General features: G+C 47.7%; 1 protein-coding gene and 1 long non-coding RNA gene across 18 annotated transcripts; one reads left to right on the forward strand and one right to left on the reverse strand.

Annotated features, from left to right (window-relative positions):
- Positions 1-5,149: 5,149 nt before the first annotated feature.
- On the reverse strand, positions 5,150-45,820 carry PIGG (phosphatidylinositol glycan anchor biosynthesis class G). Of its 15 annotated transcripts, none has more exons than XR_003795556.1 (15): positions 45,550-45,820; positions 44,439-44,644; positions 36,864-37,073; positions 35,353-35,541; positions 34,295-34,436; positions 27,631-27,843; positions 23,614-23,831; positions 23,173-23,454; positions 21,539-21,996; positions 19,037-19,228; positions 13,752-14,061; positions 10,000-10,163; positions 8,817-8,895; positions 6,947-7,754; positions 6,206-6,795 (listed from the first exon to the last, which is right to left on the reverse strand). XR_003795556.1 is itself a non-coding variant. In XM_029234991.1 (15 exons), exons 1-15 carry the CDS (start codon positions 45,701-45,703, stop codon positions 6,790-6,792), a joined length of 2,934 nt encoding a protein of 977 aa, XP_029090824.1. In that variant the 5' UTR covers positions 45,704-45,820; the 3' UTR covers positions 6,206-6,789. The 15 variants fall into 15 exon arrangements, 7 of the variants coding, with proteins under 7 accessions (XP_029090823.1, XP_029090824.1, XP_029090821.1 ...); XM_029234991.1 differs by having other exon boundaries at positions 7,644-7,754; XR_003795555.1 differs by having other exon boundaries at positions 6,229-6,426; positions 6,515-7,754.
- Positions 45,821-48,199: 2,379 nt separating this feature from the next.
- LOC114902905 lies at positions 48,200-51,845 on the forward strand. Of its 3 annotated transcripts, none has more exons than XR_003795622.1 (3): positions 48,200-48,266; positions 50,479-50,625; positions 51,423-51,845. It is a non-coding gene; the product is annotated as an uncharacterized LOC114902905 (long non-coding RNA). The 3 variants fall into 3 exon arrangements; XR_003795621.1 differs by lacking the exon at positions 48,200-48,266 and adding an exon at positions 48,487-49,374; XR_003795620.1 differs by lacking the exon at positions 48,200-48,266 and having other exon boundaries at positions 50,218-50,625.
- The last annotated feature ends 14,991 nt before the right edge of the window (positions 51,846-66,836 follow it).

Here is a 66,836-nt window from a genome sequence, read left to right on the forward strand (position 1 = left end):
GGGATCGAACCCGGGCCCCCTGCATTGGGAGCACGGAGTCTTAACCACTGTGCCACCAGGGAAGTCCCATAAATTCCTTCCTAGTCAAGCACCCAAACCTAAATTTCTTTGTCCTGTCACTTACTCTCAAATTTATTGCTTCTTTGTCTAAAAAGTCTAAAAGCTGCCTGCTTTGGCCACTTCTTAAGTCCTTTCTAAGAGACTCATGAATTAAGTTTCTGTCTTTGTCTCCTGTTAATCTGCCCTGTGTCAATGTTATTAGTCCAGCCACAAGAACTCAAGGTGGGTACAAGGGGAAAGTTTTCCCTCCCAGACATCTCCAACACAAAGTTGAGTAGAGGTGGAATGACAGGCCTCCTCTTCTTTTCTCTGAGCTAAGTCATTAAATATGAGGTTTGCCTGGAATTTTGGTAGATAACTTTTTTAACATTAAGGAAGTTTCTTCTCTTTTTAGTTTGCTAAGAGTTTTTTGGGGGGGATGGATTTGTTTTTTTGTGTGTGTGGTTTTTTTTCCCAATATAAATAAGCATTGAGTTCTATCTATGTATTTTTCCATCGATTATCATGATCATTTGTTTTGTCAACCAAAGAGGAAAAAAAGCCACAGAAGCTTGCAATTAAGAAAAGAGTTTATCTGGGGTCTTAAGAATTATAATTCAGGAGGCACAGATTCAGGTAAAACCAAAAGCATGTTCCAGGGAACAGAAAGAGGCAGAAGCTTATAAAGCAAAAGCCATGAGGCTGTGCTCTGACACAAGAAAGAAGATATTTGCCCTTAAGTGACGGCTGTCATTAGGGTGAGGGTCAGATTAGCATCTGGAGTTTCCAGCAGATGCCTTCATTGGGACCTTAACTGGTCAAAAGGTCAGATTCCATTCAGGTTGGGCCCATATAAGCTCCCGCAGTGGCCCCCAGCTCCATTTCAGAACTCTCTTAGCAATACTGACTCCATTTTGATTTTCCTTCCACAGTTTTTTCCCGGATTAATCTGTTACTGTGGTAAATTATACTAATCCAGTGTTCAATTTTAAGTCAAGCTAATCCTACGTCTAATTTCAAAGTCAATTGTACTATTGTTTTATCTGTCTATTCATATTTCCACCCCTGTAAGCAACCATTTTCTTTGATAATATGCCTCCATATGTATGGAAAAAATGATTACTGTGCTGGTTATTTCCATTTTAGACGATTACTGATTTCTTTTTTAAAAAATTTTTATTGGAGTATAGTTGATTTACAATGTTGTGTTAGTTTCAGGTGTACGACAAAGTGAATCAGTTATACATATAAATATATTCACTCTTTTTTTTAAGATTCTTTCCCATATAGGTCATTGCAGAGTATTGAGTAGAATTCCCTGTGCTGTACAGTAGGTTCTTATTAGTTATCTAGTTTATACATGGTAGTGTGTATATGTCAATCCCAATCTCCCAATTTATCCCTTCCCCCGCTGATTTCTTACTATTGAACATTGGGACTAGCTTTTTATACCCCCCACCTGACACACAACCTTCTCTCTCCAGTAGAGTTTTGGGATTTTTAGGGGTCAAATCAGTATTCTCCTTTATTAAGATCATAAACATTGTCCATAGGTGAGGTAAATGGGGTTCTGCGACTACATTCTCTTTCTTGTTTTTGTTGAAATTAACAGCTGACTGATGTTTTCCATGAACCTGTGGCCATGTCATCCCCAACTTTTAATTTTTTTCTTTTTAATAAATGTATTTAATTAATTTATTTTTATTTTTGGCTGCGTTGGGTCTTTGTTGCTGTGCGTGGGCTTTCTCTGGTTGCGGCAAATGGGGGTTACTCTTCGTTGTGGTATGCGGGCTTCTCATTGCAGTGGCTTCTCTTGTTGCGGAGCACAGGCTCTAGGCGCCCGGGCTTCAGTAGTTGTGGCACGCGGGCTCAGTAGTTGTGGCTTGCAGGCTCTAGAGCGCAGTCTAAGTAGTTGCGGCGCACGGGCTTAGTTGCTCCGTGGCATGTGGGATCTTCCCAAACCAGGGCTCGAACCTGTGTCCCCTGCATTGGCAGGTGGATTCTTAACCACTGTGCCACCAGGGAAGCCCCACCCCCAACTTTTGACAGAAGTGAAAACATTCTCTCCTTGTGTTCAAATGTTCCAAGTAATCCAGGATTTCTTTTCATACAGACCTCCTTCTTGAGCTCTCATCCCTCCTGACATGGGCTCTGTGGGGGTCTCTGCACAGTTAATATCCAGGGACCTCGCTCTGCTCTGCTCAGGTCCCTGCATGCAGCTCTACACTGTGTCCCAAGATCTTGGTGTGTGGCAAGTGGGGCTGAAATCCCACTGAGCACACTAGCCAGTCACAGATGTTTATAGCAACTTTATTCATAGTTGTCAAAACTTGGAAGAACCCAAGAAGTCCTTCAGTAGGTGAATGGATAAACTGTGATCCATCCAAACAGTGGAATATTATTCAGCACTAAAAGGAAATGAGCTATCAAGCCACAAAGAGACATGGAGGAAACTTAAATGCATGTGACTGAGTGAAAAAGGCCAACCTGGGAAAGTTACAGACTGTATGATTCCAGCCATGGAGACAATAAAAAGAGCAGGGTCTCCAGGGAGGGTGTGGAGCACGAGGGATTCTTAGCGCAGTGAAATTATTTTATATGATGATATACCAGTAGATATATGTCATTATACATTTCTCAGAACCAGTAGATATATAAGACAAAGAGTGAACACTAATGCCAACTATGGACTTTAGCTAATAATAATGTATCAATATTGGCTCATCAATTGTAACAAGTGTACCACACTAACGCACAATGTTAATAATAGAGCAAACTGTGTGTGTGTGCAGAGAGGAGACTGTAACATGAGAACTCTCTGTACTTTCCACTGAATTTTTCCATACAACAAAAACTATTCTAAAAGATAGTCTGTTAATTTAATATAAAGACAATGGTGAAGATAAAATGGAACACTAAAAAGTATTAAATTAACCCAAAGAAAAAAAAAAAAAAAATTAACCCAAAGAAGACAAGAAAGGAGACACAGAAGAATGACAACAATGACCAAAAATGAAACAAAGAGAAAAATAGCAGCTCTAAATCCAATTGTATCAATAATTACATTAAATGTAAATGGACAAAATATTTCAATTACAAGGCAGAGATTGTCAGACTGGATAAAGAATCAGGATGCAAATTTTGAGCTTACAAGAGCCACTTTAAACAGAGTCACAGTAGGCTGAAATTAAAAGGATGGAAAAAGATATATGCAAACAGTAATCATAAGAAAGTTGGAGTGGCAGTATTAATATCAGACAAAATAGAATTTAAGACAAGGAGTATTACTGGAGATAAATAGGGATATTTCATGATGATACAAAGTAGATATATAAGGAAAATATAACAGTGTATATGTGTCTAATAACACTTTTAAAATATATAAAGAAAATCTAACAGATCTAAGAAACACATAAATCCACAATCATAGGTGTGTTTTTCTTCATTGTTTGAAGTATTTACAATTAAAAAATGACAAAAAATACTACTTTTCCTTAAAAAGGTGGGGTGGGGCAGGCCCTAGGAAGGTAAAGGAGGAGGGGGAAGAGGGCAGCAAAAAGAGAAATAAGAAGGTTCAAGGTCAAGAAAACAGTGCAGGAAATCACAGCTCCATAAACCGTACCACACACGACTGGGCACTGCCTTGCGTGAAGAAGGAGCTGGTGCAGGCTGCAGCATCTGCTGAGGTGAGGGCAGGGTGGCACAGGCCAGCACCAGGAGCTTGGGTTTTGTTCTAAATGAATAAGATGAGCCCTAGAAGGGTTTTGACCAGGGCACTGTTGCCTGATTTTTACTTTCAAAGATGACCGTGGCCTGCTCTATTCAGAACCCAGGCGAGAGACGCCTGTGACTGAGGCCAGGTGACGGGGTGCATTGATGGGTGGCATATGCCACTGAGGGGGGTGTGATGGGCACCTGGGGTGGGGGAGTGCTGCCATTTCCGACACAGGGCCAGGAGGCGAGGTCTGGAGCCTTCTCCTCTCACACCAGGTCGGGGGTGACCCTGAGCGTTCTCACACACTGCCTGCATCCCCAGGTTGCTCCTCCTCCGCATTCCCGCTGTGTGGCTGCTCTGCCCTCCGCTGGCCACTAAGTCCAGAGGGCCACTGACCCTGGACCAGCTCTCTTGCACTTAACTCTTCATCCCACGTCCTTCACCACAGCAGAGCCTCATAGTGTCTGCTCAGACTGTCCACACATTCACTAGCTTTGTGGCCCCAAACAGAATTTTCGGCCTCTACACCTGTTTTTCATCTGTGGTTAGTTCTGGTAATAATAGTCCAGGATGGTGGGAAGGCCACAGGCAAAGGGCCTTGCAGACAGGGCATTGCCTGCTTTCCTCAGCGGCTCCCCCTGGGGCACGTGCCCCTCTAGTACTCTGGTCAGTCCCCCTTTGTCCTGGCTTTGTGGCACTCTTGCAGCAGCAGCTGGCCAGCCCGCTCCATTCCCTCCCTGTTTGCACATCTCCCTCAGCTCCTTCCTGCCGCGGGGCTGTGCTGACCTAGGTGTAGCTCGTCCTCGCTTTGTTCAGGGCTCTGCTCAAAGTTGCTTCTTCAGAATAGCTGATTGTGAACACCCTCTCTAAAAACAGCATTTTGGCCACTCTTTACACACTTCCCCTCTTTATTATTTTCTTCACAGCAGGGAACAATGGATCTGAGTTTTATCTGCCTTCTTCCATTAGAATGTCAGCTCCATGAGGGCAGGGTTCTGCCTGTTTTGTTCACTAAGGTTCCCCAGAGCCCAGGATGTGCTGGCACCCAGGAAGCAAATACTTGTTCAGGGGCTGAAATCAGGCTCTAATTCCTAGTACCTCAGCAAGAACGATCAGAGGTTCATTCTTTCGAATAAACTCTACAGGCTGCCTGTGATGGGCACCAAGCACATTAAGAGCAACAGTGGGTCAAACTGCTATGCCCGTGGTCACGGTGCACCTCACCGCCGTAGCTCAGCACAGGGGCACCAGGTCCCTTAGGACATGCTGGCAGAAGCGGACCGATCCCTCACGGAAAAGATCCATTCAGGGAGCAAGACAGATCAATGGATTTTAATGAAGCAGAGCATGAAAGTTCAATGATATGGCTTCAGATTCCACAATGCAACTGATCTGTTCTTTTTTAAAATAACTTTTATTTTGAAAAGTTTAAATCTCACAAGTTATAAAAATATTACTGAGAGTCCCACGTACAATTCACCCAGCTTTCCCCAACAACAGTACCTAACATGGCCACAGTCCTTGTCAAACCTGGCAGCGGACATGGGTGCCAGTCTGTTCACTCAGGTGAGACCTGAGTAGGTCTTCACCTGTTTTACACACGCTCATTTCTTCTTTCTCCAACTAATCTTTAAGAAACTATCACAGGTCCAATTTTATTGCAGTATCAAGAAAGAACATCCATGATGATCAGAAAAGGGTATTAAAGTGCTCTTCCCTTTTCCAATGACATATCTGTGCGACTGCTCCAACCACACACACACACACACCACAACAGACAGATGCAGAATCCAACCACCTTCAATTAAGTCAGACATTAGATTCACAAAAATGTAAAGCAATGCCACTCTCCTCGCTCAATATTTTTGTTTTGGAAAAAATATTTTTCTTTAAAATGTTGTATTAACACACAATGGGTTTATAACCTTATTTTCAAATGAATACATATTTTTGAATGCCTTAGTTTTAATTTTAAATGCCATAAATGCTGACAGACGTAGCCCACATAAACCCAAGCAGCTGGGGACACCGGTAGTTCCTGAGCTCTGCGAGGGGACCCCGGCAGCAGATGAGCCCCGTCCCACAGAGCCCCCAGGCCCTCCGAGGCTCCCGTGCACAGTGACAAACCTGGAAACTTTTTATTCTTCAGTTTAAACAGATATATTTGGGTAACTTATCCAGAGGAAATTAAAAGTTCAGGAGTTTCTGGAGTGATTGTCAACAGGGGAATACAATTCGTATCCAAACTAAGTATTTCAAAATGACCTTTTAAAACCACTTACTATTTAACCTAAATTCAAGTACAGTAGTCAAAGAAATGGAAACTGTTACCAACCTTATAGAATTCACACCTTGTTTTTTTAAGAATGATCTTGCATTTAAACAGATTTCTTTCATTATGCAAATCCATGAAGTAAACAGTAAAGTTTAAAAAATATATTCTCTCTAATAACTTAGTCTAAGACTTTGTGTTGGTTTGGTCCATGGCTGTGAAGAATACACAGACAGCAGCTGTGATGAGTAGATGCATTCCCTCATAGAGAAGTTTTGGAGAAAACACACTCCATATAAATAAATGATAACGCAGGGATGTCACAAAAATGATATATGCAGAAACTGGAACAGAACAAATCAGTGCGTAGCAGAAGCAAGCATGACTCAGCGCCGAACCGCTGTTAATAAAAAGTGAAACATGCGTTAGTACACGCCACTTCTGGATCATGTGAGGCATGAACACACACACATAATCGATATTTGTACTTTGACTACAGTAATTCCTGTTCCTGGGACTTAGTCTGGTGGGCACTGTGGTGCTCGAGGAGAGGACAGCTGCAGACGGGCACCTCCAGTCACTTAGGGCCACCACAATCTGCAAAATAGTTTTGAAAAATGCACCCCCAAATTCTACAGTTATTTATTTTAAAATTATACACGTTATAACATATAAACAATGAAAAGAAAATCACGCAAGGATGAGATACGCGTGGTGTCCAGGGGGGTGGCTGGTCTGTCTGGTCTGGTCTGGGGACGTTGGCTCACTCCTGAAATAAGAACAGTCCCCCTCAAGGCACATGCATGCACTGTCTTTGTTTCCAAGCCATCCCCACACATTACATAAACCTAGCCTGTTCTTCAAGGCACCTTCTGGGGCCTGTGACCATTTCGGGATGACAAATTCCACCACCCAGGCACCTTTCACTCCTCGTCAACCCACAGATCCTCGGGGGCCAGGCTTTCCAGATTCCGGTCCTGGTGCCTCTCCTCACACCCCGCACGGAGTCTCCAGGTGGCCTGTCCGCGGTCATCCGCGACATGCATCGCTGCTGCTAACCCCTCCTGGCGCAGGGGCTCCGCCACGCATGCAGGTGTCCTTGCCTGGCCCTAACTGGCTCCCCACTGGGGCTTCAGTGCCCGTCCTTCCTGCTGGGCTCTCCAGCTGCCCGTCACCCTCAGTAGGCAGCGCGCTCTGCTTCCTTCTCCTTGATGCATCACGCAGCCTCGACTCCCACCTGCAGGTCCTCTTCTGGGATGCCGTCCTGACCCCTCACAGCAGCGCTGTGACTGGCTCATTTCGCCGCTGCCCCACCAGACCACGCGCTCCTGGAGTGACTCCTCACGCCCACGCCTTGGGTCCCACTTGGGATCCAGTCCATCCCGCAGGGGATCCCTGGAGAGCTGGGCCCCGAAGCATCGCCTCCTCCCTCCCCAGGGCCTTTCCCCCAACACCCAGCAAAGGGCACCCTAGGGAAAGGCCTAGTGGATGACGGGCCTCAGCGCGGGCTCTGCTGCCCCCTCCTGGGGCATCAGGGCGTCTGTGCTCAGCTGGGAGCCTGCTGACCCCACTCCCCTCTCGACCAGACACTGAGGGAGGGAAGCTCAGGACACTCACTTCCTTGTGTTTCGATTTCACACACTCGGAAGACACTGACTGGGGTCCCTTCCAGAGCGACAGCCAGTGGGGTGACAGTTCCCGTAACCTCAACAAATGACAATTTGCGACCTAGGGGATGAACGAAGGACCTGCAGCTTGGACCGCTCGGCTGTCCCCGCTGCCGAGCTCCAGACCGGAGGCCAGCTCCCAAAGCAGAGGGGCACGGGCCATCCAGTGCCCAAATTTTAAGCCATTAGAAATATGTTTTCTTTTTCTACCACTTTAATCTGGTTATAGTTTTCTTATTTTACTAGAAAAAGTAGAAACAATGAGTGAAACTTGAGTGAAAATGAAGAAAAGCCTTTTCTAAAATAAAGGAGAAACATTCCTTAATTAGGGGAACATCATACAGCACTCTCCAACTGATTAAAACGCTTCAACTCACTTTAGAAAATGCTTTCATCTGCCCTTTTTTCTCCCCAGTACAAGTGCAATAGATGAGAAGTGCCAGGAAAATCAAGTTGTGAATTTAGCACCAGGAAGCTGCTCTTCACAGAAGCCCAGGCTCTCACCGTCTGGCCCTCAGCCGCCTGGGTCCCCCTGCCCAGCAGACCTGGGGTCTGCAGACGCGGTACACGCAGAGAGCCGTGCTCCAGGGCAGGCAGCCCTCTGGGGCAGCGGTGAGCGCACCTCACCGGCTCACGGCCCCTTGGTCCCCGACATGCAAAGACACCTGTCGGTCAGTTTGGGCCTCTCGACCCCACCAAACCCACCCCCTGGGGCATCTAGGAATCCGCTAATGAAAGAACCCCCAGCTCGGCGGCGATCCTGCGCTGGCGTGGGCTCACGTCCAGCACGAAAGCCTGGAAGGGCGTCCTGGGCCCCCCCACAGCGACCCCACATCCGTCCGCTCCCGCCAGAGGCGCTCGGCTCACGGGAGACCAGATAGGCAGCGGCTGGTCAGAGGGGAGTCTGCCCACAGACACCCCAGAGGCCACACGCAGGCACTCCTCTCGTCCTCAGGAAGCCTGTGGCTGGGGAAAGAGAGCCTCTCGCTGGGGAAGCCAAGGCTCAGCCATGGCACTTTGGAGAGCAGGTGGAGCCCACCGGGAGCCGCGGCCTCAGAGCAGAAGCCCACCCTCCTCAGGGGGAGCTGTCCCTTGTTTTCTTGCTCCAAAATCTGACGCTCACCTTCGCCCCGTCCACCGATGTGGACGTGAGCTTGGTGCAGAGGCAGAGGGTCCCGGAGGCCTGTGTCTCAGGAGCTGGTCTGGGGGTGACACGTGGGACTGAGAAGAACCCATGAAGGGGGCTGAGGAAGCGGGGGCGGGTTCAGTGTGGGGTCAGACATCACCACGGTGAGGCCTGTGCTGTTAACTCGGGCGGGGAGGTGCGGGCCCCGAGGGGGGCGGGGGCAGAAAGCTCACCCTCCCCTCAGCTGCAAAGTGTCCTCCTGGGGCCTCCCTGACCCGCTTGACCCCCCGGGGTGCGGAGGGGAGCGTGTTACGAGTTCAGAGGCACTAAGGGAGCCTCATACCCCACGGCACCTCACATGGGCCTACAACCCATGGCGGCAACACCATCGCCCGTTTTACAGACCGGGGAGCCAGGGCCCGTGTGGGAAGCGCAGAATCAGGCATCCACACACCACCTGGGCTGCATTCTGCCAGGTGGGCCCGGGCACCGAGGTCACTGTGTGGGTAGAAGCTGGAGGCCCCTTCCTCACGAAGCCCCCTTTCTGAGGGGAGCGGGTATAAACAAGGAAGGAAGCACTGCATGCGAGGGGCGGGGAATGCTGTGGAGTAAACAGGCAGGGGAGGGGTGGACGGATGGACGTGCTGGGCAGGACAGAGCAGTGGGCTGCCCCGTCAGTCTGCTGGGAAAGGAGCCTTTGGGGCTGGTGACCATTGGACTCCGTGGGGGCAGGACAGGGCAACATGGAGTCGCACCCCCATGGCCAGCCCCTCAGGACTGTCCAGGCTCCTGTCTCCCTCCAGCAGGGATCCTGGAAGTTAGAAGCAGCATCTCCTGTTCTCTTGTTCCAAAGGGAACACCCCCTCCCCACTGCCATCCCCCCTGCCATCCCCCCCGCCATCCCCCCTGCCCCATGCTCCAACCAGGTCACCGGCAAGCAGAGAAAATGAAAAGAGACCTTCCTTCTTGTCCCTCTGGAGACACACCTTGGTATGAGCTGGAAAAAGCCAGCAGGGGTGTCTGAGCCGCCCCAACACAGGCCAGCCCTGCCACGCACTGTGGACTGTTCAAGGTCAAGGAAACGGATGAAAATCGAGACCTTTAAGCCCTTGGGGTTCAGGCACCCTGTCTCTGCAACACGAGTTAATGTGCCATCAGATTAAAGACGAAGGAGCCTCACCTGCTGGCTTCTGAGGTCAGGAAGTTTACCAGGTGGCTGGCCCACAGCACAGGCCCCGTGTATGTCGCAAACGTCGTCAGGAGCATGGCTGGGATCTCCACATAGGCGTCCAGGCCCACGAAGCCTGCTGAGATGTCCACGGTGGCGATGCTGTTGGAGTTTCCCTGGACACGGGGAGAAACAGGCTGAGCCGGCTGGTCTCATACCATGGCCACTAGCAACTGTGAGAGCCGGTCACGGTGACCTGGACACACAGGCGCCCCAGCTGCCCGTTCACTCCTGGTTCCGGGGCTGACCCTAGATGCTGTCCCTCCACCTGCCCGCCTCACGCCCAGGCAGGAGGAGCAAGTGGAATGTCTTTTACCTTCGAGAGACTACACAAATGTAAGTCTGATGATGAACTATGGAAAATTCCAAACTTCCCCAGATCTATGTACTTCAGACAGACACACCGACCTCCCTCCTCAGGGACCCAGTCTGAGGGCTGCACGTGGCACAGGGGAGCTGAGGGCGGTGTTGCCACGCGGCTCGCTCGAGGGTGGACGCCGCTGTTAGGTAGCAGAGGGAGGGCGGGCTGGCTGCCTGGCGTACGGCTCAGGTGTCAGATGCAAGATCTGGGCCAGTAACAGGACAGCTCGCCCCACGCAGGGAGGGTGGGGTTTTGAATCCCAGGGAAGGGTCTCACGAGGTTCAGTCCCTCTCCATTCTCAGTCTTTGTTGACGCTGGGGGCCTTTCCTGAGACACTCATGATGTTTGCGGGTCTGACGGCACAAATGTCTGTCCCAGCCCAGCAAAGGCCCCTCCCGGGAGCTCCTGACCCGATGGCCTGGGACACAAGTCCGGCTGGGTGAAGCCCACCGCCTTCTCCCTCAGCCGTGTGGCACTCCAGGCAGTCACTGGGTTGTGGTGTAGACCCCAAACATCTCAGAGCCGTGCTCTTCCCTCGACAATAACCTCCTTCGTGCAGCTTCCCCCCTGACCCCCTGCTCTGCCCACGTCCGCCTGGGCTTTCCCCCAACTGCACGACTCCCTCCCTGGAGAAGGAGGAGACCCTAGAGCTGCTGAGAGGAGCAGGGGAGGGAGAACAAGAGTCCCAAACGCCACGCTGAGGGGAGGTGGGCCGAAGATGGAAAAGCGGGTCCCACACCAGGCAGGTCGCTGGAGGTCCCGCTGAAGCCGATTCAGCCGTCAGAGAGGGTCGACCTAAGGCGCGGCCTGCATGCTCTGGGGCTTTCCTTGCGTTAACTCACTAGATCCTCAACAGTCCTGACACCGTGCAGGTGGGGAACCGAGGCAGGGAGAGACCCAGGGGCCCGCGGAGAGCTGTGGATGCCAGCTGGGCACCATGCTCCTGACCCCATACCACGAGGAGCTGGTGAGCTGAAGGCCGGAAGAAGGAGCGGAGAGCCTGTGATTCTCCTGCCAGGAAACCCGACAGTGAGAAAAGGGAGACGCCCGAGGGAAGGGCTGTGGGAGGGGAGATGAGGACGGCCCCAGGGGCGCTCTGCTCCCAAGGCCGCACAACTGCTGCTCGTCTGACCTGCTGTGGGGCCCGCCGTGCAAGGGCCGACCTGCGCTGGTCTGCTCCTGAGGGCCTCTAGCACGTTTGATGGCGCCACCGCAGGGACGCCCGGGGCCGTTGGACTCGTGCACTCTGGCTGCCCACGGGCAGCGCCTGAGATGTGCCAGCATCACACGCCGTCACGGAAGCTTCGTGCTCACCCCCGAGGGACGAGGCCACATGCCCCCCAGAGGAGCACACCGAATGTCAGAGTCTGCCTCCCTGCTCGGGAGTCACCTGTGGTCAGTCTTCCTGACACTGAGGCCTCAGCGCTGAGCCAGGCTGCCTGAGCAGTAGCCGCCTTCTCCGTCTGGGTTCAGAGGGAGACTGTGGGCACCTGCCTGATCAGGCCAGCAGGGTCTGCTGTGCCCCCAGGATGCACCTGCAGCTTGCAGACTGTGTGGGCGCTGCTGGGAGGTCTCCCACGCAGAGCTGTGGGGCTGTGCGCCCCCAGGCAGGGGTGTCCTGCGTTCTTCAGACAGGCCCACGGTTCAGCTGGGCCCTGGGGAGCCTGGAGAGCCTGGAGAAGGCAGAGGGACGAGGCGATCTTCCAATGTGACAGCGTTCCCATTCCCCACCAAGCCACTTGTGCTCAGAGACAGAGTGACCATCATTAACTGACCTCCAGACAAGAGGCAACCCCCAGGAACAGGCCTGCAAGTGACGTCCAGATGAAGAGAGGAAACAGTCTGACATGGGCCATCTGGACATTTCTTGAAATGTGCAGTGAAACCTACAGTCCTTCCGAGGCTACACATGAGCTACGCCAACCGGCCGGCAGGACAGCTCTGACGCAGGTGCGCCCGGAAGAGGCACTCGGCCGCTCTCCTCCCTCCTCCCTTGGGGCCCACGTTCACGCTGGTCCCTTCGCTGTCTTCCCACTCCCGGCTGGTACTCTGCAATTCTAGAAATGCAAGCTCTGCATTTCCCCACATCCATGACGCCTGTGACCTTCTGAGAGGTACGAACAGCTGTGTCCTCGGTGGTAAAACAGCATGAGGCACACACAAGGAACAGAATCCATGGTCCGGTGCTCGGCTGTCAGAGACGGCGCCTTCCCGCGACGGGCGGCTCAGGCGCCAGGGACGTGTGGGCCACGCCCTGGGTCCGCAAGGACCCCAGCTGTGGCGTCGCTGCGAGGTCCTGGTGACAACGGTAGGCACTGAAAGTGGGGGTCCTTGGGGCGAGGCTACAGCTGGAGTGAAAGGGAGATGGAAGCAAAGTGGGGCTGGAGGATTGGGGAGGCACAGACAGGGGGAGGGTCAGGTCACATCCCTCCAGGACTTACAGATTTCTAGTACTTTACCCCTGCCCACTTCTGGGCTTCAGGAAACAAAAGGAAAAGCCATGCAACTGCAGTGAGGCTGGAAGCAGCCGGAAAACAGGAGACGAGGAAGAGGCCCCAGGCCAAGCTGCCGGGACACAGGGCACCAGGCAAGCTCCAGGGTCTGGACAGAGGAGGGAGGAAATGCAGATCCTCACTGTACACACGGGAAAACACACTCAGACGTTCAGTTGCTTTGCAAAGTTCCTTGGCCGGACAGCGCGGAGCGAGATGGGGACTCCGGCGACTGCGCTCCACCCTCAGGGGTGATGCGTGCGGTACAGGTCGAGGGCGGGGCCCCCTGACCCAGGGCAGCGATGCGGGAAGGCTGGGGTGGAACTCGGTCCCTCCAAGGCCGGGAGCTGGATGCTCTGTTCACCTGTCCAGGTACTTCCCAAGTACACAGCTGCACACTGAGGTCTACCCCGGGGGCGGCTGGACTTGCCTTTACGGGCCCTTCAACACAGGAGAGAAGACGTGACAACCACGGGGCGCAAGAGATTAATAACCAAGTGGGGAGCCCCAGAAATGCCCAGTGCTGACAGCCAGGGGAGCAGGTGAGAGCAGTCATCATCCACATCTGATAAAGCCACGGGAACATGATGCGCTGCCCTGACCGCCCGCTGAAAGCAGATCCAGCGCAGCCACTATACACCGCCACCGAGGATGTCCGTCTTAAATAACTAAATGTACTTTATGCTATGCGTGCAATTTAAGCATGACTCACCACGCCGTACTGACAGCTCTTTCACTAAACATACAGTATAACTTCCTAGCTTATGGTAAAATTTTCTCAAAGAAAAACTAAAAGATAAACAACATAAAAAGTTAATAGTCTTCTACCCACGATAATGATGAAAACCTACCTGAAAATAGAAGAACGCTTGACCGAACCAGTAATGCATCACGGTGACCTCAGCTGCGTTGTGCCTCAGGGGCCGCCAGACGAACTGAGTCATGATGGTCTGGATGACGAGGCTCAGGGCTAAGACGGGAAGATTGTGAGGTCTGAGGAGCAGCGCCGCCAGCAGAACTAACCCGCTGTATATTTCCCAGAGGCCCACGGTCTTGACTGTGAAGTCATCAGCAGTGATCTGAGATTTAAGCAAGCCTTTGGTGCCCGTGAACAGAATGCCAAGGACAAAGACATAAACAAAACGAGCTTCGGTGATGCCCCTAAAGAAAGCAAAACAAGTCAGATTCATTAGCACCAGCTAGAAAAATTCAAACACACGTTTTCCCATGAAAACCACGTGTCTACTGAGCTGACAGTAGAAGCTTCAGGACCCACCCGCCGGGGGAGCTCTGTGGAAGTGAGGGCGTCTGCCCCTGCACATCAGCCTCCCAGGACGCCCCGCCCAGAGGCCGGCAGGCCTGTCCGCTCTGTGCTCACTTCTCTGATGGAGCCGGCTTACAGGAAAACTTGCTCCTGTGGCCCAAGGATCACCTAGGTGTAGGACCAGAGCCATTACTTGTAGCCAAAAGAACTGTCCACCTACTTTGCATAGTTAGTTTGAAAAACCACTGCAGTAGGATAAGGTCCAGCTCTGTCAGGAAATTCCGTAAGTTCATAAATGCTAAGACACAACCGAGCATGTTCACAACCAAGCAGATTTAAGTACGTGCTTGCATGTGTGTACAGACACACACACACAGTGGTGCGGTCCGGACTGCGGGTCTGGAGGAAGGTGGCGCCAGGTTAGTCTGGGCACTGCCACAGACGAGCTCTGCTGTTGGGGCAAGTTAATTACAACTTCTGATGCTCAGCTTCTTATTCATAAAATGAAGAGAAATGGTACCTACACCTCACAAGGCTGTCCTGACAATTAAACAAGAGAACGCACGTAAAGCGTTTGGCACACAGTAAATGTTAACTACTACTGTGGATTAAGTATTTTAGCACAGTCATCACCTGTAAAGGATACAGTTTATGGCACTATATATTCCTAAAACATATTTTAGATCAATTTCATAAATCAAACATTTTATATAGTACTAGAAAAGCTGATTATTTAAAGTGACGCTAAGTAAATAAAATTTTAAATGAAATGTTCACCTTAAGAATGTATCCGGGGACATCCTTGGTGGTGCAGTGGTTAAGAATCCACTTGCTAATGCAGGGGACACGGGTTCAAGCAAGCCCTGGTCCGGGAAGATCCCACATGCAGCAGAGTCACTAAGCCCGTGCGCCGCAACTACTGAGCCTGTGCTCTAGAGACCGTGAGCCACAACTACTTAAGTCCGCGTGCCTAGAGCCCGTGCTCCACAACAAGAGAAGCCACTTCAATGAGAAGCCCGCGCACCGCAACAAAGAGTGGCCCCTGCTCGCCTCAACTAGAGAAAGCTGCACACAGCAATGAAGACCCAATGCAGCCAAAATTAAATAAATTTTAAAAAAAAGAATGTATCTGTGTTGAAAACTGAATTTTCCTATATCAGATTTTCTTAGGAAAAGGTTTATACATTTTTAAAAAATAAACCTATTTATCTTATTTATTATTTATTTTTGGCTGCGTTGGGTCTTCGTCGCTGCATGCGGGGCTTCCTCTAGTCACAGTGATTGGGGGCTACTCTTCGTTGCCGTGCATGGGCTTCTCACTGCGGTGGCTTCTCTTGTTGCGGAGCACGGGCTCTAGGCGTGCGGGCTTCAGTAGTTGTGGCACGTGGGCTCAGTAGTTGTGGCTCGCGGGCTCTAGAGCACAGGCTCAGTAGTTGTGGCGCACGGGCTCAATTGCTCGGTGGCATGTGGGATCTTCCCGGACTGGGGATCAAACCTGTGTCCCCTGCACTGGCAGGTGGATTCTCAACCACTGCACCACCGGGGAAGCCCAGTTTCTGCGTTTTTAAAAAATGCTTTTTTTTTTTTTTTTAGGATGATCAGTTTAATTTAAAGAGTGGAGCACTATCTACTGGCAACACGGAGACACCAGAGGCTGATATGAGGCCCGCCATGGGGATCACCCTGGTGGAGGAGCTGGGGTCAGATGCAACCACAGCCAAGGTGTGTGCTAAGCTGAGTGCTGATGACGGACCCACAGGGTCAAAGAGGGGGAAATGAGCAAAGGTCCAAGTAATCAGAGAAGTTTCAAAGAAGAAAGGGGCTGGGTTCTGTATCAAGGAGGACTGACTGTGAACAGGAGGGAGAGCGCCACCGGATGCCTTTAATGGATCCACCTCCTGCCCTAACCAGTCAGCTGTACCTGCACATCCAGAACCACTGAAAATTGGCTTTCTGCTCCAGCCAGGTCTGGGCTTCAGAGTGGAGAAGAAAGTCAAGAGTTAAATGTAGAGGATTCTAGAATACTGATGGACAGCAGCACCTGCGGGGATTAAAAGGAGAGAAGCAGCTTTCAGGCAGACCTAGAATTAGGGCAGCTTTAGAATTGGGGCAGATCTAGAACCAAGAGGGGTCTAGAATCAGGACAGATCGGGGTGGAGAATGGAAGCATTCTACGGGACGGATGTGAACCAAGCAGTGCAGGTTAATGAAAGGGTGCACTGGCCTATATTTTGGGCACCAACAAGGTACATGCTGTTCTATCCATGAAAGGTAAGGAAGTCATCGAAGTCTTGAAGTGAGTGATGCTGAAATCAGGTGTATCTGAGAGGAAAGAGGAATTTATTCATGTGTTGCACTTTGAGATTTAAACAAACACCCCTGGATTGGACGCCCTCACATGTGACATCCAGCCTTGACATCTGCCCAGAGTCTCAGACTTTGAAGCGAACAGTCTTTAAGATGTCTCCCCACCTGACCTCCCTGCCTCAGGTGAAGGCCTGCCACTCTGCCGTCACCTCAGCCAGGCCCTTGGCATCGCCTTGACGTCCCACACCAGTTGACAGGTCTTATTTCCAGGTGTGGCCCTTGTGCCCCTCAGCCACCCAAACAACCGGGCCATAGCCCTCAGAATTCACCTTGACACCTTTTTAGAGAGGATAACACTTGCTTTTCTTTCTCTGATTAGGAAAGCAATACCAAACATCTAGAGAAGAGTTAATACCTATCCTTCTCAAACTATTCCAAAAAATTACAGAGGAAGGAACGCTTCCAAACTCATACTATGAGGCCAGCATCACCCTGATACCAAAACCAGACAAAGATATTGCACACAGAAAAATTATAGGCCAATATCACTGATGAACACAGGTAACAAATCCTCAACAAAATATTAGCAAACCGAATTAAGCAAAACATTAAACGGATCACACACCATGATGAAGTAGGATTTATCCCAAGGATGCAAAGATGGTTCCATATCCACAAATCAATCAAAGTGATTCACAACATTAACAAACTGAAGAATGAAAACCATACGGTCGTCTCGATAGACGCAGAAAAAGCAGTTCACAAAATTCAACATCCAGTTATGATAAAAAGAAAAAACAACTCTCTAGAAAGTGGGTATAGAGGGAACATGCCTCAACATAATAAAGGCCACATATGATAAGACCACAGCTAACATCATACTCAGTGGTGAAAAGATCTAGATCAAGAACAAGACAAGGATGCCCACTCTCACCACTTTTATTCAATATAGTATTGGAAGTCCTAGCCACAGCAATCAGATAAGAGAAAGAAATAAAAGACATCCAAATTGGAAAGGAAGAAATAAAACTGTCACTGTTTGCAGATGCCATGATACTATACATAGAAAATCCTAAAGACAATACCAAAAAACTACTAGAGCTCATCAATGAATTCAGTAAAGTTGCAGGGTACAAAATTAATAAACAGAAATCTGTTGCATTTCTATAACTAACAACAAACTATCATAAAGAGAAATTAAGAAAACAATCCCACTGACAAATGCATCAAAAGAATAAAATACCTAGAAAAAATTCTAACTAAGGAGGTAAAAGACCTGTATTTGGAAAACTATAAGACACTGATGAAATAAACTGAAGACAACACAAACTGACGTAAAGATATCCCATGTTCTTGGATTGGAAGAATTAATACTGTTAAAATGTCCATACTATGCAAAGCAATCTACAGATTCAATGTAATCCCTATCAAAATACCAATGGTGTTTTTCACAGAACTAGAACAAAGAATTTTAAAATTTGTAGGGAAACACAAAAGACCCCAAATAGCCAAAACAATCTTGAGAAAGAAGAACAAAGATGGAGGTATCACATGCCCTAACTTTAAACCATACTACACAGCTACAGTAATCAAAACAGTATGGTAATGCACAAACACACACACACATAGATCAATGGAACAGAATAGAGAGCCCAGATGAACCTACACTTATATGGGCAATTAATCTACAACAAAGGAGGCAACAATATACAATGGGGGAAAGACAGCCTCTTCAATAAATGGTGTTGGGAAAACTACACAGCTACGTTTAAAAGAATCAAACTGGACAACTCTCTTACATCATGCACAAAAATAAATTCAAAATGGATTAAAGACTTAAATGTAAGACCTGAAACCATAACTCCGAGGCTTACCCACTACTGTTGGCCAACTACCTTGTTTTTTACTCTGTGCAACTGTAAAGTAATGCTTCAGAGAGCATGCCCGTATCCCAGTCTCTCGCCTCACCTCTGGTTGTATTTTTGAGATAAATTCTAGAAGAGGACACCCAAGTCAGAGGGTTGGACAAAGTCAAGGTTCTTAACACGTTTTACGAACAGTCCTCCAGAACAGGCTCTGCCCACCCCAGCCCACATCACCATTAAAAACAAAAAAGCTGCCACCTTGACATGCAAAAAGTGGTACTGACGATTCAATCACCATGAGCCCCCGCTCCAGGAACTCACATAAGTTATGGGAAAGTTTGGTTTTCTGGCATGCTTCACCCTCCAACTCCTAGGCAGCATCCACTCGTTATTATCCTCATTACTAGTTACTTCTTGATGGAGCAAAACTGAATCCTTTAAATTCTTTATTTTTAAAGAATCCCTTACTAAAAAAAAATAAATAAATCTTAGTGACCTTACTTCCAGGTTATTCGCCTCTCTCCTATCAAAAAAAGAGGCTAACAAAATTGGTTCACTGAGGCATTGTCAGTAACCGTTGACAAAATCACAATCCACAAAGACCAAACTCCAATGTTCTCAAGATTGCATGGCATTTTTTAGTACATAAAACATTAGAGCAGATCTAAAAACAAATGCTTGTGTCTGCCAGTACACTTACTTTGAAATGTCTTTGTTGTTTTGCTGCCATGGGAACAGCAGATTTCCAATGGCCACCCTGTAGCAATAGATGCCCAGCAGGCCAAACGCCATGGTCACTTTTGATGCCAGGGAGCACCTCTTCTGAACCAACACAAAAATCATGATGAGGGAAACTGCGGCCAGAACAGAGAGTTCAACCTTATGATCAGGGCTGAAATGAAATGTAAAATGCCAAAAATTACTACCAAGGATAACTAGTGATATTATGGATCTACACCAAGTGGCTTTCTAAGAACTGTAGTAAAAAGAGCTCATTTTCCTGAAAAGCAAAAAAGAAAATTTTTCGTTTTTTAAATTCAAACAGAGGTTCTTAAAGTGGAACAGATAAAGGGCCGTCAACCCAGTCTCTCATTGCTCATTCACAACTGGTAGCTACCATCAGCTTTGCACTGGCCAGGGCAGCGATATATTCAACACTGCCCGCTGGCTCCCCTGGTGCCCCCTTTCTGGGGCAGTCTCATTTTCCCCAACCACAGGTGAGGTTGTGTGCAAACTGCATATTTACCAGCGTGCGCCCACTCACAGGAGACGCACACATCCTGGCACTGTCCTCTTCCATTCACTCGTCAGCGCACACAGACTCACGCAGGAGCATCTGCCCCCTCCCAGGCGGGGAGACCTGGTGAAGAGGCTGGGCACGTGGCTGTCACAGGCCCTCTCTCTGCCTGGCCCTTGCCCACCGCTCCCTGCCACCTCGGTGAGCTGAGCCCTGGGAAGGCAGGGCTCTTTCCCGTCCTAGTCACTGCAGCTCACACTCACAAAGCCCACGTGTTCACGAGCCGTTAAGCCAAGGCGTGTATATGCCACACGGAAAGACGAACTTGGGAAGATGCAGAGGAAAGGAGGCCAGTGTCAGGGCACGGGTCCCGGGAATGGCAGACGGTGATGGGGGCCACGCTGGGGCCTCTGTTGTTGCTCTGTAAGCTGCATGTTCCATGCAGATCCTGGATTGTTAATTGTCACAAATGGAAAATGGAGCATAGAGATGGTGATTGGGCGTCTCTCAAAGCCTCTGCCCTGGAGGAGGAATCACCGAAACTGCAGCCTCTTTACAAACTGACAGGGAGAATCGTGCTGCAGGAAGGGAGCGCCCTTGATGGAACGGGGTGGGGGTCCAGTGTGCTGGAGGAGGGTCTAGACCCAGGAGTGGGCACAGCTGCACCCTGGAGAGTGGGCCAGGGGTGGTGGCGGCATCCCTGCACGCCATGTTAGTGCATCTGTGGGTGGAAATCAGCAGATCTTCCCGCAGTGCTGCAGCTTCCCAGGAAAATAAGAAGTGAGGTCGTTGTGCTGCCCCAGCACGCTCTCATCCTCACGTGCTCTGGCTCCGCCTGGTGCTGCCTCGGCTCCCCTCTGCTTTCACACCCCAAGCACGGACAGGCCAGCGCCCTCTCTTCAGGGTTGCTGTGAAAATGAAATGAGTGGGCACACAGCAGGAACCTGAAAAATGCTACCTGTGATTACTATGGTTGCCGAAGGTTTGCTAGTATTGTTAACACTTGGGAGAAATTTATCATGAGGATTATTTGGCCAGAGGAATAAACAATCTTATGGCCTTTGATGTATAATTCCAGGTATCTTCCAAAAGGACTGTGCCAGTGGGTGGCCCCAGGACTCCCTGGTGCTCGCCAAGCCTGGGTTTTTGTCCCCTCCCTCATCACGTATAAAACCGCACATTCTTATCTAACTGAAGTTCCCGAATCACGAGCAGGAGTGAGCACTTCCTGTTCTCTCCTTTGGCACTTCCTCCTTTAGGAACGTGTCTACGACCTTCCTGAGTCCTGCTTCCTGCTGACAATTCTTACAGAAGCTCCTCCCAGCGATCCGACAGTGACCCTTGTCACTCTTGGAAACACTTTTTCATTTCACTGTTCCCATACTTTAGTTTTCTAAGCCTTCACTGACAGAGAGTAAAACTTATGATATAACCAAATGTTGGTCTTTTCTGTCCTAGTTTCTTCTCTGTACTTCAATCCTCTGTATCTGCTATACTTTCTACTACATTTCCCAGCCACTCGTGAGAGGCCTCAGAGGAGGCTGAAGGCTCATCTACTACAGGCTCCAATCAACGCAGCTGCCCTTCCTGGGGGCGGGAAGAGAGGAAGGAGGACAGAGAAGGGCAGAAGCACAGAAGGCAAAGCCACTCTCCCAAGGGCTCCTGGGCACAGGCCCTGCCAGCCTGTCACCCCAGCCTCGCACCATCGGGGACAGGGCAGTGAGTGACAAACGACATCCTGCTGCAGTGATCATTTTCAAATTCACAGGTTCGCAAGCATGAACACTTACAGGGATTCAGCGATAAAAAACCAAACTATCAAGCTAGCCTCAAATAAATTCACCTCTCAATGTCAAATCATGGGTTAGTTTTCTATTTCTTCAGATCTCAAATACCATTTCTATCCTGAATATGAAAAACAGGCCTATGGAGGGTCTGGCCCGAGGCCACAGCTTTTGCCCTCACCTGGTGAGCCAGTGCCCCAGGTCAGGCCGGTGGGCCCACTGCACACCCGTCTGGTTCAGTGACCGAAGCAGCCGGCAGCAGGTCAGAATCAGCCACGGGCTCGCCAGCACCATCCACCTATCAGGGCCTCTGAGCGCTCCCAGGGGAGAGGGGTGCCTGGACGCTCTGTCGAGCTCCCACACGTCAGGGCCAGGGCTCTTGCCCTGTGGGGCCACTGCGACCCCGTCAAAGTCCTCTCCCGCGTGCGGGCAACGCTGAGGCGCACAGTCATCTCCCAGAAAGCAGTTTCTGTAGATTTCGTGGCACAGAGCTAGACACAGCGTGTTGACGAGGAAGTACCACGTCTGGGGCTCCTCTTCGATGAAGCTGCTTGCGCCCAGACTCAACGTGTGGCCCACGGTCCCCAGCAAGATGAGAAGATCTAATTCCGACGACCTTGAGTTGCATTGAGGTGGATTCTGTAAAAAGGAAAATGTATTTTATAAGGGAAAAATCTGAACAGCACATCATCTTCTTGCTGCCCGAGCTTACAGCTTTCGCTCACAGAACCTAACCTGCCGTGACAGACACCTGCTGCCCCTCACGCCCGGCACCCACTACTGCCCGTGCCCCCGAGCACCGCCAGGAGGACGTGGAAACAGCAGGGCGGTCCTCCCCGGACTGCAAGTCCTAAGCTGAGTGACAAGGAGACTGAAGCTGTCTGGACCCAAGCAGTCTCGGCAGTGCCGGAGCTTGCAGCGCTGCCCACCAGTCCCAGGCCGGACCCTCCTTGCAGCCTGTCCTTGCCCTCTGAGCCACTGCCTGCCACTGGAAACCAAAGAGCTCCAAGGGTATATTCCACCGAACCAGACACCTAAGTTCTCCAAGAACCTTCCAGAAATCCAGAGTCTCCACTACAGCGGTTGGCATCACAGTACTAGCCCTTAAATACACTAATTTAAAGCATTTAAAGTAAAGTGAGGACTCCATGGCCGTCATTCAGTACTACTCGATATTTGTTCTACTAACTGCGTGCAGCTAGTACATGACAGAGCTTGATACTGTGAGCCTGGTCAGGCCCTGGAGAATGAGACTGCTCTAGGGAAGCCCATGCTCCAGCGGGGAGACATGTGTGTGGTAAACGACACCACACAGGTTGGGGGGGGCGTCTGTGGCCCTGTGACGAGGCACTGCACTGGGGACCAACTGGGACTGCCCACCTCTCTCTCAGCACCCTGCCACCACAAGGTGGCAGAACGAAGGTGTCAGAGGCCGAAGGCCGCAAGGATTCTAAAGGAGAATCAGTCTAGAAGAGGAAACTGCATTTTATGAGGCAGGATGAGGGCGGGGTCAGCCAGCTGCCTGTCCCTCTGTGCCAGCCGCTCTGGACAGTCCCCTGGTTACAGCCCCAGGGACCATGTCTTTCTAACTGAGAAGGAAGGCATGAGACCTCATAGCACAGGTCTGAGCGTGTCAATTCGGGATGCCCAGGGACCCGGGAGACCAGCCACTGTGAGCACGTCCTGTCGGCTCCCATGAAGGGTGGGCCCTTTCCTCGGCCCCCATCAGCACCATGCCTGGTACGCACCAGGGGCTTAACCCGTGTCTCATCAGCTGGAGTAACAAGAACAGCCTATCTGGAAAGCCGGCCTTACCTTACTCAGACGCTTTCCGCCGGCAAACATCCCGGTGAGAGCAGACAGCACTGCGCAGAGCAGTGTGGAAACCAGCACCATCACTCCGCCTGCCGTCAGCCACGGGAGGCTGCACAGGTAGCACGTTCCGCCTGCGGAGGTGCACACGGTGACGTGGAGCGCTGCGAGGCCCAGGGGCAGCAGGTAACAGAGCAGAGAGAACGCGGGCGACGGCAGAGGGACGTCCAGCTCGGCCTTGCCGCTCAGTGCCCGGGGGCCGCTGAGCAGAAGCAGCGCGAGGACCTGCAACAGGAAGCAGCGGTGGCGTCCGCGACTCCACCACGCAGGGGGCTCTCCCTTCGCTTTTCTAAAAACTTTCTACGTCCTTTAAACTACCCAATCCCGGCCGAGCTAGCTGCCCAGTTTAACAGCGGAGCCGCGACCCTGCACAGGCAGCCATACCTCCAGGACCAGGACGGTCCCCACCGCCATGGAGTAGACGTCATACTGGGCTGCTTGTCTGCTCAGGGACAGGCTCAGGGCCCTCAGCGCGTCCAAGTACTGCCTGCGAACCTTGCTTCCCAGGTTGGAAAGGACTTCTGAGCTATTCTCCTCCAAGTACAGTCTGACCCAGTTCCCGTGCAACCTTTCCGACACTTTAAACTGCTCAAACCCAGGCTCTGCCGAGAAGAAAAGGCAACACACACATATCACCGACATGCACGCACATGTGTAATTGTAATCTCAGAGTGCTCAGTTATTCACGGCACATGGCAGAGCCTGACACCTAACCAAGATGAACTCCGGGGGTGGTGGTGGCCGCCAACACCTCCGGTAAAACCCCAACAGCGGATGAAGCCCGCCTGTCCTCTGCCATCCCTCCTGCCCGCCAGCCCTCCGTGCACGCCACGGACAGCAGCCTCTGCGCGCCGCTCGGCCCCGCCTTCTCCGCCTCCCGCTTGCCGCCTCCTCCCCCTTCTCTCTCTCCACTCTTCTTCCTCAAGGTGCAGTATAAAGCGTCCCAGGAATGCACTGCATGAGAGCCCTCAGTTCTACAAAATCCTTCCGACCCTCACGCTCTTGGTGAGGACGGGGCAGGCAGGGGCCTGACACCCGCTCCACCGTGTGCCCCTCCCCGAGGCAGGCCGGCCCCTCCTGCCTCTCACCGCCAGCGCCCCTCTTTCACCTGCTTCCCTTCTTCACCAGTCTTCTTTGGGAAGGGATGGCAGTCTCCCAGCCCTCCTACCACAACGCTGAGCTATGTCTCCCATGCACTACACCGGCTGAATGATCCACGGCCGACATAAAGCCAGGGCTGCGTGATGGCTCGTGGATGGAGCCCAGCCCCGGCTGCAGCTGGCTCCCCACTGGGGATGACAGTGGCGTGCCGCCCAAGGCCAGGGGGCTTGCCTTCCTTCCTTTCAGGGCTGGACCAGACTCAACTGTAACTCGGCTGGTCGGCAGAGCAAGAACTTCTCTCCCGAGACTCCCTGGTACCTAACATGCTCTTTCAACTTCAAGCAGAGCTGTTCCAAGGTGGTCTGGGCCATGCCTTTCAGGGGCTTTGGCCCAGCCCACCAGCAGTGCCCCCACCCTGCCTTCCCTGATCATAGCCCGGCATCCTCACGGCACAACCCCTGAGCATGGGCCCCGATGCCTGCAGCCCCACCACTGCTGCTGGAGCCAGCTGACCTGTACCAAGTGCTGGTGGCAGGCACGACCCTAAGCCCTCACTCAGGTCCTCTCCCAGTGACCTATGGGACTGGAAAGGTTAGACGCCCATTTCAGAGAGGAGGCAACTCAGACACCCGCTCATGGGCAGGCAGGTGAGAGCTGGGGTCTAAGTTTGGATCCAAGCTGGTACCCGTACTTGTTACATTCCACCACCCCAAAGTCAAAGACACGGGGGCACCTGTGTCTGCACCCCACCGCCTAGAGTCCCAGAGACACGGGGGGCACCTGTGCATGCGTCCAAACAAAAATTGGCTGAACACTGACTACATGCTAGATGCGTCAGGATAGGTCCTGACAATGTGGGTCTGTGATCCAGCAGGGTTGTCACACATGCATGAAACTACAAATAGTGAAAAATACTACGGAGGGAAAATATACTATAGACGGAATAGTGAGAGACCCTTGGTAACGGAAAGGGAACTGACTTAAGAATGGGGTTGAGTGTGGGGGACAAGGGAGGTCTGACAGTGAAGCTAAAATGTAAAGGATGCCCAGGAACTAACCTGTGGAACAGGTAGAACAGCATCCAATCAGTAGGAAGAGCACACGCAAAGGTCCAAAGGTGATAACAGCCCCCACTACGACCAAAAAGTGGTCAGACGAGCGAGTTGCATCAGACTGGGGTGGATATCATGGCAGGCCTTGACATCCTGGATGGGGGTGTGAAGCCCTGGGGGTGCTTTCTCGTTCCGGGGACTGGCCTCTGTTCATTTCACAGGCTCATTATGGCCACAGCCACTGCAGTGCTCAATCCTCCCTACCCTGCTATCCCTGAAATAAGCAAACGACCCCACCGTTTTCTGGTTTTCATTTTTATTAGTTGTTAGTATAGGAGAAAGGACACACACTACCAACAACAACAGATTTGCAAAAGCTACCAAATTCATACGTTATTTGCCTCTGGTCTGCACTGAAACGTGCACGGTGGTCGGGCCTCACCTTTGACAGAGCTGCTGGCCGGGCTGTCTCACGATCTAAGAGCTTGTGCTCCCCATGCCCTGGACATCTGGCTCCCAACCACTCCCCGATGGCAGGGTGTGTCTTCCACAACCAACTCAAGGTCAGTTTACATCTCCCCACAAACTCACAGGCGTTCACTCCACTGGGCAGTACCCCACCACTTCAAGTAGGCAGACCTGCCAACATCCCATCAAATGTTGCCTCAAACTGGGAGGTGACCTCCTCTGCACTTCCCAGCGAGCCCCAGCCCCAGCGTCAAACATTAGCCTTGACGTCCCTGGATGGGTCAAAGTAAACTGATTGAAAGTATGGTCCTGGGGAGCTGTCCTACCAAGATATAAACACCCTCAAAAAAAAAAAAAAAAAAAAAGAGATATAAACACCCTCTAGTTTCTCGCAGTCCTTAAAACTAAGGACACACCCCGCTCGGGGCCCATCCACCTCGGATGCCAGACCGTTGCCCTGTCCCTGGTCCTCACCTGCACCCACGCCAGCCAGGCTGTCTCCATGTGAACCGCTCTGTCAGCAAAGTTGCTGAGACCTCACCTGCCGTATGAGCGGACGGTTCTCAGTTCCTCATTTTATTTTTGGTCACGCCGCGTGGCTTGCGGGATCTTAGCTCCCGGACCAGGGATCGAACCCATGCCCCTTGCAGTGGAGGTGTGGAGTTTTAACCACTGGACCGCCAGGGAAGTCCCCTCAATTCCTCATTTTATTTTACCTCGAACCCCATTCAACACATCTGCTCACTCTCTCCTTCTTGAAATTCTTTCTTTACTGGCTTCGTGGACACTGACCCCGCCCCAGCCCCCCAGCACACACACAAGCACCCTGCCTTGCAAGCCCGCTCTTCCCACAGCCTTCCCCACCTCAGTGATGCTCACTGCATCCTTTCACTGTTCAGCTGCAAACCCCAAGTTGTTCCTTATGTCGCTGGATTGCTTCACCTCACATCCAGTGCATCAGCCAATCCTACCTTCAGAGCAGATCCAGAACCAACCATTTGTCCCGGATCCCACTGCCTGGGCCCTCGCTCCCTCCCCTTGCACTGAAGTAGCACACCAGCCTCCTGGCTCTGCTGCAGTACAACACAGCCCTCCACACGCGCACCTGAGAGAGCCTCTGAAAATGCAAGTGGAAGGTTTCAGCTCTGCACAACACCTGCAGGAGCTCCCCACTTACTCAGAATGGAAGTGAGAACCCCTTCAATGTCCAAAAGGCCCTCAGCCCTCAGCCCTTATCTCCTTCTGCCTTCTGCCAGTTCCAGCCGCTCGGGCCCCTGGTCACTCCTTGACTGTGCAGGCACATCCCCACCACAGGACTCTGCGTCTGCCACAAGCCTCCCTCCCAGGCCAGCCTGCCCCAGTGGCCCTCAGCCACCTGCATCCCCACCCTTCCCTGGTTGAGCCTTTCCCTAAGGCGCCCATCACTATCTGACATCTGTCGTTGCTTCTCCCCCCACCCCTGCCGCCCTGCTCTGGATGATAAGCTCCACGAGGGCAGAGCTCTCCTCCTGCTGTGTCTCTAGTCCTTCCCACAGCCCCTGGCCAAACAGGAACTTAGTGAAAAAAATCCAGCACTTGCTGAGTAAGTAAATTTATGAAAGATTTTGACTTACATGGTTGCATCTGTGGGTGTTGCTAATGGTGACAGGGTTCTAATGAAAAGGAACACACAGTCAAAGACTGCTGTAGTGCACACCACGGGGACATCAGGAAGACATCAGGCGCAATGGAGACACACACACACAGCACAACAGATGTTAGCAGCTACTAACCGGCTTACCTTTTTTATATGATGGAACATTCTCCTGCAACAACTTGCTAAGCTGTACTGTATTTAAATGTAAAAATCTCAGTTGTTCCCTCATTGGCTTTCCTTCTACAACTGGGAATATAAGATTGCCGATGCTGCTCTTTGGAATCGGCAGACCAAGCCCTATTGACAGTGTTGCAGCCAAATCAGTCTGTTGAATATACTTTGGACGTCTGAGGTCACCTAGAAAAAAGAAAACAGCTTGAATGACAGGCTCTAGGACACGTATGATGGCGGTCACTCCTCAATTTGACCTTCTACAAGTAACATAAGTCAAACCACCCATCTCTTCAAACCGTCCTGTGTAGATTCAGACGGAAACCACATCGTTGTTTTTCACGTCAGTAAAAACACTGAATCCTCATTTTTTGCGGAGCCTGGTGCCTCCCTAAAAAGCAGCACACAATACGCGGGAGAGGCACTAACGCAGGAAACTCAACACCACGCGCATTTCACAGCGTGGGGTGGATGCCAAGGGATGTTCACTTTGGTGAGGTCAACGGTCACCCTGCTGAACGAGGGTGAGGGTGGATCTCTGGCGGCCCTGCCCCGCTGCAGTCGGAGCAGTCCACGCAGCCCCACAGGGAAGCTGAGGCAGACTTCTCCACGCACCCTGAGCAGCAGCAGGTGCCTCTACTGGGGAGGGCAGAACAAGGCTGGGTCCAGCCGGGCCAAGTTCCATAACCAACTCTGACAAGCGAGACACCGCCTACCAACAAGTCCAAGGCCCAGCAGTGGCTGGCCAGCCTCCGAATTCCTGCCAGGAGAACGGGTGTGACGTCAGGACACTGGGCTCAGGCTCCTGCTGTGCCACCATCCAGTGGGAGGCTTTGGACAAGAAACTCAGAATTTTGTCATCTGTAAAGAGAGCATCTGGCCCACAGACCTCAGGGGCTACAATGCAGGTCTTGGGGGCTGGGGGGTCACCAGGAGAGTCTACCCGGGACAGGCAGTGCCAGTGCAAGTCTCTTAGACACTCTAGTGTGAGTTTATAAAGGTTTTACTTTGATTGTGGCAATTTCTGGTTGTATACAATTTTTCTTTTTAATTTGGTGAGATGTATTAACCTTTTCTTGACCAACCATTTACTGATGGCTTCTGGGTTCACTCAGAAGAACATTTCCACCCAACATTATTATTTGTTTTCTTCTAGAATTTTCTTACATTAGGTGCTTTGATCTGAAACAAAACAAAACCCAAAACAAAAACCCCACCTTAAATTGCTTTTGCTCTGATATTAGTGATGGTGCTGGTCTTGTGCTGAGACTACTGAGGGCCTCACGCGATACTCTGTCAGATCCGAGGGTACCGACAACCGGGATTCTAAGCTCGGGAGGAAGACAGCACGGGTGAAAGATCTAAGGAGGTAATTTTACAGCCATGAAGTGAAGGGCAAGTTATCAATACGAACTCAAGATCAATTTTATTTTAAAGAGATTTCCTCACTTTGTACAGAAATGAGTGAGCCAGTATGCATGAGCACTGCTAGCTGTGAGACGGGTTCTCGAAGACCCCCTTCCACTGAAAGGAACCAGGGCACCGTGGAGGAGCAGCTGTTTTCAGGTCCGGGGAAGGGCTTGTGCACAAGCGGCTGGGACACCTGCTCGGACCAGGCAGCAACAGAGCCCTCAGAGATACGAAGGCCTCTGGGACTGTAAGGTCAGAAGGACTCAGGAGGCCATCTGAAGATGCTCCCAGTTCCCAAGGATGGGACAAATGGAATATTAGATAATATTAAATAGTATCTATAGTGAATTGAAACAAATAAGCTTAAATCCATGAGTTCAAAATGTCCCAAAAATAAAAATAAAAACTAATTGGTCATAGTTGAAGCATGCTAGTGAACTCATAGTGAACTAATTCACTGATTTGAAACTGGGAATTAATTGGGAAGAATAAGCCATCAGTGACCTCCTCTCTCTTATATAAATGGTAATGCTGGGTAACCAAAAAGTAGATGGGGGAAGATTCTCTTTACTGAATTATTTTGGCTAATTAGTGAAAAAAAAAAAAGGACTTACAGAATTAAAACATCACTATTTGTAACCTCTAGTGAATTAGTGGCCCTAGGTGGTCATCAGTGGCTACTGACATCACCACACAGCAGACAAGTCGGACACTCTGTGCCTCCTGCTAGCAAGAGTCTGGTCCAAACCAACCAAACCAACAGGATCTGAATCTGCTCATGACTCCAAGTCAGGTGGGATTTACCGGATGAGCAAAGGACATGTTAGCAGACAATGCAGAGAGAGACTCCACAGGACAACTGACCAGGTTCTTCAACAGATAATCATAATAAAAGAGGATGGGGATGGAGACCTATAAATTAAAAGAGACTTAGAGACGTATCAACAAGAACTGACATTACTTTAAAAAGAATGTGGGGAATTCAAGCCTAAGGATGCTCTTGAAAACTATGAAGGTTTTGGAGGTAAGCAACTAAGAAGAAGCCGGCAGCTTCATGAGAGCAACAGGTTAAACCACAGGCCAGCTGGAAGTTTACCAGAGGGTATCAGGGAGAAAAGACAGCTAAGAAGGGCTCCCCTGGCATCAGAAGAGACTCAAAGACTGGCCTCGAAATGACTTCTGCAAAGTGGCCCAAATAGGATGAGACCAGACTGCAGAGCACATTGATTATAAATTGTCGAAAACGAGACAGCAATCATCCTGCAATGAGGGGAGCCCACAGCTGGGTGGGTGTGGCAGCAAGAGACAACAACTTAGAGCCGCCACAGAAAGTGACCGTCACAGAGCTCCGCTGGCTCCCAGGGCGCGGTGCCCTCACAGGAACGACAGCAGACTTTACACGTGGGGGTCAAGGCTTCCCTGGAGCAGTCCAGCCAATCAACAAACCGACACGCAAATAATGACGACAGGCCCTTGGAGGAGACGGGAGCAGTAGCTAGAGTTACTGCAATATAGTATTTAATGTTCAGTTTTCATCAAAAACTCCAAGCAATTATGCCAAGAAACAGGAAAGTATAATTCAAAGAGAAAAAAAAGCAGGCAACAGAATCTTCCTGGGAAGGGCCCAGATGTCAGAGTTAACAGACAAAGTCTTCCAAGCAGTCATCGTAAATGTGTTCAAAGGACTAAAGGAAACTACGCGTAAAGAAGTAAAGGAAGGTGTGATGGCAGTGTGCCATCCAATAGAGATTATCAACAGAGGGGCAGGAATTATAAAAAAGAACCAGATGGAAACTCTGAAGTTGAGAAATATAATAACTAAAATGAAATATTCACTGTAAAGGCTCAACAGGAGATTTTCAACTGGCAGAAGAATCAGCAAATTTAAAGACAGACTGATAAAAATTATGCAACCTGAGAAACAGACAAAAAATCTTCCAAATTTGATGGGAAACATCGAATCGACACATCCAAGAAGCTCAATGAACTCCAAGTTGGACAAACACAAACTAACGGACATAATAAAAATGTTGAAAGACAAGGAGGGAAAGAAGGGAACCTAATTAGATTAATGGTTGATCTCTCATCAGAAACCACAGAGGCCAGAAGGCAGTAGGACAGCACATGCAAAGAGCTGAAAGAAAAAGACCAGTCAACCAAGAATCCTACATCCAGCAAGACGACCTTTCAAAAAGTCAAGGTGAAATGAAGACATCCACAGACTAAAAAAGCAAAAACGACAGTTCATCGCTAGCAAACCTGCCTTACGAGAAACCCTGCAGGAAGCTCTTCAGGCTGAAAGCTAGTGAGTCCAGATGGTAATCTGGATCCAGTTTAAAAAAAAAAAAAGCAAAGAGTACCAGAAATTGTAATATAGTTATAAAAGACAGCATACATTTTTTTCTCTTAAATTTCAAAGCAATTATATAGAACCATATATATGTATATATAAAACCATACGTGTGTGTGTGTGTATATATATATATATATATATATATATATATGTTGTCAGCCTACAACATATAGAAATGGAATGTATCTGACAACAACAGCACAGGTGAAGAGAAGCGAAGCTGTACTAGAGAAAGAAAATGACACCATAAGAAAATACATGTCCAGACAGAAACTTGTTCATAAATGTTATCTACAGCATCATTCATAATAGCCAAAAAGTAGCAACAACCCATCACCTGATGGACGGATGGATGGACAAACGTGGTACATCTGTACAATGGAATATTATTCAGCAACAGAAAGGAATGAGGTCCTGACACCTGCTACAATGTGGATGAACCTTGAAAACATTACCCTAGTGAAAGAAGTTGGTCACACAGACCATTTATTACATGGTCCATTTATTAAAAGACCATTTAGACACTACATTTATTACATGGAATGCCCAGAAAAGGCAACTCTGTAGAGACAGGTAGATGAGTGATTGCCGGTGGCTGGGGTGGGTGTGTTACTGGGTTGGGGGAAGTGGGGGTGACCACTAAAGAGGTGATATGTCCCAAAATTGACAATGACGATGGCTAACCAGCTCTGAATGAACTAAAAGGCTCAAAAAATAAGCGTGATGACAAGACAATATAACTACCCTTAAAGCAAACAAACAAGTAAACAAAATAAGAAAGAGCTCAAGACTCACTGTTGGCACTGAGGTCAGCCGCGTGAGCAGCCCATGCAGGCAGTTCCTATGCACAGCCGCCCTGGCCCTTCCTATCTGAAGATGTGTCAGGCCTCCCAGGGAGGAGATCCTTAAATACCCATCTGAGCAATGAAACATCAGCACTTTAGTTAAAAATAACCCTAACATTCCTGTAATAAAAGCACGCCAGATTAGTTGTCTCTTCTCCCCCCAGACTATAAGCTCCCTGTCCGTAGCGCCAGCACAGCGCCTAGCCTACCGTGGGCGCTCAGTACCCCTCTGCTGCATGGGTGGACAGATGGATGTGTTTCTGGCCTGGGGCTCTCACTGAGGTAGAGGAGCCCCACGGGACCCTGCTTTGGGCGTGCAGAGCGAGAAAGTCGGGTGTATGGAGGCCAGTGCTCTGATGGGCACTGCGTGCACTCACTGGAAGGCAGGCTCCAGCTGGGCACCCAGGAAAGGCTCAGGTTACAAGAGCCAAAAACTTATACCTTAGGAGGTCAGATACCCAAGAGGCAGTGCTGTAAAAAGACAAAAGGAAACAGGTGGAGCTTCCTCCCTAACCAATCCCTACTCAAGTGGAAGACTCATTCACTCCATAAATGTTTGCGTCCGCCAAATGCCAGGCAATGTTGAGACCCAAGGCACACAGTGATGAATGGAACAGACTCTGCTCCGCCCAAGCGTAGCGCACAGCAAGGAGAGAGATGGACGCAGCCACACGATTCAGGCTGTGATTACAAACCACGCGAAGGATGACGGCAGAATACACGAGCACTGTGAGACGACCGGAAGGAAGGTGGTTTGGATTTTTGGCTGAGACCAAGGACGCGCGTATGAGCAGGCTGAGGAGCACGGGGTCAGGCGCGTGAGGAAGTTATCACTTGGAGGACCTGCGGGAGAGGTCAGGATTCAGCGAGTAGTGAAGGATGTGGCTCAAGACAAAGCCGTGAGGGAGGCGAGAAGTCTCACGCGGGAGTTTTACTGTATCCGAGGTTCAGCTACTGAAAGGTGGCACGTGTGGGCGCTGGGAGCCGGGCGGTTGGGCTCACGCGAGGAGCAGGGAGAGGGCAGATCGAGGTGGACGCCCACGTTTCCAACTTGAAGAGCCGCGTGAATGGCGCCATCTGTTGACGGGGAAACAGGGAGGGCAGATTGCAGGTGAAGTCACGTTTGCTCTGCCTGTGGAAGATCCAGGCGGAGGCATCAGCAGGCAGTGGCGTAGACAGTCTGGAGGCTGGAAAAGGGGAGACAGCTGGAGGGATAAATCTGACACGTGTGAGCCTATTCAAGGCATTTAAAACCACGGGAGTGGATGAGATCACCTCAGGAGTGAACGCAGAATGAAACAAAGGCAGTCCAGAAAAAAGGCCAGGGCAAGGAGGCTAAGCCAGCAAAGACTGGACAGCAGAGGGAGAGGTAGAGGGAGACCAGAAACGTGGAGGTCCCAGGACTAGGGGTCAGCACTGCCGAGCGGTGCTGAAGGGTCACCCGAGAGAAGCCAGAGCGTCCAGTGTGGAAACAGCTGGTGAGCTGGCTGCCTGCGTGTGACGACGTGAGGGGGTGGAGGCTGTGCACAGGTCTGTGCTGGTCGAGGGCACCGGCGTGTCTGGGTTGGAGAGCTGCGCTGTGTCTGAGCGCTGAACGTGGGCCCTCAGTCCTACTCAGTCCTGCTCCTGTGGTTCTCGCTGACGTTGCTGTTCAACATATAGTCTCAGATAACGGATACTGCTTCTTAACTTTAAATTTTTATGTTTCTCTCAATTCATACATGCACTTCAGATGTCTCTAAGCCACTGGCACTTTTTACTAACAGTTCCAGATATCGAGGCAGTGACATTCATAGCACACAATTCCCAAAAAGAACATTTGTATTTTAAGAATCGGCAAGAAACGTAAACTCCAAATCCTGACTGGCCCTTGTCCCATTATTTTTCATTCTCACATTGTTCAGGGTTTTTTTTTCAAACTTACACAGCTTCCAAAAATGGTTAAATGGTTTTTAAAATTAAAATCAAACTACAGAAAGCAAAGAAATAAAGTACAGTTTTAAAGTGTTAAACATTCCCAAATTCTCACCAGGTTTCCTTTCAAATGCAGAGCTGATTAAGATCATAGCGGTGTTTACTTCCTCCACAGAAGAGGCTCCGTGACCCCCAGCTTCAGACATGCCATGATCACCACAAAGAACCAGCAGATTGGGTAACAGAGTCTCTCTCTCCTATAAGGTAAAGGAAATACATTTCAGCTGAACCCAGCCTGGGGAGAAGATCATGTGTTCTCAGATTTCAGCTTTACTTTGTAAATAGTAGCTTTTCCTAAATTTTTCTTTTCTTTTCTTTTTAACCTATGAGCTTATAGTCAGATCGAAGGGTCAACGTCGAGTAATGTCATAAATAAAACAAACGGAATCACATGGAGGTCACGGAGCACAGGAGGGTTGTGTTAGGCCTCAGGGCAGAGAATCAGGGTTTGGTTTCTGTCTTTGCCGTTTCCAAGCTATGGGCGCCTGGGCACATTGCTCTTCATGCCCTAGTCTCCTTATCTGTCAAACAGAGCTGCCCCTGGCCCCTGGGGCTCTGGCCAGTGGCTTTTGCTGCCCCTGCATGTACCTGACAGGCTCTGACTTGCCCTTGCTGCTTTTGCACCTGGAATACACCTTCACAGATGGCGCGGCGGCACCCCTGCCCTTCAAGTCTTGGCTCACGTCTCCCACGTCCTTAAGGACAACTGCTCTGACCACGCAGTTTAAAATTATAGCCTTTCTCTCAGATGTTGTGCCCTCCTCCTGCCCTACGTTCTGCTATGGCACCGATCACTGTCTAGAATACTTATGTACTCATTGATTATGCTTCCTGTTCTTCCCTCCTGGCTAGAGATTAAGCTCCACAAATGCCCAGACAGGAACAGCGACAGAGAAGGCCTCCAGGAAACATGAGTTGGATGAACAGGTAGAGACATTAAGAGCCGCTATTCTGCAGGGCTGCTGGGTACGGTGCCCGGCACACGGCATGTGCTCTGTAGGTGAAGGCTGCTTGAGTGATGGTAGGTATGAAGCTCACACAAGGTCACCCCAGTTCACTTTAGAAGCTACATTTCTTCTAGGAAACATTGGCACCTTGACATTCTAGGCCCACCTCTGAGAGCAGCGAGGTGTGGATCTTCATCAGGACGCTGTCCATTTCACTGAGCTTGCGCCCGATCAGCGGGCTGTTGGGCCCAGAAATGTGGCCGATGTGGTCCAGCCCAAGGTAGTGGAGGATTAACACATCCCAATCATGCCTTTTTAATACTTTATCCAAATGTCTTGTAACATTATCATCCACCTTTAAAGGGAAAAAGAGTACATATGAATAGCCTCCCTGATTTCCCTGGTGTTCACTCTTCAAGGAAAAGTGATATGGTCATTTTAAAATCTATGGGCTTATTTTAGGTACTAGGACTCATGGGAGTTTGAAAAGACCAAAACCAAAACCAAAACACCAAACAAAGCAGCCCCCAAAATAAAAACTGTCTTAAAAAATGTTTGCATTAGATTAAGCTTTCACTAATATTGTTTTTATGTCTCTAAGTTATGGACATATTATAGACATATTATAGTTATAGAACATATTATAACTTAAACAAACAAAGGCTGTTCTCACAAAACAATTCTTCAGGATCACTACTGGAGCTTAAACTAAAGCTGACCAGATAACCAAGTTAAATGGGTGCCAGGCTGTTACGAGGCAAGTGAGGGCTAAGGGCAGTTAGTTAAGGCAGGACAGTGCCCAGAGTTCAAGAAACCAGCGGGGTGAAGCTGGGGACGTCTGCCTGTGTCCTATGAGAAGGCTGTTTGGGGAAGAAAGAGGCACACACTCAGCGGTTCCCAGCCACACAGCCCCTGACAGAGCCACTAGCCAGGTCAGCCCTGACCCCTCCCTCCGCCTGGAGAATCTACTACAAAGACAAGTGCTTCTGAGCCGTCACACACAGCGTGGTCAGTGACTGCTGTGTCTATGCGGTCAGTTTTGGCAAAGGGTGTCGGTGTAACAGGACGGCAGGCGCTCCCCCGGGCCAAGCACACGGGTCCATCCAACTCCAGCTCAGACGGTGCCTTTGCCCTGCGGGCCTCCCTCTGCCCCAGGGCCAACACGGGGCGGGGTGGGGTGGGGTCTAACCTCCTTGGAGGCTGCACACGCAGCACAGGGCCGATGCTCTCCGCAGCAGGTAGGCTCGCCCAGCTCATGTCTGCCCTCATGCTGCCGCCCTCGCAGGAGAGCAGCAGCAAGGCAGGATCCCAGGCAGACCGTGGGGACCTCAGGCTCTGACTCGCAGACTCTGCCACCCCATCCTGTCCACTTGCGAAGGCCCCACTCACCTGTCAAAACTCTGGCTGAGCGGCTCCTCCTGGGAAGCCCTTCCCAACCCCTGGTACCCGTCAGTGGGTGCTCACCCGGTCTGGGCTTTAGGCTCAGAGAACTATGCTCACACTTGCATTAGGGTTTATGGTCCTGGCTTGTAGCTGATTATGGGAGGAACAATTTTTTCAATCTCTCCATACTATTCTCAGTATATTGATAAAAGCCACATACAAAACAACGTTGCCTCTCACTGTTAGAGGGTACCAGGCTCTGTCTCATAGGATATATTTTTCTTAAAAACTGACCTCTGTATAATCTGACACAAAAAAAGAGGTTGTTCCATCATATTCCACAAAATGCTTTGGGAATAACTTCACCCATGTTTCATCTCCGTAAAAGATGATTCTTTTCCCCGCTGCTTTTGCTCGTGTGATCACGTTGTCTTCCAGCAGTGTGGGAGAATTGAGGTTCCTGACGACATCGATGAAGCCGGGGAGGCTCCCTGTCATCAACGCCTGCAGAAGGAAGCATTCAGGGGTCAGACCACAGAATCCAAGCACAGCGTGGGAACAGGCACAGAAGGTGATTCCAACGAATGGAAGAGGCAAGCATAGAGCTAAAGCAACACCAGTGCTGAAGGCTGGGCCAGTATTAGGACAAAGGGGGAAAAGCTACACAGATTCTTGGCAAAACCAGCAAACTCAGTAAGTGAAGAACTGACCATATTTCAGCCGATGAGAGGACAAAGGAGGAGGCCGTGGGGTAGCTAGAGGGCTGTGGTCAAAAAAGCAGTGACAGATGATAAGAAATGAAACAAATGGCAAAGGGTGGTATGCACTCTGTATACCCAAACCCACCGTCAGGTCCTCATCTAAGCTTCAGATCTGCTTCATGTGACAAGCAAACTCCACACACTGATCCTGAAACCCAGCCATTCTACTGTCCCCCCCCCCCCCTCGAGAGAAAGAGCAGCCTCCCACACACCCAGGGAGGAAAGCGGTCCCTAAACAGGAACTCTGAAGGATCCTCACAGTAAACTTGCCCAGGGATGCTGGTGGGGCCACCTCCCCGCCCCACTCAGCACCGTAATTTCTTGGAGGAGCAGGTGGGTGCGACATGTCTTCACACCTTTCTGCTATAGAATTAAGTCAACCACCTCCCTCATTTTACCAGAATCTAAATGGGTCGTGGGTCTCCATGATCTGGAGTTTGCTGACAGCCTACAACACTGGCATCCAGGGACCTGTGCAATGAAAATAAAGAGGAATCTGGACAGTGCTAACAAGTGTAATAATTTTGCCAAGACTTCTTTAACAGCAAAGTAACGCAAAAATGAGTTAATCTTGGACTTTGAGAATGAGGAGCCTGGCAAACCCTCTCCCTGAAGAGCAACAATAAAACTGGATAAAACTGTCAAAAACAACCCCTTCAAGACTTTGAACTCAACGAAGATATACACAAATTGAAATGTTCTTATCCAAAACACGTCCGCATTTCGGTAAGAACTGAGAGCACCTGTGGTGTTTTAACCTGGGCTGCTCCCCTCCCGCACACCCAGTTCTGTGACGCGGCAGCCATGAGGACCCGGAGGGGCCTGCCCAATCCGGCACTCCACGGGGAAGCCCCATGCCAGGGACAAGGCGAAAACAGGGAAGGCCAACGTCACAGCTACCTGAGGCTTCAATGCTGGTTGTACTAAGACACAGCAAAAAGTCTGCAAAGGGGGTCTGGGGAATGGGACAGATGCGGTAGGCTTCTGTGAGCTCCCACATGGTCCTGGAATCTGGAAGGCTGTGTGCACACACAGGGTGAGTGTACACTCAGGGGAGAACAGAGAGGGCCTAGCTGCCTGGTCCTTCCAGCTGAACACAGGCCCTGCTCAAACAAAGTGAGAGTCAGGGAAGACTCATAAACTGCCTGAAGAGTGGCTGACGGCTGGAGCCACACACAAGGACCCCCTGTAGAGAGTGGAGGCCACACCACAATGTGTTTAAGCACAACCTGTGACAAGTCATTGGCTCACCACTCAGCCATCCCGACCTGGCTGCCCCTCAGGAAGAGTGGCTTAAAAAAAAACCCAGGAATTAAAAAAAACACAACAAGCAGAGACATCAGTGAGTGTACATTTCAGGACTTCAGGAGAGACAGACTCTCTAGAAGTAGCCTCAGCAAGTCAACAAAACAGCGACAGCCACCAGCACTCCTGGGTGGGGATCAGGGCCCAGAGCCGAGGTGGGAGTCGCATGCACGTATATACTCGGTCAATCTCATCAAACTGTACTATACTGTATTGTATGAAAATTCTACCTCAATGAAGTTATTTTTTAAAATGTGAGCCTTTCACCCCAAAATTCTACTTCCTAAAGGTAACCAGTTACTTTGGGTGAGCATCCTTTCATCCGTATATGTACAATCAGAAATATATAAAGTACGTATTTATTTATTTATTTTACCAAAATGGTAACAAACTATATAGATAGTTCTGCAACTTGCTTTTTTCACTTAATAACATATCATGAACCCCTTTCCACAGAAAACATACAGGTATTTCACCTTCTTTTTTAAAAACAGCTACAAAGTACTCCTGTGTTTGGATATACAATGTATATATCCAACACGAATTTAATGACAATTGTTTTATTTTTATTTTTGAAAGCAGAAAAGAGAATTTATTTTATGGATACTGAGTACCCACGAGCAGAGAGGAGAGATTTAGCTTTTGGAAAGCTAACAGGAACTAAGGCTAGCGGCTCTCTCAGTCACTCAAAGGACACAGTCTCGCATGTGTCCCTTTTATTTCTCTGTATGTCTGTTTTCTTTTTGTCACTCTTCCTCTTTTTTTTTTTACATCTTTATTGGAGTATAATTGCTTTACAATATTGTTAGTTTCTGATGCATAACAAAGTGAATCAGCTCTATGCATACGTGTATCCCCATATCCCCTCCCTCTTGCGTCTCCCTCCCACCCTCTTTAATCCCACCCATGTAGATGGTTGCAAAGCACCGAGCTGATCTCCCTGTGCTATGCAGCTGCTTCCCACTAGCTATCTGTTTCACATTTCGTAGTGTACACATGTCAATGCTACTGTCCACTTCATCCCAGCTTACCCTTCCCCCTCCCCATGTCCTCAAGTCCATTCTCTATGTTTGTGTCTTTATTCCTGTCCTACCCCTAGGTTCATCAGAACCATTTTTTTTTTTTTTTTTTAGTTTTTAGATTTTTTAGATGTGCTACCATACGGTATTTGTTTTTCTCTCTGACTTACTTCACTCTGTATGACAGACTCTAGATCCATCCACCTCATAACAAATAGCTCAATTTCGTTTCTTTTTATGGCTGAGTAATATTCCATTGTATATATGTGCCACATCTTCTTTATCCATTCCTCTGTCGATGGACACTTAGGTTGCTTCCATGTCCTGGCTATTGTAAATAGTGCTGCAATGAACATTGTGGTACATGACTCTTTTTGAATTATGGTTTTCTCAGGGTATATGCCCAGTAGTGGGATTGCTGGGTCACATGGTAGTTCTACTTTTAGTTTTTTAAGGAACCTCCATACTGTTCTCCATAGTGGCTGTATCAATGTACATTCCCACCAACAGTGCAGGAGGGTTCCCTTTTCTCCACACCCTCTCCAGCATTTACTGTTTGTAGATTTTTTGTTGATGGCCATTCTGACCAGTGTGAGGTGATAGCTCATTGTAGTTTTGACTTGCATTTCTCTAATGATTAGTGATGTTGCGCATCTTTTCATGTGTTTTTTGGCAATGTGTGTCTTCTTTGGAAAAATGTCTATTTAGGTTTTCTGCCCATTTTTTGGATTGGGTTGTTTGTTTTTTTGATATTGAGCTGCATGAGCTGCTTGTAAATTTTGGAGATTAATCCTTTGTCAGTTGCTTTGTTTGTAAATATTTTCTCCCATTCTGAGGGTTGTCTTTTGGTCTTGTTTATGGTTTCCTTTGCAGTGCAAAAGCTTTTAAGTTTCATTAGGTCTCATTTGTTTATTTTTGTTTTTATTTCCATTTCTCTAGGAGGTGGGTCAAAAAGGATCTTGCTGTGATTTATGTCATTGAGTGTTCTGCCTACGTTTTCCTCTAAGAGTTTTATAGTGTCTGGCCTTACATTTAGGTCTTTAAGTCATTTTGAGTTTATTTTTGTGTATGGTGTTAGAAAATGTTCTAACTTTATTCTTTTACATGTAGCTGTCCATTTTTCCCAGCACCACTTATTGAAGAGGCTTTCTTTTCTCCTTTGTATACTCTTGCCTCCTTTATCAAAGATAAGGTGACCTCATGTGCGTGGGTTTACCTCTGGACTTTCTATCCTGTTCCATTGATCTACATTTCTGTTTTTGTGCCAGTACCATACTGTCTTGATTACTGTAGCTTTGTAGTATAGTAGTCTGAGAGCCTGATTCCTCCAGCTCTGTTTTTCTTTCTCAAGATTGCTGTGGCTATTCGGAGTCTTTTGTAATTCCATACAAATTGTGCAATTTTTTGTTCTAGTTCTGTGAAAAATGTAATGGCAATTGCTTTTAAAAAGCCTCCAGTGGAAGTGCCATTTGAGCTGAGGTGTGAAGGTGGAGTGTTGTCTAGGTGAGGTGAGGTGAGGCTTTCCAGGGCAAAACACAGCAAACTGCAAAAACCCCAAGGTGAAAGGGGGCAGCACACATGAGGAACGGAGCTAGGTGTGATCTGCGTGGTTAAAACACACAGGAAGAGGGAAATCGGCTCAGATGAGGGTGAAGAGGTAAACGGGGGAAGACCATGCACCCTGAGGCCTGGGTTAGGAGGCAGAGTGTAAGCCACTGGAGGACTGTTGGGACTAGAGCAGAGCAACGTGATCTGTTTGGACAGGTTCTGGGTGGGAAGTGCTGGGATAGTTTTACAGTCCAGGCTCACACCATAGCAGACTGGCCTACAGTGGGGGTAGTGGAGGTGCTGGCTGAGTCCAGTTAGTCACATAAACAGTATACGGAGATCCGTTCACCTCATTTCTTGCGAGGAGTGTTATCATCAGCCTTTCAATTTTTACAATGTGATGAGGCTCTTTAGTTGCCTTTAATCTGATTACTAGTACAGTTAAGAATCTTTTCCTATGCTTACTGGCATATTTCAATTCCTTTCTATGTGGATTTCTTTATATCCTTTGTCCAGTTGCTCCTGGATTGTTGCCCTTGATTGGATCCTCTTTACATATCATGGGGTTCACATCTTGTTTGTTGTGTTAACTGTAAATAATTTGTCCATTTATTGTCTGTCAGTTGACTTTGTTTATAATGTCTTCCACCACTTGGGGTTGAATCTATCCACCCTTTCCTCTGGGCTTTTATAAGGCACTTCCCTCCTCTTCACACTAGTTTGGGTTTACACGGACATTTTTAAGAAGGGCAGGGACTACCTGGTATCCCCTTCACCCCAGGAAACATGTAGGCAGCAAAAAAGTTGCAGCTGAGAGCCCAGGAATTTTGAGTGCTTGTCTGTCATCTCCTTGGAGGTTTCCCTGGGGTTGCTGTGGTCTTGGGAACAGCAGTTTCCTGACTTCTGAGAATTAAGGAGGGCTCTGCAGAGACTATTAAAAGAGAATTTGATCTGGTCACCTTATTCTGTATAACACAGTGTTGCTGTATAACACAGTGTGACCAACCGAGGCTCTGGAACTAGGCAAACATAAGGTTATGCTTGGTTTCTGATGCCAGCTGTGAGATTTCACACTTCAAGCCTGTTTCCTCATCTGGGAAATGGAGAAGAGAGTGGCACCAACATCATGGAGCTTCCATGGGGCTGTGGTAAGAGTGTACAAGACAGTGCCTGCACCACGGGTGCCCCACAGCCAGTGGTAACTGCCGCTGTTACAACTATAAATTCCCAGGAAAAGGAAAGGCATTCAAAAATCAGTTACAACGTTTTAGAAGGAAGCTACTGCAGCATCTTAACATGTGAACATGCTACTAGAGACATTAGTCTTGAAATTTTAAAACTGGTGTCTCGTGCCAATTGTATCAGCACCTCCAGATGAATTAAGTCCCTTCCTAGGTGGAGGCAGGGCAGGGGACACACTCCTTAGCCAACACTACCTGATCCTATCAAATTCCAGAGCAAGGTAACCCTAACTCCAGGATGGACTTCCTGTATACTAGCTCCTCCCTGATAGAGAATGAGGAGCAAGAAACTGCAAAGGACCCAAAACAAAACACTGGTTTGGTAAAATGAAACCAAACGGAGGAACACACCAGCCAATGTGCAAGACTGAACAGAACCTGGAGCCACCACGCTCACTTACATTTTTTCTTACAAATCTGCCCAGATTCCTAACAACTCTTTTCTTATCAGAACAAAGGAGGAATGGGTTCCTCCCACACTTCTGACAGGACAGGTAAAGAAAGCAGTGATCCTGGTGGTCAGGAGCCTGGATGCCTTGCTTCCAGCTTCCACAGGACTTGTTTCAGCAGAACGACTGCACCCCAAAAGGCTGTTCCCAAGCATCCTGACTACAGGTGGCCTCCCCGACTCCCCATCACTCTCTATCACATTCTCCTCCTCAATTTCTTCTGTAGCATTTATCACCTCCTGAAACAATTTTGATTATTTATTTGTATACTTACATATTTTCTGTCCCCTCAATTAGAAAGTAAGCTTCATGAGGACAGGACAGTTGCTGTCTTGTTTTTTCACTGAATCCCTCTTATCTAGAACAGCACACAGTACATATAGATCCTCAATAAATATTGAATGAAGGCCAAACCACATCCAAAAGAGGCAGAGAGAATGGGAAACTCAAGAAAAAAAAATCAGTTGAACCCCTTCAATCCCAGACTGCTTTACTCAACCAGTAAACATTTGTTAAGTAACTACTAATGCTGCCCCCAAGCTTTAAATCAAGAAGTGACACCTTCTCACCAACTAATAAGATGTCACACGATCATCCACAGATGTAAGGTTCAGCCAGAGACTTCTACACCATACCGGCCTGCAGTATATTCACAAATTTTTAAGGTCCTCTGTCCTTTTCTGATCCCACTTCTTTACTCAACCTTCGGGTCTAAGCTTGAATGCAATTTCCTCAGACAGGCTTTTCTGAACCACCCCAATCTAAATTGAGCTCCCAACCAGCACTGAACATCGCGCTCTGTTCTTTTTCATTATGCATTAATCACACTTTGTAACTGCACATTTACTTGTATGTTCATTTGTTTAATGGCTACGTCTCTCATTAGAGACTGAAAGTTCCATGAAGGCAGAGATGTTATTTTCAAAAAAAACTTGTTTTTGAGCAAATCAATAAAGCTTTACTCTTTTCTTTCCCCACAGTTCTTAAGTAAAGCAGTAAAGCATATGTACTTCAAAGGCACTCCCACTAGGCTGAACACCTGAAGGCGGTTTATAGAGTAAAAACAGGTATATGTGAGGCCAGATCATGTTGGTTTGGTCACTATGTATACTAAAATTTTGTACAAGTTATTTAACTTATCTGAATTTACTTCCTCATCCATAAAGCCAAGTGATTGAACTAGATAACCCTAGAGGCTCCCCCCAGAATTCTAACTGACCCACTGATGATTAAAGAAGACAGCAGGTTAGCAAGGAGCATGGTATCTCTTGGATTAGATTGGCCTAGATGATCTGGCTCTAAATGTTATGCTTCCCATGAAGCATGAGCTTTTGGCTACCTTTACAGAGGGCATAAATCATGGGTCTTAGTCCCATCCTATCTGGGAGGCTTTTTCAGCATTCTATTGCCCCAGCCAGGTTGACAGCACCAAACTAATTTCCACTTAGTTAAAATTGGGACTCCAAGTAACAGACTACAGAGAGCCCCTCTAAACCCCTGAAAGAGCCAAACCATGATCTATAATACGTTCAGTCAAACTGTTTACCTTGATTCGAGGCATAGTAACTGTAGGTGGCTTTGCTTCAGCCACAAAACTGTGAGATGATCCTTTTTCCACAAGGTAAGTTGTGTAGGGCATAAATTTCACACCCTTTGACCCAAACACAAAGTCATCTCTCAAGGCGTCTATCAGCATAATAACAACTTTACTGAAGAGAGGTGGTGGGAGCTTGGTCCAGTTGGAAATGGCTCCTAAGAGTGTTTGAAAAAGAAAAAGAAAATTGAATTTCACCTTTATTTAGCATTCAAGCACCTTATAATCTAGTTTCTGCTTACTTCTCCAGCACATACTCTGTCACACCTACATATCCTGAGCCAAAGAAAAAGGCCTGTTCTTGGGAAACAACGCTGGGATCAGGGGGTGGGCAACAAGTAAGCTCAGGGAGCCCTAATATTATGTAGTGAATTACCCTTAGCATGATGGGGAGTACTGGCACAGAGGAGTCCCTTCGTGAGTATCCTGGAATGGGACATTAGGGAGATTGCCCTAGAACACAGTGTTGCAGGTAGGGGATGGGCGAGCATTTACAAACTGTCTTTCCATGGTTAGTAGCTGGTATTGTGTGGATTTGATCCAAAACGTGAGTTCCTTTACCTAAGATATACTGTTGGGTAGGTGAGGGCTAGGGAGGGGCCTAGGCAGGGAGGTCTTAACTACTGGAAAAAACGGGGTCTTGGAGGAATGCCATAGAAGAAAACACGAGAGGTCGGCAGCTATCTTATCTGTTGTGTCTTCCTGAGCAAAAAGGGTGCCTGGAACAGGGAGTGACCCAAACATCTGCTCAGGGAAGGGGGTTGGGGTGTCACTGGATGAGTAGAGCTGGGGAGACGCTTACTCTTTACGGGTATGGAGATCTTACTTTGCGGTGACCAGGGAGGAGGGTCTTAGTAGGGCTGGTAGTGGTGCTTGCCACAAACTTGTAGGATACATAAAAGGAGGCTGGAACGGTAAGAAGGGGACCCTAGGGGATGGGGACCAGAATGGAAGAGACCACCCGGGAGCCGCGGGAAGAAGTCCAAGAGGCGAGGCTCATAAGGAGGGTCCTCCGGGAAGAGTGGGGCCCGGGGAGCAGAGACGCCCGGGGAGCGGTCCATACCAGCCGAGGGTTCGGGCGCTGGGGACTCTGTTTGGTGCTCCGTCCCGGAAAAGGAACAAACGGGAGCCGGGAAGAATCCTCGGAGGAAGAGCGCGACCCCGAGCACCTCGATCACTACGCAGCAGGCGGCGAAGGTCCCGGAGCCCAGCCGCATCGTGCCCACCAGCCGGGCCGGGATCCGGGTTCCCGGACTCCAAGTCACGTCTCGCCCAAAAGCACCGGCTTCCGCCTCCAGGGAGCCGCCTCCGAGCAAGCGCGAACTGGAGGTCAGGACAGGTGCCCGGCGCCCCCGCGTCTGCCGTCGCGCCGGAAATACGCGCCAGGGTCCGGGCGCTTCCGGGGCGGGGTGGCCCTGAGCTCACGGGCGTCTCGTGTACTTCTGGGGCGTCTGCCGGCGAGGCACAGCCAGCCCCGTGTTAAGGTCTGAGCCCCTCCGGCTGTCTCGGGTTTATGGAGACTATGCTGTGTGCCGTGCCTCCTGCCAGGAGCTGTCACGCATTTTGCCGCGTTTGCTCCTCAGCAGCCTGCTGAGTCAGGTGCCATCGCCCTGAGAGCCCTCGTGTGTCTTGGGCAGGTCTGTGCAGAGGACGCCGTCTCCGACCACGGCTTCGAGTTGGGCTGCCGTTACCTCGCTAAGTGACCTCCAGAAGGCAAGCAGACTTCCTGGGTCTGGGTGTCCCTGTGCGGGATTAGACCCCGGGACTTTCTTGGGGCCGCATCCAGACCCCTTTACTGCCTGGTGCCTCCATCTCCGGCTTCTGGGTGTGCTGGGGGCCAACAGCTCACAGCCACCCCCTTCTCTGAATAGTTAATTGTCCTTGGGGAACTGCTGCGCCCTGGAAGTTACCACTCCCCAAACGCCTGGAGCTCATGACTGATTGGGGTTGCAGTATAAAGGCCCAGCTCCTTTGCCTCCAAGAGAGTTGACTCGTGCTATTTGTGCTCCGAGCTCCTCTGGAATGAAGTTGAAGGTAGTCTTAAGCTAAGACCACATCCCTGCTGCTTTCTCCTGCTTTCTTCACATCCTCCTCCCCAGAGCCTTCTCTTGTTAAGGCTTATGCACCCGACCTCCCTTCTAAGGCTCTCCTTTAAGGAGACTAGGCCCAAGGCAGACTCCAAGGTGTGTCTCCGAGCCTTAAATGTGATGAGTCTATAACGAGTCAGTTTTCCCAAGCTCTGACGATGACAGTCTAAGCTTCTACCACCTTCTCACCAGTACACAGTAACCATGCATGTTGATAATAACCATTTAATGACAGCTGAGGTTTATCTAGTTTATCACCTGCCGGGCACTAGATCAAGCCCTTTAAATGGATTATTTTATTTGGTTAACACAACAACCCTTTGAAGTAGGTAGTTTTATTATTTTTTATTGCAGACAAAGAAATGATGTCAGAATGTGAAGTAGCATATCCAAAGTAACACAGCTAAACAGCCACAGAGCCAAGATTCAGAGCTATTAGTCTGACTCTGAGCCTGAGCTTTGAATCTCCACACTTTGCTAACATCTCAGAAAAACAAAAAACATCTTCTCCCTTCCAGTGGTTCTTGTTATGGGCTCAATTGGGTGCTCCCCCAAATTCATATATTGAAGGCCTAACCCTCAGTAGGTCATAACGTGATTTTATTTGGAGACAGTGCTTTTAAAGATATAATTAAGTCAAAATGAGGTCATTTGGGTGGGCTCTAATCCGATGTGACTGGTGTCCTTAGAAAAGAGATTGGGACACACAGGCACGGAGGGAAGACCATGTGCACACATGGTGAGAAGGTGGCCATCTAGGAGCCAAGGAGAAAGGCCTGAGGAGAAACAAACACTGCCAACACCTTGATCTTGGACTTCGGGCCTTTGGAACTGTCAGAAAGTAAATTTCTGTTGCTTAAACCATCCAGTCTGTGGTACTTTATTATGGCAGCCCTAGCAGATAAATAGAGTCTGTATTAGATTTATACCTCTTCATAACAAATACCACAAACTTAGTAACTTAAAACTAAGTTTTATGATTTATGACCTCAGTGTCTGTGGGTGAGGAGCCTGGGCATAGCTTGGTGGGTCCTCTGCAAGGTGGCATTCGAGGTATTGGCTAGGGCTGTGTTTGCATCTGGAGTCTCGACTGGGGAAGGACCCAGTTCCACTCTCACTCAGGTTGTTGACAGAATTCATTGCCTTGCAGCAGTAGGACTGAGGCCCTGGCTTCCTGCTAGCCGCTAGCCAGAGGCCACCCTTGACTCCTAGACACATAGGCCTCCCTAAATAGCCTTTGACGTTTCTGTGAATTAAAACTATGATGTTCTAGGTTTATGTATAAAATAGATAACTAGTGAGAACCGACTGTATAGCACAGAGAACTCTACTTGGCGTTCTGTGGTGACCTGGATGGGAAGGACGTCCAGGAGGGAGGGGATGTATGTGTACGTAAGGCTGATTCACTTTTCTGTACAGCAGAAACTAACACAACGTTGTAAAGCAACTACACTCCAGAAACAAACTAACTAAACTCCTAGGTGACACAGAATCAGTGATCCCTGGGAATCCCTCTGGCAGTGTGTCATTATTCAGCTGGGCATGGCTGGGGGAGATGCAGACACTGGGTGGGGGTCAGACCTTACAGGGCTGCTGAACATCTCTGTTCCTTTTCCTTTCCTGTCCAGGAGTGAGAATCCAGAATAATGAGAGGACAGCCAGCAGGGGAAGGAAGTCCCCGGGAGGCGAGTTGGTCTGTTTGTATTTTCCTTATTTTAGCATGCATTTTGTTATTGTGTGTTTTTGCTAGGAAATCACCAATTTCCTGTGGATTTCCAGTTTGATGCAATAGGTTTCTCTTGAGTTTTAATTTTTCCTCTTTCTCTAGTTTTCAACAGAATTGTCACAATTACGAACAAATATGGGTACCTTATTGATAACTAAAATCCATATTTTATTTGGGTGCCCTTCGTTCTCCCATTTTGTGTCCTAGGATCCCATCCAGGGTATCCCATGGCATTGAGTCATAGTGTCACTTTAGTATGTTTTCAGCTTTGACATTTTCTCACACTGTCCTTCCCTCTATGACCTCAGCAGTGTTGAGGTGGACTAGTCAGGTATTTCGTAGATTGTCCCGCATTGGGATTTACTTGGTGTTTTTCTTGTGATTAAAATGGAGTCATGGGTTTTGAGGAAGCAGATCACAGGGGTAAAGTGCTTTCTTGTGACTTTATATCGTGGGAACATACATCAGGGCAACTTATCACTGTTCATGTTAGCTTTGCCCTTCTGGCTCAGGTAGTGTTTGTCAGATTTTCCCCACTGTGAAGTTACTTTTTCCCTAAGTCTGTACTGTGTGTCTTCTTTAGGATGAAGCCACTGTGTGGCACCCACACTTCAGGAGAGGGGAGTGTTTTATTTACCGCTGCTGTGTACTAACATTTGAAATTGGGCAGTGTGACCCTCCAACTTTGAATTTCTTTTGAAAAATTGTTTTAGCTCTTTGGGGTCTCTAGAAATTCCGTATTTTGGCGTTTCACATTTTGCTCCCCTTCACGTGGATGTACCCCAGTTTGCTTATGCATTCATCTACTGAAGACATCCTGATTCCATTTAGGTTTAGACATTATGAGTAGAGCTTCCGTGCACAATAGCATCCTTGTTTTTGTTTGGATAGAGTTTTACAAAGCAGTTGTATAAATATTGAAGGTGTGATTGATGGATCTCAAGGTGTGAGACTTGTTTGGCTTTGGAAAATCCTGCCAAACTGTATCTCAAGGCCATCTACGCGTTCCATCGGCGATGAAGGAGAGCTGTTGTTCCCCACCCTCCAGTGATCAGGGCCGTCCTTGTGGGAGGAGGTTAGTAGTTCTCATAGGTCCGTATCGCTGTCTTGTTTTACTTTGTGATTCCCTAATGGTATATGATGTTGATCGTGTTTTTATCCACTTATTATCTGTTTATCTTCTTTGGCCAGACATCTATTCAGATCTTTACCCATTTTTAATGCAGTTGTTTGTTTTATAGTTCTTTGTATAATTTGAGTACAAATTATTTATCAGATATGTGTTTTGCAAATATTTTTCTCCCAGTTTATTGCTTGTTTTTCAGTTTTCTGGAAAAGGCATTTCACCGAGTAGAAATTTTTAATTTTATAAAGAACATGTTACTGGGGTAAACCATAATGGAAAAGAATGTATATATGTGTATAATAACTGAGTCACTTTGCTGTACAGCAGAAATTAACACAACATTGTATGGTTTGTTTTTTTTTTTGCGGTGCTCGGGCCTCTCACTGTTGTGGCCTCTCCCGTCGCGGAGCAACAGGCTTCGGGCGCACAGGCTCAGTGGCCATGGCTCACGGGCGCAGCCGCTCCGCGGCATGTGGGATCTTTCCGGACCGGGGCACGAACCCGCGTCCCCTGCGTCGGCGGGCGGACTCTCAACCACTGCGCCACCAGGGAAGCTCTAACACAACATTGTAAATCAACTATACTTCAATAAAAAAAATTAATTTACGAAGAACATGTTATTAACTTTTTTCCTTTTGTGCATTGGCTTTTTGTGTTGTGTGTTAAAAGTGAAACCTCATGATCTATGTGCCCAAACCCATGGTCATGTAGATTTTCTTCTATGTTTTCTTTTATAGTTTTTATAGTTTTATATTTTAAATTTCTCTGTGGACACTTTGGAATGACTTTTGGTGTAAGTTGCAAAGTCTGTGTCTGCATTCATTTCATTGCATATGGTTTCTGATTGTTCTATACCTATTTTTCAAGAAGTCATGGCGTATTTGCTGCCATATGTTTGAATTTCCAAACATTAGTGGGTTCAGCAGGACGGCCAGCAGGGAACTCGGTCTCCTCTGAACTGGGAGTGGGCGCAGCCTGCATTTCCCACTTTGCCAGCACAGGGTGACAAGCCCACTCCTCTTACCAGCGCGCACCTGCCTTTTCTGCACACAGGGCTGGCCTTGTGCACAGCTGACAGGAGCCTGGCCTCCTCAGGAACCTCCAAGGATTTGGCTTCGGGACAATGCAGGGCTGCATCCACGTTGAGATGAGCTCGGTTTCCTCAGGACTGGCTGGGAGGTGCCTCCATGGGAGAAAAAGGTGAGGAAAAAGTGGAGAGAAGCTTGCTGTGCTGACTGCCTGGCTGACTGCCTGGGGTGGGTGTTTGTTTTCAGAGGACCCAGCAGAGGAGGGGCTTGATGTGGAGAATTGTGGGTTTTAGTGAGTTTTGTGTGTGTGCCGTGTCCCGTGTCCTCCTTTGGCTTGTGATGTTCCATTTTCCAGGCAGTTTATTGAGGGGACTGTCCTTTCCCTGGGGTATGTCCTTGGCAGCTTTGGCATAAATTAACTGACCACATGTGTGTGGGCTTATTCTTGGGCTCTTTGTTCTATTCTTATGGCCCCTTTGTCTCTTTTTGTGTCATTTCTACACTGTTTGGTTACTGTAGCTTCGTAATATGGTTTGAAGTCAGGGAGTGAGTTTCCTCCAGCTGCTGTTCTCCTTTCTCAGGATCCCCTTGGCTGTTCGGGGTCCTTTGTGGTTCCATACAAATGTCAGGACTGTTTGTTCAGTTTCTGTGAAAAATGCCTCTGGCATTTCTGTAGGAATTGCATTGAACGTGTATATTTGGGTAGAATGAACATTTTAGCACTACTAATTCTTTCTATCCATGAGCACAGGGTATCTTTCCATTTATTTACATCTTCAGTTTCTTCATCAATGTCATAACATTTTCAGTGTGCAGGTCTTTCACATCTTTGGGTAAGTTTATTCCTAGGTATTTTGTTCTTCTGATGTTACGGTAACTGGGGTTGTTTTCTTAATTTCTCTAATAGATTTTTGGTGGGTTGATGTGGAAAACTGGAATTAGAAATCCCACTGTTTCTACCACATCCAGGTCATCCAGAACACCCAAGACGGGACTTCCCTGGTGGTGCAGTGGTTAAGAATCCACCTGCCAATGCACGGGACGTGGGTTCGATCCCTGGTCCAGGAAGATCCCACATGCCGCGGGGCAGCTAAGCCTGTGAGCCACAACTACTGAAGCCCGTGCACCTAGAGCCCGTGCTCCTCAACAAGAGAAGCCACCGCAATGAGAAGCCCGCGCACGGCAACGAAGAGTAGGCAACGAAGAGTAGCCCCCGCTTTCCGCAACTAGAGAAAGCCTGCGTGCAGCAACGAAGACCCAACGCAACCATAAATAAATAAATAAAAATAACTAGACTGTCTTTTCTAATCTGCATGTGTTCAATGTACAATTCTTGTACACCTTTTTCCTCACCTCTATTGGAGGCTGATTCAGAACACATACAACCTCCTGGAGAAACTTGCCCCAACCCTGCTATGTACTGCCACCTAGCTGGCCTGGTACTGAGTCACCAAAAACTTTTGTTCTTTACTTGATTCTTAATTCCTTTAGAATTCATTACTTTAGTGTTATAAATGTTTATTGTCCTTGTAATAAATCTTTTAATAAATCATTTTTATTTTAAAAATAAAATATTGTACTTTAATTACTCCATAGATGAGTGATGAATGGATCACACTTGACATATGATTGTAATCTTTTTATAATTATTAAAGTAATACACACATGTTATAAAAAAATTGAAATATTACCTAAAGAAAAGACGTTTGCCAATCCCACCCCCAGAGGTGACCATCTTGAATGGTTTGGTGCATCTCTCTCAGGGTCTATCTGTCTCTCTCTGTCTCTGTCTCTCACACACAAGCAGATTTGTTTACATTTATGTTGATTTCACATCTGTGTGGTCTTACAGATGGGATCCTGGATGCAGATGGTTGGTCCTTGAGCTTCCCACCTAAGAGGACCCTGAAGTCTCCCCTGTAATCAGGGGAGTGGGGGCATCTGAGGGCATTTCCCTCAAAGTATGCCTTAGTGACATTGATTATTTTGAATTAATGTTACTTAAGAAAAGAGCCATGCAAGAGAGACACTCCTTACCTCTTTTTTCTTTTTAGGAAGAAATAAATCTCTCCTGTGAAAGGTACCCCACCTGGGGGCTGAGACCTGAGGGCAGAGGGCTGCAGGCGTGCTGGCCCCTGCAAATCAATTCATTTTGGGAACCTTCTGTCGAGACTACTGAGGTGCCAGTTAGCTTTGTGATGACCAAAGCCAACTCCTGTCTCTGCCTGTTTCTGAGAAAAGGCCTGAGTCTGAGCCATTATAGATTCTCTGTATTTCTTGGCGTATGGACTGACCTGCACCCTCTCATCCTGACAGACCCCTTGTAGAAATACCTTCACTTTAAGAGTTCTTTCACCTCATCCAGAAAATAAACAAATTCCCCATCCCCATACCCAACAAACAAGGAGACAGATATCCATCTGCTTTCCTACCTCAGTCACTTCAGAGAGTCCCTCTCTTAGAAATACCTTAAGCTCAATGACATACCGCTGTCTCCCTTTCTCTGGCACCATGCCATCCCTGGGTGAGCCCCGTCTTATGTGGGCTCGACGGCACCATTTAGATGAGCCAGAGACAGTACCCCGAAGTGGCCTGATGGTACCACCACACATTGAAAATGACCTACACACCAAATCGGCCTTAAACATGGTGGTCCAGAGACCAGGGATGTGCATGTGCCTCTGATGAAATCACTGCTCAGGAGACCCCAGCATCTATCATCCATCTTCTCCACGTTCTTCTGACCTTTGCTCTTCCTCTTTTCAGCTGATATCTTGCTAGATTGTTCATGGACAAATTAGATCCCGTCTGGCAAAAGCAGAATCATCTTCCCAACACATGAGAACAGGCACGGGCCCGCACCCATCTTATCCCTCCTTGCCTGCCCAGCCCGTCATGTCAGAAACGTGTCCCTCCTCCTGTCAGAAGCCAGACGCCAGGTAAAGGACTTAGATGTAAAGGAAACCAGAATATTGTCTTGAGCTACTGACACTTCAAAAAACAAAGCAAAAACAACTCCCCCCCCCCACCACAATACAGCAGGTGCAGAAGGGCGTTCTGAGCCTTCTCCTCTTCTTTCCTGGAAGCAGCAGATAACATGTCCCCCCCGCCACTGCACCCCCACCCCCCAGAGGAAGACGCCTTCCCTCTGCTGGAAGGAGAGTGACATTGCGATCGTCAAGGGCAGACAGTGGAGAGTAAGAGAATTCTGTACAAACAGACCTTGTTCAACCTAATTCTCAACTTCCTTAGCCTCCCCACATAGTGTAGGTTCTTTTCCACAATCGCCTCTCTGTGTTCAACCCAACAGAAAAGAATTTAGGTTTTGCCACTTCTCTGGGTCTTTCTTCATTTCCTTAGGAGGGCGCCCTGGGTCAGGTAAAACTTGTGGGAAATATAAATGTTTATGGTTCCCTCCTGTGAGTCTGTTTCATGCCCATTTAATTCTCAGGACCAGCCGTCAGCTCTAAGAGGGTGGAGGTCAGGTTCGGTCTCGGCCACATCTTCCCTGCCGGCATCTTTGAATTCTACCTCCTTCCTTGGCTTGACTCCTCAGCATGCTGACATGCTCTCAGCGACCATCTTCAGAAGCTCTGTGAATGTGGGCTGGGTCTTTCAAAATGAAACGCATTCTTCCTCTACGATCCAGCCCTCAAACTCCTTGGTACTGATGGACCTAAACGAGTCGAATGCTTCCGTCTACACAGAAACTTGCTTCTGGACGTTTACGGCAGCTTTATTCATAACTGCCAGAACTTGGAAGCAACCAAGATGTCCTTCGGGAGGTGAATGGACAGATAGACGGGGCTCCATCCACGCAGTAGAATGTTCTTCGCACTGAAAAGAAAAATGAGAGAGAGAGGGAGCCACGGGGTGACAGGTGGGGCACCTTAACTGCATGTCACTCACTGAAAGAAGCCAATCTGGAAAGGTGCCATATCTTAGGGTACCAACTACCTATGACATTTGGGAAAAGGCAAACCACAGAAAGGGTGGGTTGCTAGGGGTTTGTGGCGGGGTTAAGGGGTGGGGTATGATAAACAGGTCGAGCACAGAGGACTTTCAAGGCAGTGAAACTATTCATTGTGATACATTCATGGCGAGATACATTTGTCAAAACCCATAGAATGTACAACACCAGGAGTGAACCCTAGTGTAAACTCTGGACTCTGACGACCATGATGTGTCCATGTAGATTCAGCGATAGTGACCAACACACAGAATGTTGATAGGATAGCTGGGGAGAGGGAAACTCTGAGCACCTGTGTGGGTGGCGGGGAGGGGGTGGATGGAGAGAGCAGTAACAGCAGAGCAGGGGCATGTGGCACCTCTCTGTACTCTGCGCAATTTTGCTGCGAACTCAAAACTTCTTTAAAAAAATAATAAACCCCATTTAAACAAAGAAACAAATGAATATTCCAGTAGCGTCACATGACTCCTCCTCTTCAAGTCCTCAGTTTGTCTGGACCACTTGAGAGTCAAACTTCAGGAGGCACTTGGCCTTTCAATCAGCATCCTTTCAAAGTTTCATCTGACGCCCGCTCTTTATCTCATCACACTCTTTTTTACACATTTTTAATTAAAAATTTTTTTTTTGCCTGCAGCGTGCAGCTTGCCGGATCTTAGTTCCCTGACCAGGGATTGAACCTGCGCCCTCAGCAGTGAAAGCACAGAGTCCTAACCACTGGACCACCAGGGAAGTCCCTCTTTTTTTAAAAAAAATATTTACTTATATATTTGGTTGCATTGGGTCTTAGTTGTAGCAGGTGGGCTCCTTAGTTGCAGCACGTGGGCTCCTTAGTTGTAGCATGTGGGCTACTTAGTTGCAGCATGTGGCCTTCTTAGTTGTGGCATGCAAACTCTTAGTTGTGGCATGCATGTGGGTTCTAGTTCCCTGACCAGGGATCAAACCCCGGCCCCCTGCATTGGGAGCACAGAGTCTTATCCACTGCGCCACCAGGGAAGCTCCCCCTCCTCTTTTTAAGATAGTATTTTTTCTTCTTTTTTAAAATTGGTGTATACTTGACAGGCAATATTATATATTAGTTTTGTGGAACACAACATAGTAACTTGATATTTTTATGCTCTACAAAATGATCACCAAGATGAGTCTAGTTACAATTTGTCACCATACAATGTTATTACAGTATTATGGACTCTATTCCCTATGCTGTAAATCACACCCCGGGACATTTGTTTTATAACTGGAATTTGGAACTTCTCAATCTTTCTCAACTATTGCACTCATCCCTCCACTCCCTCCCATCTGGCAGCCACCAGCGTGTTCTTGGCATCTATGAGTCCATTTCTGTTTTGTTGTGTTTGTTCATTTGTTTTGTTTTGTAGATTCTACATATAAGTGATATCGTAAGGTAATTGTCTTTCTCTGTCTGCTACATCTCACTTAGCATAATGCCCTCTAGGTCTATTCATGTTGTCATATGATTTCATTCTTTTTTATGGCTGAGTAATATTCCACTGTGTGTGTGTGTGTCCAGTTTTCATACATATATATGAAAACTTCTTTATCCAATTGTTTATCGATGGACACTTTGGTGGCTTCCACATCTTGACTATTGCCAATAAAGCTGCCATGAACATAAGGGTACATATATCTTTCTGAATTTGTGTTTTGGTTTCCTTCAGAAAGATACCCCCAAGTGTAATTCCTGCATCATATGGTAGGTCTATTTTTAATTACTTGAGGAACCTCCATACTGTTTTCCATAGTGGTTGTACCAATGAACATTCCCAACAAAAGTGCATGAGGGTTCCCCTTTCTCCACATCCTGAGCAATACTTGTTATTTGTTGTCTTTTAGATGGTAGCCATTCTTTGAGGTGTGAGCTGATAATCTCACTGTGGTTTGGATGTGCATTTCCCTGATGATGAGTGATGCTGACCATCTTTTCGTGTGTCTTTTGGTCAACTGTATATATTCTTTGGAAACATGTTTGGTCTTCTGCCAATTTTTTATTTGGGTTTTTGTTTTTTTGGAGGCTAACTTGTGTAAGTGAGTTCTTGGTCTATTTTGTGTATGAACCACTTACCAGATATATTGTTTGTAAATATTTCTCACATTCAGTAGGCTGCCTTTTTTGTTTTGTGGATGGTTTCCTTTGCCATTGAAAAACTTTTCAGTTTGATGGAGTCCCATTGCTTTATTTTGCCTTTGTTTCCCTTGCTTGAAGAGACAGGTCCAAAAAGTATTGCTAAGACTGATGTCAAAGAGTGTACTGCCTATGTTTTCTTCTAGGAGTTTTATGGCTTCATGTCTTTGTTCTAGTTCTCCTAAAAATTCCATTGGTATTTTTCTAGAAATGGCATTGAATCTCTAGATAGCCTTGGGGTGTGGAATCATTTTAACAATACGAATTCTTCTAATCCATGAGCATGGTATGTCTTTCCATTTGTTTGTGTCATCTTCAGTTTCTTTCATCAATGTCTTCCAGTTTTCTGAGTATAGGTCTTTCACCTCCTCGGTTAGATGTATTCCTAGGTGTTTTATCTTTGTTAATGTCATTGTCCATGGGGTTGTTTTCTTAATTTCTCATTCTGACATTTTGTTGTGAGTGTATAGAAATGCAGCCAATTTCTGTAGATTAATTTTGTATGCTGCAACTTAACTGTGTTTTCTGATGAGTTCTATTTGGTTTTGGGTGTCATCTTCAAGATTTTCTGTATAGAGTACCGTGTCATCTACAAACAGTGACAGTTTTACTTTTTCTTCTGCTATGAGATTCCTTTTATTTTTATTTTTTAAAATCTCATTACTATGACTAGGACTTCTTAGACCATGTTAAATGAAAGTGGCTGGAATGGTCAGGGTTAGAGTTAGGTTTAAGCATAACTGGCCCTCTTCGCCTTCCTCTCTCTCCATGTCTCTGACACCTCCATGAAGGACAGGACTAGTCCACAGTCACAAATGGCTCAGGGAGTTGAGCTGGACCATTGTTTTTCTGCCCCGTAGTCCTGGGCATAGTTTTGTGTACTGTCTGTGTATCTTCTTTAGCCAGGTGTCCATTCAGATCTCTCCCTATTTTAATTGAGTTGTTTGTGTTAGAGTTATTTGTATTTTGAGACAAAACCTTTATTAGATATGTGTTTGCAAATATTTTTCTCATGGTTTGTGACTTGTCTTTTGATTTTCTGAGTAAGGTCATTCACAGAGTACAAATCTTTAATTAAGTCCATGTTATTGCTTGTTTTCATTTTTAGATTGCCTTTTTGTGTTGTGTGTTAAAACTCCAAAGCTCATGATTTACATGGGCAAACCCAAGCTCATGTCAATTTTCTTCTATAATTTTTTTTTCTTTTTTTTGCGGTACGCGGGCCTCTCACTGTTGTGGCCTCTCCCGCCGCGGAGCACAGGCTCCGGACGCACAGGCCCAGCGGCCATGGCCCACGGGCCCAGCCGCTCCGCGGCATGCGGGATCCTCCCGGACCGGGGCACGAACCCGCGTCCCCCGCATTGGCAGGCGGACTCCCAACCTCTGCGCCACCAGGGAAGCCCTCTTCTATAATTTTGAATAGTTTTGCATTTAAAATTTGTCTGTGGGGACTCCCCTGGTGGTGCAGTGGTTAAGAGTCTGCCTGCCAGTGCAGGGGACATGGTCTCGAGCCCTGGTCCAGGAAGATCCTGCATCCCGCAGAGCAACTAAGCCTGCGCTGCGCAACTACTGAAGCCTGCGCGCGTAGAGCCGGCGCTCCCCAGCAAGAGAAGCCACTGCAATGAGAAGCCCGTGCACCACAACGAAGAGTAGCCCCGCTCGATGCAACTAGAGAAAGCCCACATGCAGCAACGAAGACCCAACGCAGCCAAAAATAAATTATAAAATAAAATAAAATTTGCCTCTGAATAACTTTGAGTGAATTTGGTATAAGTTGTAAACTTTGCATCTACATTCATTTCATTCCAAATGGTTTCCAATTAATTGTTCCTCAACTAATTTTAGAAAACTTTTGGGATAGAGACTCCACTTCAGTTTGAATTTCCAGTTTAATGGATTCCGTAGTTCTGTCAATAGGGGGCGCTGTCTCCAGTGACCTGTGAGGGAGGCGCTGCCTGCACTTCCTGAACTGACCACATGGTGGCGCCAAGCTCCCTTCTCTGACCCACAGCGCATGCTCGTTCCCTGCGAACTCGATTCTGAGCGCAGCTGAGAGGCGTTGTGCCTCTTCAGGCGCGGGGGCGGGGGCTTCGGGTGGGACGCCCGGCTCAGCGTCTCTGCCGAGAGGAGCTCGGTCTCCGTCTCCTTAGGACTCGCTGGAGTTTCGGCTTCAGGACAAAGTGGGGCTGCGTCCACGCTGACTAGGGAACAGGTTTCCTGAGGACCCAGGTGATGCCTGAGGGAAAGGTGAGGAGACAGTGAGGAAAAGTGGGGAGAAGCTTCCTGGGGGCGACTGACGGCTGAGGGGGTCCGTCTTCATGTGACTGAGGAAGGGCTCGGTGTGCAAAGCTGGGCTTTTGGTCAGGTTTGTGTGCAGGGTAGCCAGCATGAGTTATGGGGTGTCCAGTTTTCCCAGCACCATTTATTGTGGGGAGTGTCGTGCTGCGTGGTGTGTCCTTGGTCCCTGTGTCATGAATTAACTGACCCCGCCCGTGTGGGCTGAATTCTGGGCTCTCCGTCCTGTTCCTCTGGTCCGGTCCCTGCGCCTGTTTTGAGCCAGTTCCGCGCTGTTTTGGTGACTGTAGCTTCGTGATGTAGTGTGAAGTCAGGGAGGGAGATGCCTCCAGCCCGTTCTCCTTTCTCAGGGTCGCCTTGGCTCTTCGGGGTCCTTTGTGGTTCCACACAGATATTAGGAGGATTCGCTCTATTTGGGGGGAAAATACCATGGAATTTTGGGAGGGATTGCATTCACTGTGCCCATTGCTTTGGGTACAATGGGTATTTTAACAATATTAATTGTTCCGTCCCCTGAGAGCAGGATGTCTTTCCATTTATTGGTGTGTTTTTCAATTTCTCCATCAATGTCTTAAACTTTTCAGTGTGCAGGTCTTTCACATCCTTGGTTAACTTTATTCCCAGGTATTTTGTTCTTTTTGATGCAGTTGTAAATAGGGTTGCCTTCTTTCTCTTTCTGATGGTTCATTATTAGTGTTTAGAAATGCAACTGATTTCTGTGTATTGATTTTGCAACTTTACTGAATTCATTTATTAGTTCTAATAGCTTTTTTGTGGAATGAAGTGGAAAATTGGAATTCAAAAATCCCACTGTTTCTACAGTATCCAGGTCGTCCACAACACGGAGGACAGTGGCTCCTAATATAACCTTCCCCCAGTGCCTCTAAATGACGTGTGGACTTTGGGTGAACTGGATCTGGGTAAAGCTTGGCTTCTATATGGAAGTTTGATGTTTTCTCTGCTTTTCTGGTGTGCTATTGACATACATGATGTTTTGAAAAGTAATTTACTTTCCAGTAATTTCAAACATACAACTTTACATACATAAAACACGTCTTGTACCTTGATTAAATATACTCCTAAATATTGATGTTGACATTATTTAAAACGGAATTGTTTTCATAAATTCTTTTTCAGATTATTTTTTGCTAGCGTATACATATAAGACAGATTTTCATGAATTGATATTTTGTTCTATAACTTTGCTTAATTAGTTGATTAGCTCAAATAATTTCTTTGCTGATTATAGGTAGTTTTATATATAAGATGATGTGACCTATGTTCTGTGAAGAGACACAGTTTTAATTTTTCCATTCACCCACGGATGCCTTTCAGTTTTTCCTCAAGAGCCTGGGTAGAACTTCCAGTCACTACTGAGTAACGGTGATGGAGGCCAGCTTCCTGGCCTTGCTCCTGATTTCAGGAGTAAATCTTTCAGTCTTCAGCATTGAGCATGATGTTTGCTGTGGCTTTTTGTACTACTCTTTTCCATATTGAACACATTTCCTTTTAGTCCTGCTTTCTTGAGTGTTTATCATGAAATAACACTGGATTTTCACTGTAGATTTTTTTGCATTAATTGATATGATTATGTGTTTTTACTTCATACCATTATTGTGGTTTAATACATTGCTTACTTTTAATATGTTGAGCAACCTGAAATTTCTGGTGTAGAGATACTTGCTTATGGCATTATCCATTTAAAGTTCTGTTGGTTTCATGTTGCTATTATTTTGTGATAGATTTTTACATTCATATTTATAAGTTATATAGGGGTAGTTTTTTTTTTTCTTTCTTTCTTTCTTTTTTATTTTATTTTGTTTTTGCGGTACGCAGGCCTCTCACTGTTGTGGCCTCTCCCGTTGCGGAGCACAGGCTCCGGACGCGCAGGCTTAGTGGCCATGGCTCAGTGGCCATGGCTCACGGGCCCAGCCGCTCCACGGCATGCGGGATCTTCCCGGACCAGGACACGAACCCGTGTCCCCTGCATTGGAAGGCGGACTCTCAACCACTGCGCCACCAGGGAAGCCCGGGATTTTTTTTTTTTTAATTCTTTTTCTGATGGTTCATTATCAGTGTATAGAATCACAAATGACTTTTGTGCATTGATTTTTCTTTTTTTTTTTTGTATCCTGCAGCTTTACTGAATTCATTTTTTAAATGTAACAGTTATTTGGTGGTTGAATGTGGAAAACTAGAATTCAGAAATCTCACTGTTTCATCAACATCCAGGTCATCCACAGCACCCAAGACATAGTGGCTCCCAGTATAATCTTCCCATGGTGCCTCTTGTAGTATGTGGACTCCTACAAGGGTGATTAGCATCCCCACTGTGGGTGAACTGGATCTGGGTAGGGCTTGGCCTCTGTAACAGAGTTTGATGTCTGTATTTCTGGCATGGTATGACATGGTTGTTTTGATAAGTACTTTTTTTTCTAGTAAATTTCAAGTGTATAAAAAACTTTAAATAGCAGTCAGTATAAAGTTTTCCACCTTCACAAAATACTCCAGTGTGTTTTACCCTGTGAGAGTAGGAGGGCCACTCTCACAGGGAACCAGCATATAACCCCAAAGTGAGGAATAATTATGGTTTCCACATTATAATCCTATCCACAGACCCGCTTCAACTTTCACCAGCTGCCCCAGCTTTGTGGAAATGTATTTTTCTATTCGAATCCAGTTTTCTCTTCATGGAACCATCAGTGGGGCTTTTCCTCACTTTAAAAACCATGCTGGATTGAAAGTGTACAAGATGAGCATGATCTGGGTGGTTTTCTGTATGGCTTCTTTCATTTAGGATGTTTTCACGGTTTATCCGCATTGTAACATTGATCATTATTTCATTCATTTTTTCCATTGTGGTTAAAAACACATAACATTTACCATTTAAACCATTTTTTAAAAGCTTTTTTAAAAAATTATTTTATTTTATTTTCTATCTTTTGGCTGTGTTGGGTCTTTGTTGCTGCACGCAGGCTTTCTTTAGTTGCGGCGAGCGGGGGCTACTCTTCGTTGCTGTGTGCAGGCTTCTCATTGCGGTGGCTTCTCTTGTTACGGAGCACGGGCTCTAGGCACACGGGTTTCAGTAGTTGTGGAATGAGGGCTCAGTAGCTGTGGCTTGCGGGCTTAGTTGCTCTGCGGCATGTAGGATCTTCCAGGACCAGCGCTTGAACCCGTGTCCCTGCGATTGGCAGGCAGATTCTTAACCACTGTGCCACGAGGAAAGCCCCATTTAAACCATTTGTAAGTATACAGTTCTATGGCCTTAAGTACATTCACATTGTTGTAAAAATATCCTCACCATCCATCTCCAGAACTTTATTTTCCCCATGTGAAACCGTAGCCATTAAACACTAACTCCCCTCAACCCCTGGCAACCTTATTCTACTTTGTCTTTGGATTTGACTTATCTGCATACCTCATACTAGTGGAATCATAGAACGTTTGTCCTTTTTGTGTCTGGCTGGTTTCACTTAGCATAATGACTTCAAGGTTCATCCACATTGTAGCATGTGTGAGAATTACCTTAGTTTTAAAGGTTGAATCATATCCCATTGTGTATATACTACACTGTACTTATCCATTCATCTGTTGAAGGATGTGTTGTGTTGCTTCCACCTTTTGGCTATTGTGAATAGTGTTGCTGTGAATACGGGGTACAGATATCTGTTCCAGCCCTTGCTTTCTATTATTCTGGGTGTACACCCTGGAGTGGAATCAAGGGATCATACATTTTCCATGTTTTTGAGGAGCCACCATACAGTTTTCCACAGCGGCTGTATAATTTTACTTTATTCCTTTATATGACAGAGTAATGCAGCTTATGGATCTACCTTACTTTGCCTATCCGTTTACCTGCTGATGGACATTTAAATCTTTCCTACCCTGGGCTATTGTGAACAGTGCTGCTATGAATAACTGGTGTACAAGTTTTTGTTTGAGTGCCTGTTTTCCATTTTTTGGGTATATATCTAGGAGTGGAGTTGTTGAACCACACGGTAATGATATTTTATATTTTTGAGTAAATGCTAAAGGTTTGTACACATAGACTGCACCATTGTATATCTCCACAAGTAACTTTTAAGGGTTCCAATTTCTCTGCATTGTTGCCAACATTTGTTATTTTTATTTACATATTTTAAATTTTATTTTAAAATTTATTTTTATTTTAGTGTGTGTGAAGGGGCATCACACTGTGGCCTTAATTTGCATTTTCATCATGACTCCTGACGTTTGACATCTTTTCATGTCCTTGTTGACCATTTTTATATCTTGCCTGGAGAGCAGTCCATGCAAGTTATTTGTCTGTTTCAAAAATTGTATTGTTTGTCTTTTGTTGATGAGTTGGAAAAGTCCCGGGTATATTCTAGGTAAAGAGTCTTATCAGATATATAATGTGCCAATATTGTCTTCCATTCTGTGGGCTCTCGTTTTACTTTCTGGATAGCCTCTTTTGATGCACAAAGGATTGTAATTTTGAGGAAATCCAATGTATCTATTTTTTTCTTTCATTTCTTATGCTTTACTGTCAAATCTAAGAAACCATTGCTAAATTCGTGGTCGGGAAAATTTAATTCCTTGGTTTATTTGAGAGTTCATAGGGTCCTTTCTCGGTACCCACTAGGCCAGGCTTTAGGCCTGGGGCTGAGTCAGTGTGAGGGTTCAGCGGTCACGGTTTAGGGTTATGGGTCATTGTTGGAGAGTCATGGTAGAGGGTTGTGGTTAAAGGGTCAGGGATTAGAGTTTAGGGGTCAGTGGCGAGGGTCTCGGGGTCTGGGGCTAGGGTTGTTAGGGGGTTACGGTTAGAGGTTAGGGTTCTTAGGGTAAAGGTTAGAGTTAGGTTTAAGCACAATTGGCCCTCATTGCCCTCCCCTCTCCTTCTCTCTGAAGCCTCCAGAATGGATAGGACTTGCCCAGGGTCAAACAGGAGTCAGGGAGCTGAGGTCAACAACTGTTTTTCTGGCCTGCCTTCGCCCAGTCCTGGGCTCTGAGAGAAGAATGAAATGTCTGTTCTTGTCTCGGACTGTTTCTTATCCACCTCAACCTCTGTCAAGCATTGGGGAGGGTGTCAGAAGTCACGCATGGTTTCCATCTGCCCTCCTACCTGGGAAGGGTGATGCTGGCCCTACTCTGCCTGGGCAGCCCCAGGTTCCAGCACAGCCCAGACAGGAGGGCACTCAGTAGACATGTGTGGATTTATACAGGACTGGGTGCAGTGACCTGCCAGCCCCCAGATGCTGCCTTATTAAGGGCTGGTGGGGCCCTCCTGGCACTGGAGGCATCCTTTGTCCCATCTGAGTGGGCATGAATAGATGATCAAGTCTCAGGCAGGACAGCCCTCGACCTCTGACTATCCAGGCAGGTATCTGGTCCTCTAGCTCAGTCCAGCCTGGGCATTGTCAGGCCCTCATGTACAGTTACGGAGCTGACCATGATGCCGGGCAATTCAAGAGCTACCTGGGCAGTGTAGACATTCCTTTGAGAAGTTTCAACTACCAACATGCATGTGGCTGAGAAAAAGGCCTCCCCCTCACAGCCTCATAGGCTGCCAAGAGAGATAATAATCCTCTAGACATTGGAGTGTGGCCCTGACACAACACCCATGCAGCAGACCATGGCCCTGCAATCCTTTGTCCTTTCAGTCGTTAGAAACTTTTGACATGCATATTCATTAAGAATCAAAGAGCAACTGGACCTCCCAGTGTGAGGTTTACACTGACACTGCCATTGTCTTGGAGAGCCTTATGCATCCATGTGGCCTCTGGAAAGTCTGCCGATTATGGGTTCCATGGCATGGAATAATTCTTGAGCCTCCCGTTACTTCATTGCACAAGAGTTTCCTTACCACCCTAGCATTTGGTTTCTTCCTCTTAGTAAAGGAGAGAGAAGAAACTGGAAAAGGAGCAGTATTGTTTTTCAGGGATGGGCAATTAATATGGCCAGGGAGATGGCATAACTCGAGGACTCCCACCTCTCAGGGGCAGGAATGAGGTCTGTGTATCTTCTGACGGCACATGGGCTGTTCTGGGCCAGCCTCTGAGATGTGAGGACCTGATGCCCAAGGAAAGAGACTTGAGTTTACCACCACCAATGATCCTGACTTTTCAGCAAGTGAAAGAACTTGCAGTCTTGGGAGGGACAGTAAGAGCACTGGATGAGTTGCTGCAGCCCCTGACCCTAAGTGAACCCCTTTCTTTCTTTTGTGTCAGATTCTGTGCTGTGCAGTGAGCTGTCATTGACATAGAATCTGTTGCTTTATCCCAGCCAGCATCTGTTCTCAGGCCCAAGGGCCTCAGTTTTCCTTTGGGAATTATATCTCACCTGCTTCCAGTCCAAACAGTTGCATAAGGATGACCCCATGTTCCACCCAGCTCGAAGATGGGTTTACAACCCACATCTAGCCAGTCCCATTTTCCATTTTCTGGTGATGGGTCAAGGATGAGAATGCAACCCAAGCCAGATCAAAGGCATTTAAAACCATGACTTTCTTGGAATCCAAGAAAAGGAGAAACTCTTTCTCAGAAAATGGATGGTGAGTGGTTGTCAGCCTAGAACTGCTGTTGGCCCAAGGGCAGTGAGAGAGCCTGTGCCTGTGAATGGGGTCCCCCAGAGGCACTGAGCGGGACAAAAGTTTGCAGAGAAGCAAGGTCACACTGAGACAGTGTGAGCCACTGGACCTGCCAGGTCCAAACCCATTCTTCAACTTGCCACTTGCAAGTATTAATGTATTTCTACCCTTACAACAAATACTAATTTATTTTACTTCCGTAAGTGGTCCAGTCGCTGGGAAAAGAAAAAGTCCTGGTTGATACGTCTGAGTCAATAATCCCTGACCCTTCCTCAGGTGTCCTCACTGGGTAGGCGTGGCTGGGGTAGGTGAAGACACTGGGTGGGGTCATAAACTAGGGGAGCTGCCAAACAGCTCTGTCCCTGCTCCTTCCCTGTCCCTGGAGGGGGAAAGCCTGCAACAGTGATAGGATAGCCAGTAGGGGAAGAGGTTCCTCAGTGGTTAATTGGCCTTTTTGTGTTTTCCTTCATTTAGGGTCCATTTTGGTAATGTGTTTTTACAAAGAAATCCCCCTTTTCCTCTAGATTTCCAGTTTGTTACAGTAGGTTTCTCTTATTTGACGTTTAATTTTTCCTGTCTAATTTTCTACAGAATCATGACAAATAATGAACAAATCCTCATACTTTACTATTAACTGAAGTCCCTATTCACGTTCCCTTTGTTATACCTTTCCTTGTTCCAGGATCTGAGAGGACATGCGGTCATCATGTCTGTTTAGACTCTTCTGGGCTCTGACAGTTGCTCAGACTCTCCCTGTTTCCATGACCTTGACAGCGTGGAGGAGGGCTGCTCAGGTATTGTATAGACTGCCAGGCGCTGGGATTTGCTTGGTGGTTTTGTCGTGGTTAGACTTGGCTTTGAAAAAGCAGACCACAGAGGTGAAGTGCTTCCTCTTCACTATATATCAAGAGGACAGGCTCTTAGGGGAACGTCTCACTTATATTCTTAAATTTGGTCACCTAGCTGAGGTAGTGTTTGTCAAATTTTCCCACAGTGAGGTTAATTTTTTCCCATGTCCATCCTGTGTGTCTTATGTAGGAGGAAATCATAATGCAGAAGCCACACTTGAGGAGAGAGGGGTTAGCTTCACATCCTTGATGGACAGCTGAGTGGCTATATACATTGTTTAGAAGCTTTCTGCATAGGAGATTTCTATTTAACACCATTCATCAAAAACTATGTAATTTATTTATACCAGTTGGGACACGTGAATATTTATTGTAAAGTTTTGGTTATAATCCAGCACTACATTATTAGACTGCTTAGTTAATTCTTGCTTTGGCTGTTGAGAGCTTTTTCCATTTGCTCTTGTTTTCATTTTACATAATTTTTCTTTTGTGGGTTTTAAAATTTTTGGTACTTCTTTACTTTCTGATTTTTTTTTTTTTTTTTTTTTTTTTTTTTTTTTTT

The sequence above is a fragment of the Monodon monoceros genome, unplaced genomic scaffold (genome assembly GCF_005190385.1).
Source record: "Monodon monoceros isolate NGI ecotype Baffin Bay Population unplaced genomic scaffold, NGI_Narwhal_1 Super_Scaffold_20, whole genome shotgun sequence".
NCBI classification, from domain to species: domain Eukaryota; kingdom Metazoa; phylum Chordata; class Mammalia; order Artiodactyla; family Monodontidae; genus Monodon; species Monodon monoceros.

Bases quoted from the DNA above. Each gene is read 5' to 3' on its own strand.
- PIGG (XM_029234988.1), bottom strand. From the start codon at position 45,703: ATGCGGCTGGGCTCCGGGACCTTCGCCGCCTGCTGCGTAGTGATCGAG. The intron at 37,074-44,438 runs GTAAACAGTTTG...TTCCTTCTGCAG, and splicing joins TTACTATGCCTCGAATCAAG to GCGTTGATGACAGGGAGCCT. The intron at 34,437-35,352 runs GTGGGCCTAGAA...TTTACCTTATAG, and splicing joins ACACCTCGCTGCTCTCAGAG to GAGAGAGAGACTCTGTTACC.